Source organism: Somniosus microcephalus, chromosome 1 (assembly GCF_052327205.1).
Source record: "Somniosus microcephalus isolate GS21.2 chromosome 1, FLI_Smic_1.0, whole genome shotgun sequence".
Classification (NCBI taxonomy): Eukaryota; Metazoa; Chordata; class Chondrichthyes; order Squaliformes; family Somniosidae; genus Somniosus; species Somniosus microcephalus.
In genome coordinates, this window is record NC_140987.1 from 75,986,714 (window position 1) to 76,047,661 (window position 60,948).

Sequence of the window (60,948 nt, forward strand, 5' to 3'; positions counted from 1 at the left end):
CAATGGCAACATGTTCCCGTAAAGGTCAAGAGTGGTTCCAAAAACCACAGGGAACCGTGGATGTCAGGGGATATACGAGAATGGATTAGGAAAAAAAGGAGGGCTTTTGGTAGATACAAAAGGCTAAAGGCGGAGGAAGCCCTGGAGGAGTACAAAAAGTGCAGGGGGATACTTAAAAAAGAAATTAGGAGATCAAGGAGGGGCCATGAAATAACACTGGCGAGCAAAATAAAGGAAAATCCGAAGATGTTTTATAAGTATATTAAGGGTAAGAGGATAACTAGGGAAAAAATAGGGCCCATTAGGGACAAAAGTGGCAATCTGTGTGTGGAGCCGGAAGATGTAGGAGGGGTTCTAAATGAATTTTTTGCATCTGTTTTCACTATGGAGAAGGACGATGTAGACATAGAAATAGGGCGGGGGGACTGTGATATGCTCGAACATATTAACATCGAGAGGGAGGAGGTATTGACGGTTTTAGCTGGCCTAAAAATGGATAAATCCCCAGGCCCGGGTGAAATGTATCCCAGGCTGCTGTGTGAGGCAAAGGAGGAGATTGCGGGGGCTCTAACACATATATTCAGGACCTCTCTGGCCACAGGGGATGTGCCAGAGGACTGGAGAACCGCTAATGTAGTACCATTATTCAAGAAGGGTAGTAGGGAAAAACCGGGGAACTACAGGCCAGTGAGCCTAACATCAGTGGTAGGAAAATTATTGGAAAAAATCCTGAGGGACAAAATTTGTCTCCACTTGGAGAGGCAAGGATTAATCAGGGATAGTCAACATGGCTTTGTCAAGGGAAGATCATGTCTGACTAATTTGATTGAATTTTTCGAGGGGGTGACTAGGTGTGTGGATGAGGGTAACGCAGTGGATGTGGTATACATGGATTTCAGTAAGGCCTTCGATAAAGTCCCACACAGGAGACTGGTCAAGAAGGTAAGAGCCCATGGAATCCAGGGTGCCTTGGCACATTGGATACAAAACTGGCTTAGTGGCAGAAGGCAGAGGGTGATGGTCGAAGGTTGTTTTTGTGACTGGAAGCCTGTGGCCAGTGGGGTACCACAGGGATCGGTGCTGGGTCCCTTGCTGTTTGTGGTCTACATTAATGACTTGGATATGAATGTAAAGGGTATGATCAGTAAGTTCGCGGATGATACAAAAATTGGTAGGGTGGTAAATAGCGAGGAGGGTAGCCTCAGTCTGCAGGACGATATAGATGGGTTGGTCAGATGGGCGGAACAGTGGCAAATGGAATTTAACCCGGAAAAGTGCGAGGTGATACACTTTGGGGGGACTAACAAGGCAAGGGAATACACAATGAATGGAAAGACCCTAGGCAAGACGGAGGGTCAGAGGGATCTGGGTGTGCAAGTACACAGATCCCTGAAGGTGGCGGAACAGGTGGATAAGGTGGTAAAAAAGGCATATGGGATACTTGCTTTCATTAGCCAAGGCATAGAATATAAGAGCAAGGAGGTTATGATGGAGCTGTATAAAACACTGGTTAGGCCACAGCTGGAATACTGTGTGCAGTTCTGGTCGCCACACTACAGGAAGGATGTGATCGCGTTAGAGAGGGTGCAGAGGAGGTTCACCAGGATGTTACCAGGGCTGGAGCGCTTCAGCTATGAAGAGAGACTGGGCAGATTGGGTTTGTTTTCCTTGGAGCAGAGGAGGCTGAGGGGGGACATGATTGAGGTGTACAAAATTGTGAGGGGCATAGATAGGATGGATGCTGAGGAGCTTTTCCCCTTAGTAGAGGGGTCAATAACTAGGGGGCATAGATTCAAGGTAAAGGGCGGGAGGTTTAGAGGGGATTTGAGAAAGAACTTTTTCACCCAGAGGGTGGTTGGAGTCTGGAACTCACTGCCTGAAAGGGTTGTGGAGGCAGAAACCCTCACAACATTTAAGAAGCATTTGGATGAGCACTTGAAATGCCATAGCATACAAGGCTACGGGCCAAATGCTGGAATATGGGATTAGATTAGACAGGGCTTGATGGCCGGCGCGGACACGATGGGCCGAAGGGCCTCTATCCGTGCTGTATTACTCTATGACTCTATGACATCGGTCCCGGCCCTGCCCAGGTGCAAACCGTCTGGTTTGAACTGATTCCACCTCCCCCAGAACTGGTCCTAATGTCCCAGGAATTTGAATCCCTCCCCATGGCACCATTCCTCTAGCCACGTATTCATCTGAAATATCCTTCTGTTTCTACTCTGACTAGCACGTGGCACTGGTAGCAATCCTGAGATTACTACCTTTGAGGTCTTATTTTTTAATTTACCTCCTAACTCCCTGTATTCAGCTTTTAGGACCTCATCCCGTTTTTTACCTCTATCGTTGGTACCTATATGCACCATGAAAACTGGCTGTTCACCCTCCCCTTCCAAGATGTTCTGCAGCCGCTCTGAGACATCCTTGACCCTTGCACCAGGGAGGCAACACACCATCCTGGAGTCTCGTTTGCGGCCGCAGAAACGCCTATCTATTCCCCATACAATAGAATCCCCTATTACTATAGCTCTACCCCTCTTTTTCCTCCCGTCCTGTGCAGCAGAGCCACCTTTGGTGCCAGGAAGTTGGCTGCTGCTGCCTTCCTCTGATAAGCCATCCCCCCAACAGTACTCAAAGTGATGTATCTGTTTGAGAGGGGCATGTCCACAGGGGACCCCTGCACTACCTGCCTGTGCCTAGTACTCTGTCTGTTGGTCATCCTTTCCCTTTCTGCCTGTCCAACCTTTGCCATCTCTGTGTGTCAGCTGTGGCTCAGTGGGTAGCACACTTGCCTCTGAGTCAGAAGGTTGTGAGTTCATAGTCCCACTCCACAGGACTTGAGCAAATAAATCTAGGTTGATGCTCCAGTGCAGTGCTGAGGGCGTGCTGCACTGTTGGAGGTGCCGTCTCTCAGATGAGATGTTAAAACGAGGCACTGTCTGCTCTCTCGGGTGGATGTAAAGGATCCTATAGAGTCATAGAGTTATACAGCACAGAAAGAGGCACTTCGGCCCATCGCGTCCGCGCCGGCCATCAAGCCCTGTCTAATCTAATCCCATTTTCCAGCATTTGGTCCGTAGCCTTGTATGCTATGGCATTTCAAGTGCTCATCCAAATGCTTCTTGAATGTTGTGAGGGTTCCTGCCTCTACCACCCTTTCAGGCAGTGAGTTCCAGATTCCAACCACCCTCTGGGTGAAAAAGTTCTTCCTCAAATCCCCTCTAAACCTCCTGCCCCTTACCTTGAATTTATGCCCCCTTGTTATTGACCCCTCTACTAAGGGAAAAAGTTCCTTTCTATCTACCCTATCTATGCCCCTCATAATTTTGTACACCTCAATCAGGTCCCCCCTCAGCCTTCTCTGCTCCAAGGAAAACAACCCCAGCCTGTCCAGTCTTTCTTCATAGCTGAAGCGCTCCAGCCCAGGTAACATCCTGGTGAATCTCCTCTACACCCTCTCCAAAGCAATCACATCCTTCCTATAGTGTGGCGACCAGAACTGCACACAGTATTCCAGCTGCGGCCTAACCAGCATTTTGTACAGCTCCATCATAACCTCCCTGCTCTTATATTCTATGCCTCGGCTAATGAAGGCAAGTATCCCATATGCCTTTTTAACCACCTTATCCACCTGTTCTGCTGCCTTCAGGGATCTATGTACATGCACACCAAGGTCCCTCTGATCCTCTGTCTTTCCTAGGGTCTTACCATTCATTGTGTACTCCCTTGCCTTGTTAGTCCCTCCAAAATGCATCACCTCACACTTTTCAGGGTTAAATTCCATTAGCCACTGTTCCGCCCATCTGAACAACTCATCTATATCATCCTGCAGACTGAGGCTACCCTCCTCGCTATTTACCACCCCACCAATTTTCGTGTCATCTGCGAACTTACTGATCATACCTTTTACATTCACATCCAAATCATTAATGTAGACCACAAACAGCAAGGGACCCAGCACCGATCCCTGCGGTACCCCACTGGACACAGGCTTCCAGTCACAAAAACAACCTTCGACCATCACCTTCTGCCGCTAAGCCAGTTTTGGATCCAATGTGCCAAGGCACCCTGGATCCCATGGTCTCTTACCTTCTTGACCAGTCTCCTGTGCGGGACTTTATCTAAAGCCTTACTGAAATCCATGTATGCCACATCCACTGCACTACCCTCATCCACACACCTAGTCACCCCCTCGAAAAATTCAATCAAATTGGTCAGACATGATCGTCCCTTGACAAAGCCATGCTGACTATCCCTGATTAATCCTTGCCTCTCCAAGTGGAGACTAATTCTGTCCCTCAGAATTTTTTCCAATAATTTCCCTACCACTAATGTTAGGCTCACTGGCCTGTACTTCCCTGGTTTATTGCTACTACCCTTCTTGAATAATGGTACTACGTTAGCTGTTCTCCAGTCCTCTGGCACATCCCCTGTGGCCAGAGAGGTTTTGAAAATTTGTGTCAGACCCCTGCAATCTCCTCCTTTGCCTCACACAGCAGCCTGGGATACATCTCGTCCGGGCCTGGGGGTTTATCCACTTTTAAGCCTGCTAAAACCGCTAGTACCTCCTCCCTCTCGATGCTAATATGTTCAAGTATATCACAGTCCCCCTGCCCGATTTCTATGTCTACATCGTCCTTCTCCATAGTGAACACAGATGCAAAAAATTCATTTAAAACCCCACCTACATCTTCTGGCTCCACACACAGATTGCCACTTTGGTCCCTAATGGGCCCTACTCTTTCCCTAGTTATCCTCTTGCCCTTAATATACTTATAAAACACCTTAGGATTTTCCTTTATTTTGCTCGCCAGTGTTATTTCATGGCCCCTCCTCGCTCTCCTAATTTCTTTTGTAAGTATCCCCCTGCACTTTTTATACTCCTCTAGGGCTTCCTCTGTCTTTAGTCCTTTGTATCTGCCAAAAGCCCCCCTTTTTTTCCTAATCGATTCTCGTATATCCCTTGACATCCAAGGTTCCCTGGGCTTGTTGGTCCCACCCTTGACCTTTACGGGAACATGTTGGCATTGTACTCTCTCAATTTCCTTTCTGAAAGACTCCCATTGCTCCGATGTGGATTTTCCTACAAGTAGCTGTTCCCAGTCCACTTTGGCCAGATCCTGCCTTATCATATTAAAATTGGCCTTCCCCCAATTTAGAACCTTTATTTCCGGCCCATCTCTGTCCTTTTCCATGACTACCTTAAATCTCACCGAATTATGGTCGCTGTCACCAAAGTGCTCTCCTACTAACACTTCTACCACTTGCCCGGCCACATTCCCTAGAATTAGGTCCAGTACCGCCCCCTCTCTTGTAGGACTTTCTACATGCTAGCTCAAGAAGCTCTCCTGGATGCACTTTAAGAATTCTGCACCCTCTAAGCCTTTCACACTCTGACTATCCCAGTTAATATTGGGGAAGTTGAAATCCCCCACTATTATTACCCTATTATTTGCACAATTCTCTGAGATTTGCCTACATATCTGTTCCTCTATCTCCCCCTGACTGTTTGCGGGCCTATAGTACACTCCCAGCAAAGTGCTTGCCTCTTTTTTGTTTTTAAGTTCTAACCATATGGCCTCATTAGATGAACCTGTTAATATATCATCCCTCCTTACAGCAGTAATTGACTCCTTAATTAATATTGTGACACCCCCTCCGCTTTTACCCCCCCCCACCCCCCCTCTGTCTCGCCTGAAGATTCTATACCCCGGAATATTGAGCTGCCAGTCTTGCCCCTCTCTCAATCATGTCTCCGTAATAGCAACAATATCATACTCCCATGTGTTCATCAACACCTTCAGTTCATCCACCTTATTCGCAAGACTCCTTGCATTAAAATAAATGCCATCCAGCCTTGCCCTACTCCCTTGTGCCGTTACATATTTGCTCTGCCTTCCAAGCTGACTTGTTTTTTCCTCTATATTTGGCTGTACATCACCCCCTATTATAGCTCCACTCTGTATCCCATCCCCCTGCCAAGTTAGTTTAAACCCCCCCCCAACAGTGCTAGCAAACCTCCCCGCAAGGATATTTGTCCCGTTCTGGTTCAGGTGCAACCCGTCCGACTTGTACAAGTCCCACCTTCCCCAGAAGCAGACCCAGTGATCCAGGAAACTAAAGCCCTCCCTCCTGCACCAACTCTTTAGCCACGCATTCATCTGCTCTATCCTCCTATTCCTATACTCACTAGCATGTGGCACCGGGAGTAACCCAGAGATTACAACCTTTGAGGTCCTGCTCATTAATCTGCTACCTAGCTCCCTAAATTCTTGCTGCAGGACCTCATCCCTCTTCCTACCCATGTCGTTGGTCCCAATGTGAACCACGACCTCTGACTGTTCACCCTCCCCCTTCAGAATGCCCTGCAGCCGTTCAGTGACATCCTTGACCCTGGCAGCAGGGAGGCAACAAACCATCCTGGAGTCACGTCTACGGCCACAGAAATGCCTATCTGTTCTCCTTATGATAGAATCCCCTACCACTATTGCTTTCCCACTCTTTTTCCTCCCTTCCTGAGCAGCAGAAGCACCCCTGGTGTCAGGAAGTTGGCTGCTGCTGCCTTCCCCTGGTAAGTCATCCCCCTCAACAGTATCCAAATCGGTATACCTATTTGAGAGGGGGATGGCCACAGGGATCCCCTGCACTACCTGCCTGCTTCTACTGCTCCGCCTGATGGTCACCCATTTCCCTTCTGCCTGTGCAGCCCTTACCTGCGGTGTGACCAACTCACTAAACGTGTTATCCACGACCCTCTCAGCATCGCGAATGCTCCAAAACTCATCCATCCGCAGCTCCAGCGCCTCAATGCGGTCTGCTAGTAGCTGCAGCTGGATACATTTCCGACACACGTGGTCATCAGGGACACCGGCAGTGTCCCTGAATTCCCACATAGCGCAGGTGGAGCATAACACGGGGCTGGGCTGTCCTGATATGACTAACCCTTTAATTAATTTAAATTAATCCAATACCACCAATTAAAGATATACTCTAGGGCGCTTGTATGGCAGAAGTCCCCGCTACACCAGAGAGACCCTAGAAAATATAAAACGCAGAATTGAAGTTACCTTACAGCTAAATGATATATTTAAGGTCTCTGGTTTACAAACAAACTAGATGATGAATATTGATATGCCATCAATGACTCAAAGACAAGGATTCAACTGAAGGCTTTTAATCACTAAGAACATAGCAGTATAGCAGGTCTTCCCACATCGGGTTCGTCTGGTAGTAAATGACACATACAGCTCCTGAGACCTTTATATGGCAAAAGACAGGGGCGTTGCCAATACACACAATAGGAACAAAAGGGGGCGGTTCACAATACAAGCAGGTAAAATACAAGCAGGTAAAATACAAGCAGGTAAAATACAAGCAGGTGAAACACATGGGTTGATGAAGGCATTTTTCATCACATTCACCCCTTCTACAGATTTAGTCTGTCCGGGGGTGTGATAGTCCTTCCTGAACGTCGCAACAGTACCTCGGGTTCCGACCGGGAGTCCGTGGTGCCCTCCTGGGCATACCCATGTGCTGGGGGTGTTGCAGGTACTTCAGGGAGTGGTGAGGATACCTCTGGGGATGGTGGAGGTTCTTCTGGGGGTGGTGGTGGTGGGTCGTCGTCGTCGCTTCCTGCCGAGGCGAAGTCCTTTATGGACACGGTGTCTTCACGCCAGTCGGCGTGCTTGACGTACATGTACTGTGGGTTTGCGTGGAGTAGGTGTACTGCCTCCACGAGGGGATCCGTTTTGTGGCCCCTCACATGCTTCCGTAACAGGACTGTCCCTGGGGTGGAGAGCCACGAGGGTAGGGATACTCCTGAGGTTGATTTGCGGGGAAAAACAAACATCTTCTCGTGAGGAGTGGCGTTAGTAGCAGTACACAGTAGCGACCTTATCGAGTGGAGTACGTCTGGGAGGACATCCTGCCAGCGGGAGGTGGGGAGGCCTTTAGACCTTAGTGCTAAGGTGACCGCCTTCCACACTGTCGCGTTTTCCCTCTCCACTTGCCCATTACCCCGGGGGTCATAACTAGTGGTCCGACTCGTGGCTATCCCCTTCGACAGCAGGTATTGGCGCAGTTCATCGCTCATGAACGACGCCCCCCTGTCAGTGTGGATGTAGTTAGGCATGCCGAACGTGCAAAACACTAAATCACTTTATACTAAACCTAAAATACTGGGCCGAGACTGTAACTGTAAGGCCGTGTCTGCCATCGTGTACACGGAGGAGCTGATTCGAGACTCCCTTATTGCGGGCCTCAGTTCAAATTATATTCGGCAGAAACTGTTTGAAAAGGAGGGACTGGACTTAAAACAGGCTATAGATATAACGCGATCGCTGGATATGGCCCAGAAGAACTCTGAATCCTGTTCCTCAGGCCATGCGGCCCACTCCGCCTCGTGGGGGCCGCCATCTTGGAAGCCATCTTCACCTCCCAGGTCTCAGGCCAGCCCAGCACCATCGGAGCCCCAGCCCCCACCCAGGAGCCCCACTACTGCTGCGATGCATCGGGGCCCGAAATGCTACTTCTGCGGCCAGGACAAACACTCCAGGCATCTGTGCCCAGCGAAGGGCACCACCTGTTTTAAATGCGGGAAGAAAGGACATTTCAGCAAGTCTGCAGAGGGAACCCCGCCTCCAACTCCACCACCGCCGCGTGCGCGCCGCGGGAGTGGCCATCTTGGAAGCCATCTTGTCCACCCTCATGGAGTCCACCATCTTGCCCCGACTACACAAACCTCCAGGACCCACTGGTGGCCTCGATCACAGTGGATCAATCCAGGCCACATCCGTTGTCTAAATCGATGATGGACATAGAGGTAAATGGGAACAAGGTTAAATGCTTGATTGACTGCGGGAGCACCGAAAGCTTTATTCATCCTAGCCTGGTAAAACGACTTTCTCTAATGATAGTCCCCACACAGGGCAAAATCGCCATGGCCGATAAGACTCATACCTCAAAAATTACAGGTTTCTGCGCGGTTATGTTGTCGGTAAAAGGCAATGATTACAGAGATTTTAAACTATTGATAATGCCAGATCTCTGTGTGAGCGTGATCTTGGGCTGGACTTCCAGTGCCACCACCAAAGTATCACGCTTACCTATGGTGGGTCCCAGCCGCCCCTCACAGTGTGCGGTCTGGCTACCCTGAAGGTCAAGCCGCCCTCTCTGTTCGCCAACCTCGCACACAACTGTCGATCCATAGCGACCAAGAGTAGGCGGTACAGCTGGGAGGATAGACGGTTCATTGCGTCAGAAGTAGAAAGACTCAAGCGGGAGGGTATCATCGAATGCAGTACCAGCCCGTGGCGCGCCCAGGTAGTAGTATTTAAGGGTAGCGAAATGAAGCGGATGGTGATAGATTATAGCCAGACGGTTAATCTATACACCCAGCTAGACGCCTACCCTCTACCCCGCATAGCGGATATGGTTAACCAAATCGCGCAATACCGGGTGTTTTCCACCATCGACCTAAAATCGGCATACCACCAGCTCCTCATTAGGCCGGAGGACCGTCCATACACCGCCTTCGAGGCGAACGGACGTCTCTACCACTTCCTCAGAGTCCCCTTTGGGGTAACGAACGGGGTCTCGGTCTTCCAGCGGGAGATGGACCGCATGGTCGATGAGAACCAGTTAACAGCCACCTACCCATACCTAGACAACGTCACCATCTGCGGCCACGACCAGCAAGACCACGACTCGAACCTCGCGAGATTTCTGAAAACCGCCCTCAGACTCAATCTCACCTACAACGAGGATAAGTGTGTCTTTAGCACCACGCGCCTCTGCATCCTGGGCTGCGTGGTGGAAAATGGGGAAATCGGTCCGGACCCCGACCGATTGCGCCCCCTATGGAAGCTACCCCTACCAAACACTCCCAAGGCCCTGAAAAGGTGCCTGGGGTTCTTCTCCTATTACGCTCAATGGGTCCCCAATTATTCCGACAAGGCCCGTCCCCTCCTGAAATCAATGTCCTTCCCGCTCACGGCCGAGGCCCACGCCGCCTTCAACAGCATTAAACACGACATTGAGAAGGCCGCGCTGCAGGCAGTGGACGAAAACAACTCTTTCCAGGTCGAAAGCGATGCGTCCGACTTCGCTTTAGCAGCCACCCTCAACCAGGATGGGCGGCCCGTAGCCTTTTTCTCAAGAACCCTGCAAGGGCCCGAGATCAGACACTCCTCGGTAGAGAAGGAGGCCCAGGCCATAGTGGAGGCAGTGCGGCACTGGAGGCACTACCTAGCCGGCAAACGCTTTACCCTGCTTACCAACCAGCGGTCGGTAGCCTTCATGTTTAACAACAAACAGAGGGGGAAGATCAAGAACGACAAAATTCTCAGGTGGCGGATCGAACTCTCCACGTTTGAGTACGACATAATATATAGTCCGGGGGCCCTCAATGAATCCCCCGACGCCCTATCATGAGGGATGTGTGCCAGCATCCAGGGTGACAGGCTACAGGGCCTCCACAATGGCCTCTGCCACCCGGGGGTCACCCGGCTATTCCACTTTATAAAATCCCATAGCCTGCCCTATTCCATCGAGGTGGTCCGGTCTATGACCAGGGACTGCCGCACCTGTGCGGAATGCAAGCCCCGTTTTTTCGGACCCGACTGAGCCCACCTGATCAAAGCTACACGGCCATTTGAGCGCCTGAGCTTAGATTTCAAGGGACCACTCCCCTCCACCGACCGCAATGTGTACTTTCTCAACATTGTGGACGAATACTCCCGCTTCCCATTCGCCTACCCCTGCCCAGATATGACCAGTGCCACGGTCATCAAGTGCCTCGGCAACCTGTTTTGCACGTTCGGCATGCCCAACTACATCCACACTGACAGGGGGGCGTCGTTCATGAGCGATGAACTGCGCCAATACCTGCTGTTGAAGGGGATAGCCACGAGTCGGACCACTAGTTATAACCCCCGGGGTAATGGGCAAGTGGAGAGGGAAAACGCGACAGTGTGGAAGGCGGCCACCTTAGCACTAAGGTCTAAAGGCCTCCCCACCTCCCGCTGGCAGGAGGTCCTCTAGTGACTCACCATGCCGCTGCGTGCGAGTAGTCAGAAGATGCCTGGCGTACACCACGTTTATTGGCCACGTGTAGTGGGCCTTCAGGATGGTGCAGGCATCCTCATAGCTGGTGGCATCTTGGATAAGAGGGGAGACCCGATGGCTCACCCAGTTTTGCAGGATTCCCAGTTTCATGTCTCCGGTAGCGGTTTCGGCTGCGGCTATGGCAGTGGATGAGTTTGTAATGAAAAATTCGAAGCATTGGAACCAGTGTCTGAACTGTGTGGCTGCGTCTGAGGCATGGGGGTCCAGATCCAAGCGCTCTGGTTTCAAGAGTCGATCCATCTTGGTGTTTTAGTGATTTAGTGATTTAGTGATATGCCATCAATGACTCAAAGACAAGGATTCAACTGAAGGCTTTTAATCACTAAGAACATAGCAGCATAGCAGGTCTTCCCACATCGGGTTCGTCTGGTAGTAAATGACTCATACAGCTCCTGAGACCTTTATATGGCAAAAGACAGGGGCGTCGCCAATACACACAATAGGAACAAAAGGGGGCGGTTCACAATACAAGCAGGTAAAATACAAGCAGGTGAAACACATGGGTTGATGAAGGCATATTTCATCACAAATATCACACCTTAGAAACTATAAACCACAGAGTTTAAGTTAAAAAAGAGAGAAATACTCACCAACCAATCACTTACCTGCTTTCTGGTGACGTCACACTTCGATTTCTTTTTACCGCTCTCCTTCCCTTTGAGTTCCGAGTTCGGAGATTAGTGAACCTTACCTGGTCTCTGGAGCCTTACCTGGTCTCTGGAGCCTTTTATAGCCCCGCTGCTGCCGCTCGAGTTTCCCGCCGATGCTCTGAGACCTTACCTGGTCTCTGGAGCCTTTTATAGCCCCGCTGCTGCTGCTCGAGTTTCCCGCCGATGCTCTGAGACCTTACCTGGTCTCTGGAGCCTTTTATAGCCCCACTGCTGCCGCTCGAGTTTCCCGCCGATGCTCTGAGGCCTTACCTGGTCTCTGGAGCCTTTTATAGCCCCGCTGCTGCTGCTCGAGTTTCCCGCCGATGCTCTGAGACCTTACCTGGTCTCTGGAGCCTTTTATAGCCCCACTGCTGCCGCTCGAGTTTCCCGCCGATGCTCTGAGACCTTACCTGGTCTCTGGAGCCTTTTATAGCCCCGCTGCTGCCGCTCGAGTTTCCCGCCGATGCTCTGAGACCTTACCTGGTCTCTGGAGCCTTTTATAGCCCCGCTGCTGCTGCTCGAGTTTCCCGCCGATGCTCTGAGGCCTTACCTGGTCTCTGGAGCCTTTTATAGCCCCGCTGCTGCCGCTCGAGTTTCCCGCCGATGCTCTGAGGCCTTACCTGGTCTCTGGAGCCTTTTATAGCCCTGCTGCTGCTGCTCGAGTTTCCCGCCGATGCTCTGAGGCCTTACCTAGTCTCTGGAGCCTTTTATAGCCCCGCTGCTGCCGCTCGAGTTTCCCGCCGATGCTCTGAGGCCTTACCTGGTCTCTGGAGCCTTTTATAGCCCCGCTGCTGCCGCTCGAGTTTCCCGCCGATGCTCTGAGGCCTTACCTGGTCTCTGGAGCCTTTTATAGCCCCGCTGCTGCTGCTCGAGTTTCCCGCCGATGCTCTGAGACCTTACCTAGTCTCTGGAGCCTTTTATAGCCCCGCTGCTGCCGCTCGAGTTTCCCGCCGATGCTCTGAGACCTTACCTAGTCTCTGGAGCCTTTTATAGCCCCGCTGCTGCTGCTCGAGTTTCCCGCCGACACTCTGAGGCCTTACCTGGTCTCTGGAGCCTTTTATAGCCCCGCTGCTGCTGCTCGAGTTTCCCGCCGACACTCTGAGGCCTTACCTGGTCTCTGGGACTTTTATAGCCCCGCTGCTGCCGCTCGAGTTTCCCGCCGATGCTCTGAGGCCTTACCTGGTCTCTGGAGCCTTTTATAGCCCCGCTGCTGCCGCTCGAGTTTCCCGCCGATGCTCTGAGACCTTACCTAGTCTCTGGAGCCTTTTATAGCCCCGCTGCTGCCGCTCGAGTTTCCCGCCGACGCTCTGAGGCCTTACCTGGTCTCTGGAGCCTTTTATAGCCCCGCTGCTGCCGCTCGAGTTTCCCGCCGATGCTCTGAGACCTTACCTAGTCTCTGGAGCCTTTTATAGCCCCGCTGCTGCTGCTCGAGTTTCCCGCCGATGCTCTGAGACCTTACCTAGTCTCTGGAGCCTTTTATAGCCCCGCTGCTGCTGCTCGAGTTTCCCGCCGATGCTCTGAGACCTTACCTAGTCTCTGGAGCCTTTTATAGCCCCGCTGCTGCTGCTCGAGTTTCCCGCCGATGCTCTGAGACCTTACCTGGTCTCTGGAGCCTTTTATTGCCCCGCTGCTGCCGCTCGAGTTTCCCGCCGACGCTCTGAGGCCTTACCTGGTCTCTGGAGCCTTTTATAGCCCCGCTGCTGCCGCTCGAGTTTCCCGCCGATGCTCTGAGACCTTACCTAGTCTCTGGAGCCTTTTATAGCCCCGCTGCTGCCGCTCGAGTTTCCTGCCGATGCTCTGAGACCTTACCTAGTCTCTGGAGCCTTTTATAGCCCCGCTGCTGCTGCTCGAGTTTCCCGCCGATGCTCTGAGACCTTACCTAGTCTCTGGAGCCTTTTATAGCCCCGCTGCTGCTGCTCGAGTTTCCCGCCGATGCTCTGAGACCTTACCTGGTCTCTGGAGCCTTTTATAGCCCCGCTGCTGCTGCTCGAGTTTCCCGCCGATGCTCTGAGACCTTACCTAGTCTCTGGAGCCTTTTATAGCCCTGCTGCTGCTGCTCGAGTTTCCTGCCGATGCTCTGAGACCTTACCTAGTCTCTGGAGCCTTTTATAGCCCCGCTGCTGCTGCTCGAGTTTCCCGCCGATGCTCTGAGACCTTACCTGGTCTCTGGAGCCTTTTATAGCCCCGCTGCTGCTGCTCGAGTTTCCTGCCGATGCTCTGAGACCTTACCTGGTCTCTGGAGCCTTTTATAGCCCCGCTGCTGCTGCTCGAGTTTCCCGCCGATGCTCTGAGACCTTACCTGGTCTCTGGAGCCTTTTATAGCCCCGCTGCTGCTGCTCGAGTTTCCCGCCGATGCTCTGAGACCTTACCTGGTCTCTGGAGCCTTTTATAGCCCCGCTGCTGCCGCTCGAGTTTCCTGCCGATGCTCTGAGACCTTACCTAGTCTCTGGAGCCTTTTATAGCCCCGCTGCTGCTGCTCGAGTTTCCCGCCGATGCTCTGAGACCTTACCTAGTCTCTGGAGCCTTTTATAGCCCCGCTGCTGCTGCTCGAGTTTCCCGCCGATGCTCTGAGACCTTACCTGGTCTCTGGAGCCTTTTATAGCCCCGCTGCTGCTGCTCGAGTTTCCCGCCGATGCTCTGAGACCTTACCTAGTCTCTGGAGCCTTTTATAGCCCTGCTGCTGCTGCTCGAGTTTCCTGCCGATGCTCTGAGACCTTACCTAGTCTCTGGAGCCTTTTATAGCCCTGCTGCTGCCGCTCGAGTTTCCCGCCGACGCTCTGAGACCTTACCTGGTCTCTGGAGCCTTTTATTGCCCTGCTGCTGCCGCTCGAGTTTCCCGCCGACGCTCTGAGACCTTACCTGGTCTCTGGAGCCTTTTATAGCCCCGCTGCTGCCGCTCGAGTTTCCCGCCGACGCTCTGAGACCTTACCTAGTCTCTGGAGCCTTTTATAGCCCCGCTGCTGCTGCTCGAGTTTCCCGCCGATGCTCTGAGACCTTACCTGGTCTCTGGAGCCTTTTATAGCCCCGCTGCTGCTGCTCGAGTTTCCCGCCGATGCTCTGAGACCTTACCTAGTCTCTGGAGCCTTTTATAGCCCCGCTGCTGCCGCTCGAGTTTCCCGCCGATGCTCTGAGACCTTACCTGGTCTCTGGAGCCTTTTATAGCCCCGCTGCTGCCGCTCGAGTTTCCCGCCGACGCTCTGAGGCCTTACCTGGTCTCTGGAGCCTTTTATAGCCCCGCTGCTGCCGCTCGAGTTTCCCGCCGACGCTCTGAGGCCTTACCTGGTCTCTGGAGCCTTTTATAGCCCCGCTGCTGCCGCTCGAGTTTCCCGCCGACGCTCTGAGACCTTACCTGGTCTCTGGAGCCTTTTATTGCCCCGCTGCTGCCGCTCGAGTTTCCCGCCGACGCTCTGAGACCTTACCTGGTCTCTGGAGCCTTTTATAGCCCCGCTGCTGCCGCTCGAGTTTCCCGCCGATGCTCTGAGACCTTACCTGGTCTCTGGAGCCTTTTATAGCCCCGCTGCTGCTGCTCGAGTTTCCCGCCGACGCTCTGAGGCCTTACCTGGTCTCTGGAGCCTTTTATTGCCCCGCTGCTGCTGCTCGAGTTTCCCGCCGACGCTCTGAGGCCTTACCTAGTCTCTGGAGCCTTTTATTGCCCCGCTGCTGCTGCTCGAGTTTCCCGCCGACGCTCTGAGACCTTACCTGGTCTCTGGAGCCTTTTATAGCCCCGCTGCTGCCGCTCGAGTTTCCCGCCGATGCTCTGAGACCTTACCTGGTCTCTGGAGCCTTTTATAGCCCCGCTGCTGCTGCTCGAGTTTCCCGCCGACGCTCTGAGACCTTACCTAGTCTCTGGAGCCTTTTATTGCCCCGCTGCTGCCGCTCGAGTTTCCCGCCGACGCTCTGAGGCCTTACCTGGTCTCTGGAGCCTTTTATAGCCCCGCTGCTGCCGCTCGAGTTTCCCGCCGACGCTCTATGGAGTTATCCCTGGTGTCCTGGCCAATGTTTATCCCTCAATCAACATAACAAAACAGATTATCTGGTCATTATCACATTGCTGTTTGTGGGAGATTGCTGTGTGCAAATTGGCTGCTGCGGTTCCCACATTACAACAGTGACTACACTCCAAAAGTACATCATTGGCTGTAAAGTGCTTTGAGGCGTCCAATGGTTGTGAAAGGTGCTATATAGAAACATAGAAGATAGGAGCAGGAGTAGGCCATTCGGCCCCTCGAGCCTGCTCCGCCATTTAATGAGATCATGGCTGATCATCCAAATTCAGTACCCTGTCCCTGCCTTCTCCCCATATCCCTTGATCCCTTTAGCCTTAAGAAATAAGCTGCAGTGCCAGAAGGAGGGGAGGGGGGGGGGAGTCTTTGGAAATAGTCCAATTTCTACAGCACATGAGATTCAACTAGCTAGTTGCTGTTCTTCACGTAGCAAGGGTATGTGGCCAAGTGGAACATCCTGTGAGCAGATTAGCAAGCTTGCAGTATTGTTAGAGCGGCCTTTCATGGTAATGTGTGACATCATTTGGAACGAGGCCCAGGAGATTGTGATGTCTCCACCAGTAGCCTCAATAAACTATTAAAAATAACTTAGCCAGTTGCAGGGTCTTTTACATTTTAATTATAATGAACAGTTTCTTTTGTGAATTCAAAAGTATTGATTTTCATCACTGGAGCTGTTGTTTCTCCTTCATGGTCAAAGTTGGTTGACAAGTGAAAAGTAAGAGCAAAATCTGTGTTTGAGCACACTCCATGAGGTGCTGTTTTCTTTGCAATAGTTTTACCTTGTGATGTGGTGTCTCATTTCTTCCTTTGAGTCCTTGTGCCTCTGTGTGTAATTGGTACCCTGTATGGTAGTCTTAACAGTTTGAAAATTATCTTCTTCTGTACCTTTAAGGCAGTTGCACTGCAACTTTTCGGGATGGTAAATTGTTTACATAGTACATATTGCCAGGCAGCACTCAGATTGACAATAACACCCAACTCTATTGTCACTATCTGCAACATCGGAAAGGGGTTGTATCTAAGGAACAGTTTTTTTTGTAATTCTCACACCTCTGTGAAGTGCCTTGGGATGTTTTTCTACGTTAAAGGCACTTGAAGGCAAATTATTGACCTGGTTAGGAAATTGGCAGGAGACAGAGAGTAGGGACAATGGGCAGATACTCTAATTGGCAGGATGTGATTAGTGGTGTCCCACAGGGATCTGTGTTGGGGCCTCAACTACTCGCAGTATTTATTAACAAGTTAGATGATGGAATAGAGAGCCACATATCCAAGTTTGCTGATGACACAAAGATAGGTGGCAGTGTAAGCAGTGTAGATGGAAGCGTACAATTACAATGAGATATTAATCAATTAATTGAATGGGCAAAACTATGGCAAATGGATTTCAGTGTAGGCAAGTGTAAGTTCATTCACTTTGGACCTAAAAAGGACAGATCAGAGTGCTTTCTAAATGATGAAAAGCTAGAAACAGTGGAGTCCAAAGAGACTTAGGTGTCCAGGTACATAGATCATTAAAATGTCATGAACAGGAACAGAAATAATCAAAAAGACTAATGGAATGCTGGCCTTTGTATCTAGAGGACTAGAATACAAGGGAGTAGAAGTTATGCTACAGCTATACAAAACCCTGCTTAGACCACGCCTGGAGTACTGTGAGCAGTTCTGGGCACCACACCTTAGGAAGGATATATTGGCCTCGGAGGGAGTGCAGCGTAGGTTTACCAGAATGATAACTGTCACATCCGTCTGCAGAACCCTGCAGATTAAAATCAGAAATGGCGGGAAAGGGTAGAGTTCTGAGCAGGTAAGTAAGCTGCTCATTTTTAGACGCCGCTCCCCTGCCCAGTTTCAGGGCCATAAATACATAAAATAGTCACTAATTAATCCAATAAGGAATTCAGGAGAAACTTCTTTATTGAGAGAGTGGTGAGAATGTGGAACTCTTTTCTATCACAGGGAGTGGTTGAGGTGAACAGCATGGATGCATTTAAGAGGAAGCTAGATAAGCACATGAGGGAGAAAAGAACAGACGGTTATGCTGATGGGGTGCGATGAAGAGGGGTGGGAGGAGACTTGTGTGGAGCATAAACACCGGTATAGACATTGGTCATTTCTACCTGGTTTACATTACTAGTGGGCTGGATATGTGTCAAACACAAATGGATTTGATAAGCTCTGAGATGGGCTAGTTACAGAATATCCTGCTGCGTTGGAAACCTTCGCAATGACAGAACCCATGTTCTCATGGTAAATGCTTAATGTCAATATGACAGTGACCTTTCATTCTAAGCTCTCTGTCTACTGTTCACTCTGCTAACTTGTGATGCTTGAGCTCAATGTACATTGCAATCAATCTCTATAAAAAGGAACTGTAAAGTTTATGCTATAAATTGAGGCTTTCAGAACACATGTCATTAGTTGGGCCTTTCCCATGTAAACTGAATTCCTCTTCAGTCTGGAATTCCTACCAACATAAACACTTCACTTCTGGTTCTGTCACAGTAGAAAATGTGGAAAGCAGAGATCTAACCAGCTTCTGAACTGAACAGACGAGTATAACCTTGAAAGCTATTGATTGTTTTGTCGAATCGCAATGAGCTGGCTGATTCCCCAGTGTTAGGGGTTTCAGTTATGAGGAAAGGCTGAGAAACATTTGTACATTTCAGCCTGAAAAGAAGACTTCTGAGAGATAATTTTTTTTAATTATTCATTCATGGGATATGGGCGTTGTGGCAAGGCCAGCATTTATTGCCCATCCCTAATTGCCCTTGAGCTGGTGGTGGTGAGCCACCTTCTTGAACCGCTGCAGTCCGTGTGGTGAAGGTACTCCCACAGTGCTGTTAGGTAGGAAGTTCCAGGATTTTGACCCAGCAACGATGAAGGAACGGCAATAAATCAGGATGGTGTGACTTGGAGGTGCACTTGGAGATGGTGATGTTCCCATGCGCCTGTTTCCCTTGTCCTTCTTGGTGGTAGAACTCCTTGGTTTGAGAAGTGCTGTTGAGGAAGCCTTGGCGAGTTGCTGCAGTGCATCTTGTAGGTGGTACACACTGCAGCCACAGTGTGCCGGAGATGGAGTAGTGGATGTTTAAGGTGGTGGATGGGGCGCCAATCAAGGGGGGCTGCTTTATCCTAGATGGTGTCGAGCTTCTTGAGTGTTGTTGGAGCTGCACTCATCCATCACACTCCTGACTTGTGCCTTGTAGATGGTGGAAAGGCTTTGGAGAGTCATGAGATGAATCACTCACCGCAGAATACCTAGCCTCTGACCTGCTCTTTGTAGCCATAGTATTTATATGGCTGGTACAGTTGAGTTTCTGTCAATGGTGAACCCCCAGGATGGTGAGGGTGGGGATTCGGCGATGGTAATGCCATTGAATGTTATGGGGTGGTAGTTAGACTGTCTCTTGTTGGAGATAGTCAATGCCTGGCACTTGTGTGGTGCGAATGTTAGGAGTGTAGAAAAGAATGCAAGGAGCATCACCAGGCATACCTAAAAATGAGGTGCCCCAACCTGGTGAAACTACAACACAGGACTAGATGCATGCTAAATAGCAGAAGCAGCATGCTATAGATAGAGCAAAGTGATCCCACAACCAACAGATCAGATCAAAGCTCTGCAGTCCTGCCACATCCAGTCGTGAATAGTGGTGGACAATTAAACAACTAACAGGAGGAGGAGGCTCCCTGAACATCCCCATACCCAATGATGGCGAAGCCCAGCATGTGAGTGCAAAAGACAAGGCTGAAGCGTTTGCAACTATATTCAGCCAGAAGTGCTGAGTGGATGATCCATTTCGGCCTCCTCCTGAGGTTCCCACCATCACAGAAGCCAGTCTTCAGCCAATTCGATTTACTCCACGTGATATCAAGAAATGGCTGAGCGCACTGGATACAGCAAAGGCTGTGGGCCCCGACAACATCCTGGCTGTTGTGCTGAAGACTTGTGCTCCAGAACTAACCACGCCTCTAGCCAAGCTTTGCAGGGGCAGATTAACACAGGGGCCCATGGGGTCTGGGCCCAGGGGCCCACGCAGTCTGTGCCCAGGGACCCACGCGGTCAGTGCCCAAGGGCCCACGTGGTCCGTACCCAGGGGCCCCCGCGGTCCGTGCCCAGGGGCCCGTGTGGTCTGTACCCAGGGGCCTCTGGAGTCCGTGCCCAGGGGCCTCTGGAGTCCATGCCTAGGGTCCCACATAGTCCATTCCCAGGCCCCCACTGGGTCCATGCCCAGGGCCCCATGCAGTCTGTGCCCAGGAACCCATACGGTCTGTGCCCAGGGCCCCACACAATCTGTTCACAGGCCCCCACTGGGTCCATGCCCAGGGCCCCACACAATCCATTCACAGGCCCCCACTGGGTCCATGCCCAGGGCCCCACACAATCCGTTCACAGGCCCCCACTGGGTCCGTGCCCAGGGCCCCACACAATCCATTCACAGGCCCCCACTGGGTCCGTGCCCAGGGCCCTACACAATCCATTCACAGGCCCCCACTGGGTCTGTGCCCAGGGCCCCACACAATCCATTCACAGGCCCCCACTGGGTCTGTGCCCAGGGAGCCATACAGTCTGTTGCCAAGGCCCCACGGGGTCCGTGCCCAGGGCCCCACACAATCTGTTCACAGGCCCCCACTGGGTCCATGCCCAGGGTCCCACACAATCCGTTCACAGGCCCCCACTGGGTCTGTGCCCAGGGAGCCATACGGTCTGTTCCCAGGGCCCCATGGGATCCATGCCCAGGGGCGCAAATGGTCGGTGCCCAGGGCCCCACACAGTCGGTGTCCAGGGGCCCACGAGATCCATGCCCAGGTGACCCCCACCAAATATGCCCCCAGTAAAACTCACCATAATGCAGAAAAACTATATAACCGCTGGATCGGTTTCATTTAAGCGCAGAATATTGTGATATGATTTTCCTTATTATTAATGCAGTCTGGGCCTATTTCTTCAGGCATTTTACTACAGGTTTGTATTTTAATGGATCAGGGATGGAGGAGGGGGGATTGTTGTGCGAAGGCGCTCCCGAATGTACTTTGTGCCCAGAGCCCCAAGAATTCTTAATCCAGCGCTACATATTTGCGGTATGCAGTGGGGAAAGAGTTAAACTGACATCGCTGGCAGTTTCACTGAATGGTGTAATAAAGACCATACTTTGCAGTAGTAAGCTTTTCCTAAGTTGCTGAATTGGCAGTTGAGATAACATAGCCAGACGTAGAAACCATAAGAGGCCTAAGAGGATGTAAGTTCTGTTCTGGCAGGAAAGTAAAACAATGAGTTGGAAGTAAAAGAGGCCTAGAGAGGCAGGAAATGAGGACAATGAGTCAGAAGTACAATGTTGATGAGACCCCACCTGGCATAAACAAAGGTCATAGGTGCAACAACAGCTTGGGGGATAACAGCCGATAATAAAGGCAGTACTTTAATGTAACGCAGCATAGGCAACCAATCAGTGAAGATGCATGCAGGCCAAGGTCCAATCAGGTGGCAGGAATGAATTTTGACATGTGTATTGTAATGTATAAAAATGGAGTGTTTGCTGTACCAATTTGGAAAGGTCTGGCTAAGACAGAGCAGACTGTTTCCCCACCGGTGCAATAAAGACAACTTGACTATTGATCTAAAACCTTGTGTCGAGTGTTGGTTTAAAATACTCCACAACACGGTAATTTTATGGATTTTTTGCTCCCAGACTGGAGCCACACTAGATAGGAGTGTAGGTCAGAGATAGGACTATAAGACTGCAGGGCTGAATCTATTGCCAACTCTCCCATGTAGCAAGAATCACATCAGGAAATAAAAATTGTAAGGAAAGGGTTGTCCAGAAGTCTGCTAATGTTCTACTGCTATTGATTCCTCTTTATATTGTAATAATTGTAACCTTTAGCTTTTGCCTATTAGGCGGGGAAGTATACATCAATTTAGATGCAGTGACCGCTGAACTGCTGAACTAAGACTGACTTTAAAGTAATGATCAGTTTAGTCACTTCAGTAAACCTAATTAAAAGACATGTCATTGCATGCTGACATTTAATCAGTTGACAACAAGTGCAGGAAAAGCAGGTAGTTCTGCAAAAGAAAAACATCTCAGTATATATCATCCAGCAGGAGATTGGTCTGGAAAGATACTGGGCTAGAAATTCAGTAAGGCCCCGCCAGCTTTGCGCCCAGTTACCGCCCAAAGAGGGCTTCTGCGCCAATAGAGGAGTTTGCACTGATATTCAGCACAGCGGTAATGGCGGCGGTAGCCGGTAGCGCTGCGCCGGCACCGATGACGTCATCGGTGTGCGCAGTGCCCCGGTTCCGCCCCGATACCGGCCCGACCCCCATATTTAGTTGCGGCCGCCTCTTCCGCAGCAGCTGCAAACAACGTTCTGCAACCGTGGCCGTCCTGCAGCCTTAGTGGCGCTAGTTAAGGCGGAGGTGCGGCCGGCCGCTTTTTCGGCGGCCGCCTGCCCGCACCTCCTTCCCCGGCCTCCTCCACCACCCCCCCCCGCGGCATTGCCGGCTGCTTTCCGCGAGCCCGGCATTTCTCCATGGTGCCGGGCTCATTTGCCGGCACTATCAAGCGGCGATCTCCCCGTTGCAGGCACCTCCCCCTTAAGAGAAGGAGGAGGCCTGCAGTACCGCAGCCTGCCGCTCCGCAGCAGGTGGCGCAGCGGCACCTACAGCGCTGAAATTCAGTTTCGGCGCCCCAAGCAGGGGCGGGCACACCCTGGAATAGCGCCCGGTTCCGACTTGGGGCGCAAAAACTGAATTTCTGACGGTCGCAACTGGCTCCGCGCGCAGCGCTAACTTTTGGGCGCAAGCGAGCTGGCGGGGCCTTACTGAATTTCTAGGCCACTGACTCAAAGGCAGGCTTCTAATTAAAAGTTTCACTTGATGGAATAGCAATTAAATGGAACAAGAGTGAAACTATTGATAAGACAACAAAGTAGGGGAGTTGTACCAATCTACGGAAAAATAACTTATTAAAATTAAAATTATTGATAAGGGATGTCAATTAACTTCTCCTTATATGGGGTTCTAATTATGTAATGCAGAATTGTGTGGATTGTCATATGGAGGGAGTAAGAGAAATGTATGAAAAATTGTAATTAGTGTTTGGATTTGTAAAGGCTGAAGATACTGAGTTCAGAACTGTAACACATTTGAATCCCCAACCAACCATCATTAGGTGTGATTGTAACTAAGTACTACCTTGTAAGTGTATGTTTAAGTATCTGATATTCAATGTACAAAGGTTATTGATTTGAGGAGTAAATTATAAATAAGAACATCTCCTGTAATTAAAATGACTCCTATTCTGTATAACCTGCTCAGAATGTATTTGAATATTCTATTGATCTAAATCTAGCATTTGCTTGGGGGAGTTTCCCATTGATGTGCATCTTAAATTATATTGTATTCACAATTACTTTAGAAAGAAATAACTTGCATTTATATAGTGCCTTTCATGTAGCAGCCAAAGTCCCACAAACAGAAATGTGATAATGACCAGATAATCTGTTTTAGTGATGGTGGTTGAATGTGAAAAGGTGGCCAGGCCACCGGAGAGAACTCCCCTGCACTTCTTCAAAATGGTGTCATGGGATCTTTTACATCCATCTGAGAGGGTAGACAGGGCCTCAGTTTGATGGCACAGCCAAAAGATGACACCTCCAAAAATGTAGCTCTCCGTTAGTACTGCACTGCAGTGTCAGCCTTGATTACATGCTAAAGTCCTAGAGTGGGGCTTAAACCCATAACCTTCTGACTCAGAGGCAAGAGTGCTACTACTGAGCCAAGGCTGACAAATTGGAATCATTAACATTTTTTGTGGAATAATTAACATTTTGACATTGTGAAAAATTCCTTAAATGAAATGTCCTAAAGCAGAGCAGCTTCATTAAAAGAAGAGAATCTGCATTTATCTTATGCGTTGCCTCATTTAACTGACATTCTGAAGCGCTTGGTATCCAATAGATGACTTTTGAAGTGCAGTCACTATTGTTATGTAGCAACCAATTGGCACACAGCAAGCTCCCACAAACATAAAATGAGATGAATGGCCAGCTAATCTGTTTTTGGTTGAGGGAGGAATGTTGGCCAGGACGCCAGCCTGCTCTTCTTCAAATAGTACAACAAGAGCCATCTGAAGAAGCAGTTAGGACCTTAGCTTAACATCTCCTCTGAAAGATGACAATGCAGCCCTCCCTCAGTACTGCTCTGAAATATCAGCCTGGATCTGAGGTTCCCCATACTTTATTTTTCTGCGCTTCCCTTTGGAGATTCATGGCCCTTCTCTTTTTAGGAAAGAGCAGGAGTGAAATTAGTCTTCGCCAGTGGTGCAAAATGGGCAATAGCGAATCGGCAGCCTGTTTTACATTGCACCCAGTGTTCTTTTCCATTGAAGTTGATGGTTGGTGCGGTGTAAACGGGCAGCAGATTCACTATTGCCCTTTCTGCGCCATGAGCAAAGACCAAATTCACCCCCTGAATTTTTGCATAGAACAAAAGAATTTTATTTTCTGGTCTAATATATTACATAGGATAGATAGCAACATAAAAGAACATTTGCTGACTCACCTTTATCTCAGTGAGTAGGATGAGCCTTTTTGCTGCTGGTGCACAATTTATGGAATTGCAGTTTGATTTTGGAGAGTTTCAAACACAAATCAGTTTCTGCATTCAAGCTGCTTCTACACTCGATGTAAATGTCACCTCACACAGATACATTGAGGCAAAGTGAACAACTATTTCAACGGCTCATTTGGGACAACTCTGAGAACTCAAGAGACATAACTTTCAAATTATTTCTCACAACTGAGTCATCAGCACCATCAATCAAATTCTCTTTTAGACTTACTGCAGGAAGAGAGTGGGGTTAACTTTAAAACAGAAAATCAAGATATGCCAAAGACTAGAAAGGGGAGAGTAGCGTATCAACATTATGAATGAATTCAAAATCGGTTCGTCAACAATCTACGACATCAAATCGCAGAAGGATAAGCTGCTCAAGTTTTATTCAAGCTCGGAGACATCTAAGGGTGTAGAGAAACGGCGTACACTTCGTAAGCCTAAGCTTGAAGAGCTGGATACCGTGCTTTATGAGTGGTTTTCTTTTAAGCGTTCAGAGGGTGTTCCGATTTCCGGACCCATGCTAATCGAAAAAGCGAAGGATTTCTACGCAAAGATGGAGCTCACTGAGAAGTGTGCTTTCTCCGAGGGATGGCTAACGTGCTTCAAGGTACGGCACGGGATACGATGACTCGATATTTCCGGGGAGAAGAAATCAGCTGATCATGACGCCGCAGAAGAATACTGCGATTATTTCAATTGGATTGTGCAGCAACATGATTTGTCGCCAGCACAGATGTACAATGCTGATGAAACTGGCTTATTTTGGAGGTTTTTGCCAGAATAATAATAATAATAATTCAACTTTATTGTCATTGCATAAGTACATGAACAACAAAATGTGATCTTGCAAGCTCCCATGACTGGGAGAAGCAAAGCCGCTGCATCGGTGCGCGCCGCCATTCCATTTCCACCATTCCTCCTGTCCGACAATCTTCAGCCCAACGCCCGGGCCTGCTCACCAGCTGCTCCTCCTTCCGTAACCTTCTCACCAACCGCCCCTTCTCGGGGCTCCTTCCGTGACCTTCTGCACCTGGTCTTCTCTGATGGTCACCCCTCCAGGTACTAACCAGGCCTGGCTCTAGCTTAGCTTCCAAGCCTTGCCAGTGACCCTGTCCCTAGTCCCAGGAACAAGGCTTGCTGGGGCTAGTGAGGTTAATGCTTCAGGTTACAAGAAAAATAAAGATCGTGTAACCATGCTAACATGTATGAACACTGCTGGATCACACCCAGTTAAACTTCTTGTTATTGGGAAGTATAAAAATCCCCGTGCATTTAAAAATGTGAGGCACTTACCTGTTGAGTATAAAGCGCAAAGAAATGCTTGGATGGATCAGGAAATCTTTTCGTATTGGTTTCATCATATTTTTGTTCCATCTATGAGGGAACATTTCCGTAAAATAGGGAAACCTGAAGATAGCAAATGCATTTTATTGCTTGATAATTGTAGAGCCTATCCGCATGAATCCGAGTTGGTTTCGGGAAATATTTTCACCATTTATTTGCCACCAAATGTAACTTCTCTCATACAACCCATTATCCAAAATCTCAAGTGTCATTACAAGAAAAACTTCCTACGTAAACTGATAAACCAAGATGACAAAATTCACACATTTCAGAGGGAATACAATCTCAAAGATGCCATCTTTAATGTTGCATGTTCCTGGAACTTGGTGAAAGGTCACACTTTGAGACAAGCCTGGCGCAAATTGTGGCCTTCTGTAATGTTTGCCGAAGCTTCTTCAGAGGAGGAGGAATTTCATGGGTTCAATGTTCATCCCAAGAAGAGTACAATAATGGAAATGGCTGGCATGGTGAAAAATGTAGGCCCAGCAAACCCTCTACGTAACCTCAGTGAAAGTGAGATTGAGCAGTGGGTTGATGCAGATAGAGAAGTTGGTGTTGTGCATATGCTAAGTGATGATGAAATAATTGAGACTGTTTTGAATCCAAAGAAAGAAAAGGAAAGTGAGATGGAAAGTGAAGAGGATGAGATTTCTGAAGAGAAGAAGATTTCTTGGGCTAAAGCCCAGAAGGATTTGCTTTAATCCTCCAATTTGCTGAAAGGCAGCCTTGCTACTCTGCCCAAGAAGTTATGCAACTCCATATTCTGCATTCCACCTTTCTACAAAAAAGGCAAGAGCCCACTAAGCAAGCAGACATCCGGGACATGTTTAGGGAAGCTTCCAAAAGAGTTGAAGCAGTGGAAGTGCCTGAAGAATCTGTTGAAGTGCATGATCCTGATGACCCAGCTGGCATGGATATTCCTGATGAACCAGCTGACTTGGAATAAGTGTACAGTCAAGTACAGTACTGTATACAGTCGTTTATAAGTTTTGTTTTACTGTTAAGTAATTAAAGAGTTATGGATTACCCTCAACTGGCAGTACTGTACTTAATCAAGCATCTTCCACCATCCATTTAACACAACATTCTGTAGGTGAGTACCCAATTATACTGCACATTTCTTGATTTTTTAATTTTTGTTTGTTAAAAATAGCCTCGGTTAGATATACCTCTCCATCATCCGGAATTTTTAGACAACCTGCACCATCCCGGTCCCATCAGGATACGAAAGAGTTTCCTGTACAAAAGCAAAATACTGCAGATGCTGGAAATCTGAAATAAAAACAGAAAATGCTGGACATATTTAGCAGGTCAGGCAGCATCTGTGGAGAGAGAAACAGAGTTAACATTTCAGGTCAATGACCTTTTGTCAGAACTGGAAAAAATTAGAGATGTAACAGGTTTTAAGCAAGTGTAGGGGCAGGGAAAGGGGGAGGGGAGGAAAGAACAATCGGGAAAGTCTGTGATAGGATGGAAGGCAGGAGAGATTAAATGACAAAAGGGATGATGGTGCAAGGCAAAGGAGATGGCAATGGGACAAGTAAAGAAACAAAAAATGGGTCCAGAGGAGGTGTAAATGGGAATATCAGAATCATTAGCAACAGCTGCCACCCAAATAAATAGGGACAAAGGTTAGGGTCTGAAATTGTTGAACTCAATGTTGAGTCTAGAAGGCTGTAAATTGCCCAATCGAAAGATGGGGTGCTGTTCCTTGAGCTTACGTTGAGCTTCATTGGAACAGTGTAGGAGGCCGAGGACAGAGAGGTCAGAGTTAAAATGACGGGAAGCTCGGGATCACGTTTGCAGCCAATGTAGAGGAGACCGCATCGTGAGCAGCGAATACAGTATATTAAATTGAAAGAAGTACAAGTAAATCATTGTTTCACCTGGAAGGAATGTTTGGGGCCCTGGACGATAGGAAGGGAGGAGGTGAAAGGGCAGGTGTTGCATCTCCTGCGCTTGCACGGGAAGGTGCCGTGGGGAGGGAAAGTGGTGTTGGGGGTGACTGAGAAGTGGATCAGGGTTTTGCAGAGGGAATGGTCCCTTTGGAATGCTGAAAGGGGAGGGAAAGGGAAGATGTGATTGGTGGTAGGATCACACTGGAGGTGGTGGAAATGGCGGGGGATGATTGGTTGAATGTGCAGGCTGGTGGGGTGAAAGGTGAGGACAAGGCTGGTGGAGTGGGAGGTGAGGGCAAGGCTGGTGGAGTGGGAGGTGAGGACAAGGCTGGTGGAGTGGGAGGTGAGGACAAGGCTGGTGGGGTGGGAGGTGAGGACAAGGCTGGTGGGGTGGAAGGTGAGGACAAGGCTGGTGGGGTGGGAGGTGAGGACATTCTGGTGGGGTGGGAGGTGAGGACAAGGCTGGTGGAGTGGGAGGTGAGGACAAGGCTGGTGGGGTGGGAGGTGAGGACAAGGCTGGTGGGGTGGGAGGTGAGGACATTCTGGTGGGGTGGGAGGTGAGGACAAGGTTGGTGGAGTGGGAGGTGAGGACAAGGCTGGTGGGGTGGGAGGTGAGGACAAGGCTGGTGGAGTGGGAGGTGAGGACAAGGCTGGTGGGGTGGGAGGTGAGGACAAGGCTGGTGGGGTGGGAGGTGAGGACAAGGCTGGTGGGGTGGGAGGTGAGGACAAGGCTGGTGGGGTGGGAGGTGAGGACAAGGCTGGTGGGGTGGGAGGTGAGGACAAGGCTGGTGGGGTGGGAGGTGAGGACAAGGCTGGTGGGGTGGGAGGTGAGGACAAGGCTGGTGGGGTGGGAGGTGAGGACAAGGCTGGTGGGGTGGGAGGTGAGGACAAGGCTGGTGGGGTGGGAGGTGAGGACATTCTGGTGGGGTGGGAGGTGAGGACAAGGCTGGTGGAGTGGGAGGTGAGGACAAGGCTGGTGGGGTGGGAGGTGAGGACAAGGCTGGTGGAGTGGGAGGTGAGGACAAGGCTGGTGGGGTGGGAGGTGAGGACAAGGCTGGTGGGGTGGGAGGTGAGGACAAGGCTGGTGGGGTGGGAGGTGAGGACAAGGCTGGTGGGGTGGGAGGTGAGGACAAGGCTGGTGGGGTGGGAGGTGAGGACAAGGCTGGTGGGGTGGGAGGTGAGGACAAGGCTGGTGGAGTGGGAGGTGAGGACAAGGCTGGTGGAGTGGGAGGTGAGGACAAGTCTGGTGGGGTGGGAGGTGAGGACAAGGCTGGTGGGGTGGGAGGTGAGGACAAGGGGAACCCTGTCCTGGTTCTGGGAGGGAGGGGAAGGAGGTGAGAGCAGAAGTGTAATTTATTTATCTCTCTTTCAGGAGAATATTTCCTGAATTTTGTGCAAAGCTCCAGACGTTTGCTCCAGAGTTATATCTTTAACTTCTAGGACTGAAAGTGCACAGTCCATAATAACAGAGGACAATGTCAGAGACACAGTTACATTGTCTTGCAGCATGTTGCAACTAATTGTTTGACAAATCTCTGTACTTTGTCGTGCATGATGAAAATGTTACAGTTCTTACCTTGCTAAGGAAGGCTAACGTCATTGAGCCTGCCACATATGTCAGCCAAATAGTCCAGTAAAACCTGGAAGCTCTGGTGGAGGAAATTATGTTGAAGTGGTGATTCAGATTTGACCAGAAAGTTCGAAGATTCTTGCCAAAACTTTACCACGAGAAAGTCATCGAACTCCTTTGATTATCTTCATCTGTCCATTCAGCTGAAAGAGCTTTTGTTTGAAAAAGTCTTGTGCTTATCTTTGAGGGTAGGATGTTTGGTCTCCAAGTGGTGTTTTAGTTTCTTGGTTTCATGCTACCCTGAGGAATAGCTTCAGCATAAACAACACGAGGAGTTCCGTCAGAACCAGGAACTGTGGCTCGCAAGTTGAAGTCGGGAGGTTCATATTTCCTATTTTTCTTTTGCCCAGCTCTACATGTTCCTTCCAACATCCTCAACTTTACGCTTCAAAAAATGCTCCATTCCTTCACAATTAATGGCACACTCACATCAATTATACAGCAGGTGGGAGCTAGGCGGCACTGTATTGTCCGGAACACTTTAATTTGAAATGGGACATCAGCGCAGATATCAATGCGGGTATGGATCATCTGGACTGGTACAACAACAACAGCAGCTTGCATTTATATAGTGCCTTTAACATAGTAAAATGTCCCACAGCGCTTCGCAAAAGCAATGAATATCATAAAAAAAACATTACTGGCCTGGTGGGTTTTTCATCCTGCTTTACTATGGTGGACAGACAATCAAAAGTTTTAATTTCTTTACATTTTAAATTTAAATTTTAAAGAAACTGAACAAATTGAAGTTTAAACTCAATGATAACATAGAAACCGATGCAGCCTCGCACAGGACATCTCAGATATTTGAATTCCTGATGATTTTGAGAAGTGGAAATTGGACCAATCAGAGCTGCTTCTGGTGCACAGCGATTGGTTACTTCCGGGCAGCAGCAACACATCAGTGAAATCCCCTGCCACACTATTTCCTCTCTATGATGAGTGCTGGTGGCGGGAGCTAGAGTTAGGGTTTATTGAAAGAGATGGGAGTCGTTACCTGATATTTTTCTAATGCTGTCAGAAATTAATTGTGGGAAGCTGGTAAATGAGCTCCCGAAGCACTTCATAATCAAGGAAATACTTTTGAAGTGCAGTGACTGTTGTTATGACAGCAAATGTAGCAACTGATTTGTGCACAGCCAGGTCTGAGATGCCCCACAGGATTGGCAGTGCCCAGGATCTAATTGAATGGCGGAACAGGCTCGAGATGCTAAATGACCCACTCCTGTTCCTATGTTCCTATGAGGCACAATAGAAAAAGTTAATAAATACTATTCTGAACAATGAGGGCAGTAGGTTCTGGGGACTTGGCGCAATTAGCAACTCATAAGAACATAAGAACATAAGAAATAGCAGCTGGAGTGGGTCATTTGGCCCTTCGAGCCTGCTCTGCCACTTAACAAGATCATGGCTTATCTTCTACCTCAACTCCACCTTCCTGCACTATCCCCATATCTCTTAATTCACTTAGTTCCCAAAAATGTATCGACCTCTGTCTTGAATATACTCAACGACTGAGCATCCACAGCTCTCTGGGGTAGAGAGTTCCAAAGATTCACAACCCTTTGAGTGAAGAAATTTCTCCTCATCTTAGTCCTAAATGGCCGACCCCTTATTCTGAGACTGTGACCCCGTGTTCTAGATTCCCCAGATATGGGAAACATTTTCTCAGCATTAATCCTGTCAGGCTCCTTAAGAATTGCGTATGTTTCAATTAGATCACCTCCTATTCTTCTAAACTCGAGGGAATATAGGCCTAGTCTACTCAATCTCTCCACATAGGGCAATCACCTCATAGAAACATAGAAACATAGAAGATAGGAGCAGGAGTAGGCCATTCGGCCCTTCGAGACTGCTCCGCCATTCAATGAGATCATGGCTGATCATCCAAATTCAGTACCCTGTCCCTGCCTTCTCCCCATATCCCTTGATCCCTTTAGCCTCAAGAAATATATCCAACTCTTTCTTGAATATATTTAATGAACTGGCCTCCACCGCCCTCTGTGGCAGAGAATTCCACAGGTTCACCACTCTCTGGGTGAAGAAATTCCTCCTCATTTCAGTCCTAAATGGCTTACCCCTTATCCTTAGACTATGACCCCTGGTTCTGGACTCCCCGGCCATCAGAAACATCCTTTCTGCATCTAGTCTGTCCAGACCTGACAGAATTTTATAGGTTTTGATGAGATCCCCTCTCAATCTTCTAAACTCCAGTGAGTATAAGCCCAATTGACACAATCTCTCCTCGTACGTCATTCCTGCCATCCCAGGTATCAGCCTGGTGAATCTTCGCTGCACTCCTTCCATGGCAAGAACGTCCTTCCTCAGGTAAGGTGACCAAAACTGCACACAATACTCAAGGTGCGGTCTCACCAAGGCCCTGTACAACTGCAGCAAGACATCCTTGTTCTTGTACTCGAACCCTCTTGCTACGAAGGCCAACATACCATTTGCCTTCTTAACCGCCTGCTGCACCTGCATGCTTACCTTCAGCGACTGGTGCACAAGAACACCCAGGTCTCTCTGCACTTCCCCTTCTCCCAATCTATTGCCATTCAAATAATAATCTGCCTTCCTATTTTTGCCACCAAAGTGGATAACCTCACATTTATCCACATTATAGTGCATTTGCCATGTTTCTGCCCAATCACCCAACCTGTCCAAATCATACTGGAGTTTCATGACATCCTCCTCACAGCATACCCTCCCACCCAGCTTTGTGTCGTCTGCAAATTTGGAGATATTACATCCAATTCCCTCATCCAGATCATTAATATATATTGTGAACAGCTGGGGTCCGAGGACCAATCCTTGTGGTACGCCACTAGTCACTGCCTGCCACTCGGAAAACGACCCATTTATTCCAACTCTTTGCTTTCTGTCCGCCAACCAGTTCTCTATCCAAGTCAATACCTTGCCCCCAATCCCATGTGCCTTAATTTTGCACGCTAACCTCTTATGCGGGATCTTATCGAAAGCCTTCTGAAAGTCCAAATACACCACATCCACTGGTTCTCCCTTATCTATTTTACCAGTTACATCCTCAAAAAATTCCAGTAGATTAGTCAAGCATGATTTACCTTTTGTAAATCCATGTTGACTTTGTCCGATCCTGTCACTGCTTTCCAAGTGCTCTGCTATTACATCTTTTATAATGGACTCTAGCATTTTCCCCACTACCGATGTCAGGCTTACCAGTCTATAATTCCCCGCTTTTTCTCTGCCACCTTTTTTGAATAGTGGGGTAACATTAGCTACCCTCCAATCCATGGGTACTGTTCCAGAGTCTATCGAGTTCTGGAAGATGACCAGCAATGCATCTAGTATTTCTAGGGCCACTTCCTTAAGTACCCTGGGATGTAGATTATCAGGCCCTGGGGATTTATCGGCCTTCAGTCCCATCAATTTTCCTAACACCATTTCCCTACAAATACTGATTTCTTTCAGATCCACCCTTTCATCAGACCCTATGTTCCATGGTATTTCTGGGAGGTTGTTTGTGTCCTCCTTTGTGAAGACAGAACCAAAATATGTATTTAGTTGGTCTGCCATTTCTTTGCTCCCCATTATAAATTCCCCCAATTCTGACTGCAAGGGACCTATGCTTGACTTCACCAATCTTTTTCTCTTTACATATCTATAAAAGCTTTTACAGTCAGTTTTAATGTTCCCTGCAAGCTTGCTCTCATATTCTATTTTCCCTTTCTTAATTAATCCCTTTGTCCTCCTTTGTTGAATCCTAAACTGCTCCCAATCCTCAGGATTATTGCTTTTTCTGGCCAATTTGTATGTCCTCTCCTTGGATCTTATGCTATCCCTAATTTCCCTTGTTAGCCACGGTTGAGTCACCTTTTTTGTTTTATTTTTATGCCAAACTGGGATGAACAACTCCTGTAGTTCATCCATTCGGTCTTTGAATGTTTGCCATTGCCTATCCACTGTCAACCCTTTGAGTGCCATTCCCCAATCAATCCTACCCAACTCGCTCCTCAGACCATTGTAGTTTCCTTTATTTAAATTGAGGACCCTAGTTTCTGAGTCAACTACTTCATTCTCCATCTTAATGAAGAATTCGATCATATTATGATCGCTCCGACCCAAGGGGCCTCGTACAACAAGATTGCTAATTAATCCTTTCTCGTTACATAATACCCAGTCTAAGATGGCCTGATCTGTGGTTGGTTCCTCGACATATTGGCCCAGGAAACCATCCCGTAAACACTCCAGGAATTCCTCCTCCACAGTATTGTTACTAATTTGGTTAGCCCAATCTATATGTAGATTAAAGTCACCCATGATGACTGCTGTGCCCTTATTGCATGCTTCTTTAATTTCCCTTTTAATGCCATCCCCAACCTCCGCCTTACTGTTTGGAGGCCTATATACCACAATTGTAGTGTATGTGCCTTTAAGAGCCCCATGTGTACTGTAATGCCGGTAATGGCCACTCGGGCTATATAAGCCTGTATATTGTGTTGTATCAGTTAGTTCCCCTCCAGACTTTGTTTAGTAAACACCTATGAAACCAACTCCTGTCTTCAGTGTCTCTATCAACACACAGACACAACAGTGGCGACGAATTGGAAACGGACTTACCTGCAATTCGGCAGCACCTCAAGGACATCGATTCCTCTGGCGTCCAAAGTTGAAGAAAAATCGAGAAAAAGAAAAAGCTGTGGTTTCACCAGCTAGCCAAGCTGGTGGCAGGTGCTGCAATAATCCTTCCTGGGCGTCGGGCTAGGGCTCCAGCGGCTGGCTCTACAGCTAGGCCAAGCAGCGAAAGCGGAGGCAAGCAATAACAGACGGGGAGGGAGCACGCGGGAGACGGCCGGCGCTGCAAGCAGATTGGCGTTCAGACCTAGAGAGAGAGTCCGGCGGGAACGAGTCTCCAACTGTAAATAAATAAATAAAAAGAACGGAAACCACGGGAAACAGCGTTGTCATCGGCAGCAGCGGCGGGGAAGCGCCATATCTTTTCTGCAGAAAAGAAAGAAAAGCGCGGGAAGCGCCATTTTTTTTCTAGGATGCCTAAGTCTGGCAATATTGATGCTTTTGATAACGACATAGAGGATTGGACCACATATGTGGAAAGAGTGGAGGTATATTGCACCGCAAATGGAATAGAAGATGAAAAAAAAGCTTCAGTACTGCTAAATCTAATGGGCGCAAAGACATACGGGCTGTTACGAAATTTAATCACTCCAGCCAAACCAAAGGACAAGAATTTTAAAGAAATTGTTGATACCCTACAGGAGCACTTAAACCCAACACCGCTGCTGATAGCGGAACGATTCAAATTCTTCAAGAGAAATCAACACAAGAATGAAAGTAACGCTGATTACCTCACCGAATTAAGAAAGCTATCAAAACACTGCCAATTTGGGGCAGGACTAGCAGATTATCTTCGAGACAAATTCGTCTGCAGTCTCTTAAGTGAAGGAACACAGAAAAGGCTGCTTTCTGAAAAAGATTTAACACTGGACAAGGCTTTCAGTATGGCTGTATCATACAAAGCAGCCGCAAGTGGAGCTGCAGAGATACAACAAAAGACATAGGACTTCGGCACCCATGAAATGACACAGGGTTTCGAGAGATGTTATCGCTGCGGCAGATCCACCCATGACCAGAGGGACTGCTGGTTCAAGGACAAAGCATGCAGGCAATGCAGAAAGATTGGACACATTGCACGGGTATGCCGATCTGGACAAAAAAAATCCACAGACAGGAAAAAAAAAATCAATAAAGAAAAGTACAGAAAGGCACAAATGATGACGGACAGTAGCTCCGAAGACCAGAAGAGCGATAGCGACTCCGAAAACAAGAGACTAAGCTGTCTCAAATTACATAATGTAATTGCCAAAGATGATTACCAGACCATTTGGGTTACCCTCACGTTAGCAGGGTCCCCAGTTAAAATGGAGCTAGATACAGGATCAGCTCTGACCGTCATAAATCGACGGGATTACGAGCGGCTATTTCCACATATACCTTTAAAAGACACATCCATTATCTTGAAAACATATACGGGGCAGAAACTATAACCCAAAGGAAAAATAAGGGTGCCTGTTGTATACAACGGCAAGGAAATACAAAAGTTGTATTTATACGTTCTACAAGATGGTGGTCCACCGCTGTTGGGACGTGAATGGATCAGGAAAATACGTTTAGACTGGCACTCCATTCAGGCACTGACGGTGACCAGTTAGAAAAAAAACGATGATGACGTCATACCTGAACGATTAAAAGACATCTTGGCCAACGCCAAAGAAGTGTTTCAAGAGAAACTAGGAACCTTGAAAGGCATCACCACCTCAATAAAAGTGGAAGATGCAGCAATTCCCAAGTTTTTTAAGGCAAGACTGGTGCCATACACAATTCGTCCAGCAGTCGAGGCAGAGCCGGAGAATTTGGAAAAGGCAGGCGTATTATCCAAAATAGATTGGAGCGAGTGGGCAACACCCATCGTTCCAGTCATGAAGAAAGCATTGAATGATGATAAATCTGAAGAATAGGGAAAAATTCGCATCTGTGGAGACTTCAAGGTGACTGTAAACCTGGTCCTTCACACGGTACAGTATCCTCTTCCGAGGATAGAAGATATTTTCGCCTCACTATCCGGAGGGAAACGTTTCACCAAAATTGACTTGGCACAGGCATATCTACAGATGGAGGTTGAGGAGGCCTCTAAAAAGTATCTCACGATAAATACACACAAAGGTCTGTACCAGTACAATCGACTGGTTTTCGGAGTAGCATCCGCTCCAGCTATCTGGCAAAGAGCTATGGAGCAAGTCCTCCAAGGGATTCCGGGGACTCAATGCTACCTAGACGACATCCTTGTAACAGGAGAAAACGACAACGAGCACCTTGCCAATTTGGAGCAGGTGCTCACTAGGCTGAGAGAACGGGGCCTACGAGCAAATCGCCCCAAGTGCGAATTTTTCCAAAATCAAATATCATATTGTGGCCACATAATGAATAAGGAAGGGTTGCATAAGTCACCTGAAAAAATTGAAGCGGTCATAAAAGCCCCAGCACCTGAAAATGTTTCACAATTAAGGTCGTTCCTGGGATTAATAAATTACTATCATAAATTTTTACCAAACTTATCAACTCTTCTACACCCTCTTAATGAACTGCTACAAACAGGAGTAATTTGGAAATGGAGCGAAGACTGTAAACGTGCCTTCCATAAATGCAAAGATTTAATCACGTCCAAAGAAGTTTTGGCTCATTACAACCCATCACTGCCAATCAGACTGGCGTGCGATGCATCCCCTTACGGCGTAGGAGCAGTATTATCACATAAATTCCCTGATGGCTCGGAACGGCCGATAGCTTTTGTGTCACGCTCATTGAACTCAGCTGAGCGTAACTATGCCCAAATCGACAGGGAAGCACTCAGCCTGGTATGGGGAGTGAAGAAATTCAACCATTACCTACACGGACAAAAATTTACCTTGTTGACTGACCATCAACCCCTCATCTCCATATTCAACCCTAAAAAGGGTGTTCCCATTATGACAGCGCAAAGGCTACAGAGGTGGTCCCTTTTTCTAGGGGCACACCAATACAACATAGAATACAAAGGATCAAAACAGCATGGGAATGCTGACGGGTTATCGCGCCTACCGTTGCCAATGGTAGAAGAAGCACCTACCGTAGACCCAGTGGAGATTTTCCACTCTACCATAGTCGAATGTCTACCAGTAAAAAATTCTGCCATTGAAAGGGAAACTAGAAATGACCCGACTCTCTCACGAGTCTACGATTTAACAGTAAAGGGATGGCCAGCACATGGCGAACCACTGTTGCCAGCATTCTCGCAAAGAAGAGAACAGCTGTCAGTGTGCCGAGGAACCTTGATGTGTGGATCCAGAGTGGTGATTCCACCCAAACTCCAGGATAAAGTTCTAAAGGAGCTTCACGAGGGGCATCTGGGTGGAGTGAAAATGAAGAACCTAGCCAGGGCGTTTGTATGGTGGCCAGGTATCGATGGAGACATCGAAGAAATGACCAAGAGCTGCCTAGGATGCCAGAAGGTCCAAAACGCTCCACCCCAAGCCCCTCTACATCCATGGGAGTGGCCCTCATCTCCCTGGCAAAGGGTACACATCGACTTTGCTGGTTCGTTTATGGACTCAATGTTCTTAATCGCGGTTGATGCACACTCCAAGTGGCCGGAGGTAATAAAGATGTCCTCCACCACCACGGAAAAAACCATCACAGTATTAAGGACCATATTTGCCAGGAATGGGCTGCCGGAACAGATCTGTTCTGATAATGGACCGCAATTTGTGTCCGAAGAATTCAGGAAGTTCTTAAAAAACAATGGGGTTAAGCACTACACGTCCGCCCCATATCATCCCGCCACCAATGGATTGGCTGAAAGGTTTGTCCAGACCTTCAAGAAGGCCATAAAGGCCATGGGTAATGAAGACATAAAACTTCAGCACAAGGTGGATAACTTCTTGTTCACATACAGGAATGCAACACATATGGTTACAAACCAAACTCCCGCCATGATGTTCTTCAATAGAAGCCTAAGATGCCGACTGGATTTGATCAAGCCCAACATCAGAAGGGACGTGGAGAACCGGCAATTTCAAGGCATGAATGAAAGGCCAACTAGAACCTTCCAGATAGGTCAACAAGTTTTGGCCCGGGACTACCGTACCGAGAAATGGCAGCCTGGAACTATCTGCACATGACTAGGACCGCTGATGTATACCGTGGACATCGGAGAAAGCATAATAAGGCGCCATGCTGACCAAATCGTAGAGTCATCCGAAAAGGGACAACCTACACCACAACTCTATACGCCAAACGATGAAGTAGAGATACCCATATCTACCTCCGATCCGGTGATATTGGAACCCGATGAACCTGACACTGGCATTCAAGCCGAATCAGCCTTGCCAAAAGAACCTACTACACCACCAGAAACTACTACACCACCGAGGCGTTATCCGGACCGAGCCAGGAAGCCTCCAGAGAGACTGACTTATAATTAATTAACTGCAGCAATGTGTAGATTATTTTTCTTGTAACATGTAATTAATAATTACTTAAAATATTATGTACTGGTTGGCTAAAAGGGGAGGAATTGTAGTGTATGTGCCTTTAAGAGCCCCATGTGTACTGTAATGCTGGTAATGGCCACTCGGGCTATATAAGCCTGTATATTGTGTTGTATCAGTTAGTTCCCCTCCAGACTTTGTTTAGTAAACACCTATGAAACCAACTCCTGTCTTCAGTGTCTCTAACAACACACAGACACAACAACTCCCACTAATGTTTTTTTCCCCTTAGTATTTCTCAATTCTACCCATACAGATTCCGCCTCATCAGAGCTAATATCCTTCATTACAATTGTGTTAATCCCTTCTTTAACCAGCAATGCTACCCCTCCTCCCTTTCCTTTTTGCCTATCTTTCCTGAATATCGAATACCCCTGGATGTTGAGTTCCCAGTCTTGGCCATCCTTGAGCCACGTTTCCGTAATCCCAACCAAATCATATTTGTTTACCTCTATTTGCGCAGCCAATTCACCCACCTTATTACAAATGCTCCTCGCATTAAGACACAAAGCCTTCAGGCTTGTTTTTTTAATGCTCTTAGACCTATTAGAATTATTATTTACTGTGGCCACATTTGATTTAAACCATTGATTTCTCTGACTACCACTTTTGTTTTTCTCCTTCCTATCTTTTGCTTTTATCCTTGTTTCCCTTTCCTCTGTCTCCCTGCTCAGGTTCCCAACCCCCTTCCATTTTAGTTTAAACCCTCCCCCACAGCACTAGCAAACACTCCCCCTAGGACATCGGTTCCAGCCCTGCCCAGGTGCAGACCGTCCGGTTTGAACTGGTCCCACCTCCCCCAGAACCGGTTCCAATGTCCCAGGAACTTGAATCCCTCCCACTGGCACCATTCCTCTAGCCACGTATTCATCTGAAGTATCCTTCTATTTCTACTCTGACTAGCACGTGGCACTGGTAGCAATCCTGAGATTACTACCTTTGAGGTCCTGTTTTTTAATTTACCTCCTAACTCCCTATATTCCGCTTTTAGGACCTCATCCCGCTTTTTACCTATATCGTTGGTGCCTATATGCACCACGACAACTGGCTGTTCACCCTCCCCTTCCAAGATGTTCTGCAGCCGCTCGGAGACATCCTTGACCCTTGCACCAGGGAGGCAACACACCATCCTGGAGTCTCGTTTGCGGCCGGAACCAGTCTAGTGAACCTTTGTTGCACTCCCTCTAAGGCAAGTATGTCTTTCCTTAGGTAAGGAGACCAGAACTGTACACAGTACTCCAGGTGTTGCCTCACCAATGCCCTGTATAATTGCAGTAAGACTTCTTTACTCTTATACTCTAATCCCTTTGTAACAAAAGCTAACATACCATTTGCTTTCCTAATTGCTTGCTGTACTTGCATGTTAACTTTCTGTGATTCATGTACAAGGGCTCCCAGGTCCTTCTAAATCCAAACATTTCCCAGTCTCTCACAATTCAAAAAATATTCTGCTTTTTTGTTTTTCCTACCAAAGTGGATACCTTCACACTTCCCCACATTGTATTCCATTTCCAATGTTCTTGCCCACTCAATCAACCTGTCTAAATCTCTCTGCAGCCTCTTTGCATCCTCCACACAGCTTACTTTCCCACCTAACATTGTATCATCAGCAAACTTGGATATGTTACTCTCAGACCCTTCACCTAAGTAATTAATATAGACTGTGAATAGCTGAGGCCCAAGCACTGATCCTTGCGGTACCCCACTAGTTACAGCCTGCCAACCTGAAAAAGTCCTACTCTCTGTTTTCTGTCCATTAACGAATCCTCAATCCATGCTAATATATTACCCCCAAGCCCGTGAGTCCTCTTGTGTGGCACCTTATCGAATGCTTTTTGAAAATCCAAATACGCTACATCCACTGGTTCCCCCTTATCCATCCTACTAGTTACATCTTCAAAAAACTCTAACAGATTTGTCAAATACGATTTCCCTTTCATAAAACCATGTTGACTCTGCCTAATCATATTATGATTTTCTAAGTGCCCTGTTACCACGTTCCTAATAATAGATTCTAGCATTTTGCAGTTTTTCATGCAAAAACAAAGGTTGTGTTCTTCTCAGCACAAGGCAAATTCGGTGTGGATTTAATAATAATGCAGAGAATCGAACTCTGAAATGGGAACAGAAAAATGTTGGAAACACTCAGCAGGTCAGTCAGCATCTGTGGAGAGAGCAGAGGTGTTCGCTTTTCACTGCATTTGATTCCAAACCTGCTCTTGCAGCCATTTCACTTCCTTAGTTGTGTCAAGCCTGGATGACTCTGGCATCTGAGTCAGGAGGTTTTGGGTTCACAGTCCCACTCCTGAGACTTGAGCACATAATCCAGGCTGATACTTTAGTGCCGTACTGAGGGAGTGCTGCGCTGTCGTGGGTGTTGTCTTTCAGATGAGATTTGAAACTGTGGCCCTGTCTACCCTGTAAATGATACCCCAACATTATTTGAAGAAGAGCCGAGGATTTCTGACCATTATTTATCCCTCAGCCAACATCACTTAAAAACACATAATCTGTTCATGATTACATTGCTGTTTGTGGGATCTTGCTGTGTGCATTTTGGCTGTCGCCTTTCCTTACATTACAACAGTGACTACATTGGCTGTGAAACGTTTTGGGACGTCCAGAGATCGTGAATGGTGCTCTATAAATGCAAGTCTTTCATATACTCCGACTTGGAATGTAACGAGCTGTTATCGCGCTGCTTTGACTGCATCCTTTATATTGAAACACTGTAGCCTCAGAAACTGGCCGGCTGCAGCTGCGCCCCCTGGCGGTTACACGTGGGGTAGTGGATTCCTGACAGGGGCCCGGGCTCCTATTGGGCGGATATTATTGAGACCCGCGCGATAATTGGCTGAGTGCGCCTGTGACGTTTATGGGGCCGGGAGTTTGGGGCGGGGGGTTGTGCTGTCAATTAGGAGAAAGGAAAGAGAGCAGGAGGTGGTGAGAGGAGTGGGACAGGGAGGTAGTGGCTGGTTGTGCATTCAGCCGTCTCCACAAGTACGGTGGAGCTGCTAGTTTCCCCCCAGCTCCATGAATTGTAGCAGGTAAGTGAGAGAGGCGGAGTTCCCAGGCAGCAGCGAGCATAGCAAAGGCTCAGGCTGTTACAGTCTGTAAATGCGTTCACGGAAGTTTCTGTTAATTTTATTAATTGGGGGAGAGGGAAGCAGCTTGCAGATTATTTGTAGAAGTTAGAACTGGATTCATTTTGCATTATACAACCAGACAAGGCAGTGGTTACTTTCCAAACTTTTAAATAATTAAAAAAATAATTAATACATAATGAATAATAAATTAGGTGATGGTTGGGTCGCTGCAGTCTTCTAAAACATAAGGCTCAATACCCGAGGCTCCTGGGGAACCTCCGGCCGACCCCCTTCACTGTCCCCGAACACTCGGTCCAGCAAGTGCTGGGCACTCGTTCGGACTTGGCTCTATAGAAAAGAGACGTTGCTCAATACGGTGAGGGAAGAGTTTGCACCGGGTCAGTTTTGATTTCTGAGGTTCGCTGCAGGTTGTTGGAGTGGAGCTGGGGGAAAGGGGGAGTTGTCAAAAAGTGGGAGACGGGGTTGGGTTATTGTTCACACTAAGACGTTGTGCAGCTCAGCAGAGACATTGCAGCTGAGCTTTGAAATAAATCGTGTTCCCTCTTGAAACTTACTTTGCAACATCTGTGCACTACTCTAAATATATAATCAGTTGTGTGTATATAACATTTAAAATAAGGTATTGCAGCTTCTTGATCAAACTAAGAGCCAGGGATGAAACAGCAAGGGTTTTGCATTGAGGTTTATTTATTAATCAGGAGCAGGAATCGGTTGTTCCGGCTTCCTGTACATTTCCGTGCTCATTTCAGCAGCTGGTGTGACGCTCGTCAGCTCCGTGCCTACAGGCTCCATTCCGTCTCCCCTCCTCCCCCACCGGCTGTGTAAAGGGATCTTGTCGATCGTGATTGAAGACTGAGATCGTGGTACACGCCAATTCTCTGGTGATTTTTGTTGGCGGGGGGGGGGGGGAGAGAACAACCAACTTTTTTTTGCAAAAGTGTTTATGTGGTTGCACCCATTGTCAATTAGAGGACAGAATTTGGTTACAACGTCTTGCAGTTTAAAACATCTTGGAGACTAATGAGTGTTAGTGGATCCAATCAACCGCCACAGTCTTTTTTTAAAACCAATATATGCTTTAAAACATTCATTTTATGTAATGAAATGACTTGCAATTCTAAAGCTCTTGAAAGATGAATACGTGACCTTGAAATTCCTTTGTAATTTCGTATAAATATGTTCTGCTTTTGATAGTACCGTGTAATTTTGAGGTCTTTTGAGTTGTCTGCCACTTAATTTAGATCGTTTATTCAGTCACCTAAAGAAAAACTATTCTTAATGGTAGAATTCCAAAGAAGAAAACTTGCATTTATATAGCACCTTTCACATCCTTCGGACCTCCCAAAGTGCTTCACAGACCATGAAGTACTTCTGAAGTGAAGTCACTGTTGTAATGTAGGAAACATGGCCACGGATTTGCGCACAACAAACTCCCGCAAACAGCAATGAGATAATAACCAGATAATCTGTTTCAGTGATGTGGTTGAGGGATAAATATTGGCCAGCACACTGGGGAGAACGCGCCTGCTCTTTTTTGAGTGCCATGGGATCTTTTGCGTCCACCTGAGAGGGCAGAGGGGACGTCGGTTTAAAGTCTCGTCTGAGATGGCAGCACCTCCGACAGTGCAGCACTTCCTCAGCACTGCACTCGAGTGTCGGCCTGGATTATGTGCTCAAGTCTCTGGGACTTAAGCCTTCTGACTCTGAGGCAAATGTGCTACCGCTAAGCCACAGCTGATACCCGAAGAACATCTTCTGTCTAGCACCTAGCCTGAAAAGTGCCACATCTGATTGATCAATATAATTTTAATAAAATCCTAACTAATCACAAATTAACAGGTATGCAATATACTAATCAACAAATAAGCCAAAATGAAAAACTAAAACTTGAGATTGAATAGCTCAAGATGTGCTTTGAAGTCATTTAAGCAATTATCTTTTCTTTTTGGTAAGGTGAGCACTTGCTCCTGGAAATAAGGATTCTAACAAGTTCTGTCAGAGGCCTGCCGCCTCTGAAATGCCTGGATCTTGTGTTCATGAGGTTTCTCAGAGCTATTGCCCTTTTAGCTTAATGAAGAAGTGCCTCCCTCCACCACTGAGAAGGATGAGCAGGAATGTCATGAATGTCCAAGTTCCCCTCTTAAGTCGCACAACATCCTGACTTTGACATGTATTGCTGTTCCCTGGTTGTTGCTAGATCAGTATACTGGAGGGAGTACCATCATCACCAGGACTGCAGTGGTTCAAGAAGGCTCTACTGTCTTAGGGAAGTTAGGGATGGGTAATAAATGGGGCTTTACTCAGACCTCAAATATTTTTATTTTTATTTAAAAACTCAACCAGGTGTCAGATTGCATTTCCCAGAATGTTGCTTCAGGTTGCTCCTTTCTGACTCAAATTAACATAACAACCATGGGGAAGAGGGTGCAAGAGGCAGCAGGAGTTTATGATTTACAGCAAGACTGGCATTCACATAGCATAGCATGGCAGGGCATGCTGTGTTTAGACCCCACCCTCACCTCTGTCCAATGATGGAAAAGGCTTGGCGACTCAATACCAAAACTATTATTAGGACTGTGAAATAAAAACACAAAATGCTGGAAATACTCAGGTCAGGCAGCATCTGTAGAGAGAGAAACAGTGTTAACGTTTCAGGTCGATGACCCTTCATCAGGACTGCAGTGATATGAATAGATTATGTAACTGATGTGTGAGGGACACATTTATTTGTCTACAATAGATAAGGAAAACTCTATGTATTCAGATTTATTTTAAACTTTTATGTGAGCAAAGCCATGGGTGATTGTCTCACTGTATCTAGGATGTCTACTCGATCTGGTATTGTGCAACGAGATAGGATTAATTAATGACCTCATAGTGAAGGCGCCCCTAGGTAGCAGCGATCATAATATGATTGAATTTTACATTCAGTTTGAGAGAGAGAGAAGAGTGGGTCCAAGACTAGTATTTTAAACTTAAATAAGGGCAATTATGAGGGCATGAAAGCAGAGCTAGCTAAAGTAAACTGGCAAATTAGGTTAAGGGATAGGTCAATAGAGTTGCAGTGGCAGACATTTAAGGGGATATTTCAAAATACACAGAATATATACATTCCAACAAAAAAATTCCAAGGGGAGGACCCACCATCCGTGGTTAACTAAAAAAGTTAAAGATAGTAATAAACTTAAAGAAAAAGCATATAATTGCGCAAAGATGGGTGGCATGTCAGAAAATTGGTCAGAATATAAAAAAACAGCAAAGAATGACTAAAAGATTAACAAGGAGAGAAAAATTAGAGTACGAGAGAAAGCTAGCTAGAAATATAAAAACAGATAGTAAGAGTTTCTATAGATATTTTAAAAAGAGAAGAGTTAACAAAGTGAGCGTTGGTCCTATAAAAAGTGAGTCTGAGGAGTTAATAGCGAATGTAACTCCTTTATTCAAAAAGGGAGGGAGGCAGAAAGCAGGAAACTACAGGCCAGTTAGCTTAACATCTGTCATAGGGAAGATGTTAGAAGCTATTATTAAAGATGTTATAGCAGGGCACTTAAAGTTCAAAGTAATCAGGCAGAGTCAACCTGGTTTTGTGCAAAGGAAATCATGTTTAACCAATTTATTGGAGTTCTTTGAGGAAGTAACATGTGCTGTGGATAAAGGGGAACCTGTGGATGTACTGTACTTAGATTGCCAGAAGGCATTTGATAAGGTGCCCCATCAAAGGTTATTGTGAAAAATAAAAGCTCATGGTGTAGGGGGTAAAATTTTGGCATGGATAGAAGATTGGCTAGCTAACAAGAAACAGAGTAGGCATAAATGGACCATTTTCTGATTGGCAAGATGTAACGAGTGGTGTGCATCAGTGCTGGGGCCTCAACTATTTTTACAATTTATATAAATGACTTGGATGAAGGGACCAAAGGTATAGTTGCTAAATTTGCTGATGACACAAAGATAGGTAGGAAAGTAAATTGTGAAGAGGACATGAGGCTACACAGGGATATAGTTAAGTGAGTGGGCAAAAATCTGGCCAATGGAGTATACTGTGGGAAAATGTGAAGTTGTCCATTTTGGCAGGAAGAATAAAAAAGAAGCATATTATCTAAATGGTGAGAGATTGCAGAGCTCTGAGATGCAGAGGGATCTGGGTGTCCTAGTGCATGAATCACAAAAGGTTACTATGCAGGTACAGCAAGTAATTAGGAAAGCTAATAGAATAATGTTGTTTATTGCGAGGGGAATTGAATACAAAAGTAGGGAGGTTATGCTTCAGTTATACAGGGCATTGGTGAGACCACATCTGGAGTACTGTGTACAGTATTGGTCGCCTTATTTAAGGAAGGATGTAAATGCATTGGAAGCAGTTCAGAGACGGTTTACTAGACTAATACCTGGAATGGGCGGGTTGTCTTATGAGGAAAGGTTGGACAGGCTAGGCTTGTATCTGCTGGAGTTTAGAAGAATAAGAGGTGACTTGATTGAAACATATAAAATCCTGAGTGGTCTGGACAGGGTGGATGTGGAGAGGATGTTTCCTCTTGTGGGGGAATCTAGAACTAGGGGTCACTGTTTAAAAAAAATAAGGGGTTGCCCATTTAAGACGGATGAGAATTTTTTTCTCAGTGTCATGAGTCTTTGGAATTCTCTTTCTCAGAGGGTGGTGGAAGCAGAGTCTTTGAATATTTTTAAGGCAGAGGTAGATAGATTCTTGGTAAGCAAGGGGGTGAAAAGTTATCAGAGGTAGGCGGGAATGTGGAGTAATCGGATCAGCCATGATCTTATTGAATGGTGGAGCAGGGCCGAGTGGCCTACTCCTGCTCCTAATTCGTATGTTCTCACCACACATGCAAAGTGTCTCCTACAAAAACATCCAGTTCAGCTTTAAAAAAAAAAAAAAAAAAAAAAAAAAAACTTTTTGCAGATCTGTCAAACTTCTTTCTAAACCCTTTCAGCGGCCACCTCTTGCCAACTCCCACACCCTATTATTCCTCCTTGTAACTGTGTAACCTCTAACTCGCAGTGAGCCAAAGAAGTCATAGAGTCATAGAGTTTTACAGCACAGAAAGAGGCCCTTCGGCCCATCGTGTCTGCGCCGCCCATCCATCCCTGTCCAGTCTAATCCCATTTTTCAGCATTTGGTCCATAGCCTTGTATGCAATGGCATTCCAAGTGCTCATCCAAATGCTTCTTGAATGTTGTGAGGGTTCCTGCCTCTACCACCCTTTTGGGCATTGAGTTCCACATTCCAACCACCCTCTGGGTGAAAAAGTTCCTCCTCAAATCCCCTCTAAATCTCCTGCCCCTTACCCTGAATCTATGCCCCCTTGTTATTGACCCCCCTACTAAGGGGAAAAGTTCCTCTTTGTCTACCCTATCTATGCCCCTCATCATTTTGTATACCTCAATCAGGTCCCCCCTCAGCCTTCTTTGCTCCAAGGAAAACAACCCCAGCCTGTTTAGTCTTTCTTCATAGCTGAGGCGCTCCATCCCAGGTAACATCCTGGTGAATCTTCTCTGCACCCTCTCCAAAGCAATCACATCCTTCCTATAGTGAGGCGACCAGAACTGCACACACTACTCCAGCTGTGGCCTCACCAGCGTTTTGTACAGCTCCATCATAACCTCCCTGCTCTTATATTCTATGCCTCGGCTAATGAAGGCAAGTATCCCATATGCCTTTTTAACCACCTTATCTACCTGTTCCGCTGCCTTCAGGGATCTATGTACATGTACACCAAGGTCCCTCTGACCCTCTGTACTTCCTAGGGTCCTACCACTCATTGTGTATTCCCTTGCCTTATTTGTCCGTCCAAAATGCATCACCTCGCACTTTTCAGGGTTAAATTCCATTTGCCACTTTTCCGCCCATCTGACCAACCCGTTTATATCGTCCTGTAGCCTAAGGCTTTCCTCCTCGCAATTGACCACCCCACCAATTTTCGTGTCATCTGCGAACTTGCTGATCATACCTTTTACATTCTCATCCAAATCATTTATGTAGATCACAAACAACAAGGGACCCAGCACCGATCCCTGAGGTACCCCACTGGACACAGGCTTCCAGTCACAAAAGCAACCTTCGACCATCACCCTCTGCCTCCTGCCACTCAGCCAGTTTAGGATCCAACGCGCCAAGGCACCCTGGATCCCATGGGCTCTTACCTTCTTGACCAGTCTCCTATGCGGGACTTTGTCAAAGGCTTTACTGAAGTCCATGTAAACCACATCCACAGCATTTCCCTCATCCACCCCCCTAGTCACCCCCTCGAAAAATTCAATCAGATTTGTCAGACATGATTTACCCCTGACAAAGCCATGCTGACTATCCCCGATTAAACCTTGCCTCTCCAAGTGGAGACTAATTTTGTCCCTCAGAATTTTTTCCAATAATTTCCCTACCACAGATGTTAGGCTCACTGGCCTGTAATTCCCTGGTTTATCCCTGCTACCCTTCTTGTATAATGGTACTACATTAGCTGTTCTCCAGTCCTCTGGTACATCCCCTGTGGCCAGAGAGGTTCTGAAAATTTGTGTCAGAGCCCCTGCAATCTCCTCCTTTGCCTCCCACAGCAGCCTGGGATACATCTCGTCCGGGCCTGGGGATTTATCCACTTTTTGGCCTGCTAAAACCGCTAGCACCTCCTCCCTCTCGATGCTAATATGTTCAAGTATGTCACAGTCCCCTTGCCCGATTTCTATGTCTGCATCGTCTTTCTCCATAGTGAACACAGATGCAAAAAATTCATTTAAAACCCCGCCTACATCATCTGGCTCTACACACAGATTGCCACTTTGGTCCCTAATGGGCCCTACCCTTTCCCTGGTTATCCTCTTGCCCTTAATATACTTATAAAACATCTTAGGATTTTCCTTTATTTTGCTCGCCAGTGTTATTTCATGGCCCCTCCGCGCCCTCCTAATTTCTTTTTTAAGTATGCCCCTGCACTTTTTATACTCCTCTAGGGCTTCTTTCGTCTTTAGTCTTTTGTAACTGCCAAAAGCCCCCCTTTTATTTCTAATGCATTTTTGTATATCCCTTGTCATCCAAGGTTCCCTTTGCTTGTTGGTCCCACCCTTGACCTTTACAGGAACATGTTGGCGCTGTACTCTCTCTATTTCCCTTCTGAAAGTCTCCCACTGTTTTGATGTGGATTTTCCTATAAGTAGCTGCTCCCAGTCCACTTTGGCCAGATCCTGCCTTATCATATTAAAATCGGCCTTCCCCCAATTTAGAACCCTTATTTCCGGGCCGTCTTTGTCTTTTTCCATGACCACCTTAAATCTCACCGAATTATGGTCACTGTCGCCAAAATGCTCTCCTACTGATACTTCCACCACTTGCCCGGCTACATTCCCCAGAATTAGGTCCAGTACCGCCCCCTCTCTTGTAGGACTTTCTACATGTTGGCTCAAAAAGCTCTCCTGGATGCACTTTAAGAATTCTGCACCCTCTAAGCCTTTCACACTCTGACTGTCCCAATTTATATTGGGGAAGTTGAAATCCCCCACTATTATTACCCTATTATTTTCGCACTTCTGAGATTTGCCTACATATCTGTTCCTCTATCTCCCCCTGACTGTTTGGGGGCCTATAGTACACTCCCAGCAAAGTGCTTGCCCCCTTTTTGTTTTTAAGTTCTACCCATATGGCCTCATTAGAGGAACCCGCCAATATATCGTCCCTCCTTACAGCAGTAATTGACTCCTTAATTAATATTGCAACACCCCCTCCCCTTTTACACCCCCCTCTGTCTCGCCTGAAGATTCTATACCCCGGAATATTGAGCTGCCAGTCCTGACCCTCCCTCAACCGTGTCTCCGTGATAGCAACAATATCGTACTCCCATGTGTTCAACAACAACTTCAGTTCATCCACCTTATTTGCAAGACTCCTTGCATTAAAATAAATGCCTTCCAGCCCTGCCATATTCCCTTTTGCCTTTACATATTTGCTCTGCCTTCCCAGCTGACTTGTTTTTTCCTCTGTATTTGGCTGTAAATCACCCCCTACTATAGCTCCACTCTGTACCCCATCCCCCTGCCAAGTTAGTTTAAACCCCCCCCCCCTCCCCCCCCCCAGCAGTGCTAGCAAACCTCCCCGCAAGGATATTGGTTCCCCTCTGGTTCAGGTGTAAACCGTCCGACTTGTACAAGTCCCACCTTTCCCAGAAGCAGACCCAGTGATCCAGGAAACTAAAGCCCTCCCCCCTGCACCATCCCTTTAGCCACGCATTCATCTGTTCTATCTTCCTATTCCTATACCCACTAGCACGTGGCACGGGGAGTAATCCAGAGATTACAACCTTTGAGGTCCTGCTCTTTAATCCTTCACCTAGCTCCTTAAATTCTTGCTGCAGGACCTCATCCCATCCCTCTTTTTACCTATGTCGTTGGTACCAATGTGGACCACGACCTCTGGGTGTTCACCCTCCCCCTTCAGAATGCCCTGCAGCCGCTCAGTGATATCCTTGACCCTGGCACCAGGGAGGCAACAAACTATCCTGGATTCACGTCTACGGCCACAGAAACGCCTATCTGTTCCCCTTACTATAGAATCCCCTACCACTATTGCTCTCCCACTCTTTTTCCCCCCTTCCTGGGCAGCAGGAGCACCCCCAGTGCCAGGAAGTTGGCTGCTGCTGCCTTCCCCTGGTGAGTCATCCCCCCCCAAGTGATGAATAAAAAACATAAAGTAAGACATTGAGTGTATGTATTATATATATTTCAATCTATCACCTTTTAACGTAGCAAAACGTTCAAAGGTGCTTCACCGGATCGTAATCTGACAGTGACACCGAGCCAAAGAAGGAGACGTTAGGACAAGTGAACTGAAGCTTGGTCAAAGAGGTAGGTTTTGACGAACATTTTAAAGGCGATGGCTAGGCAGATAGGTTTAGGGAGGAAATTCCAGAGCTTGGGGCCTGGACAGCTGACGGCACGGCTGCCAAAGGTGGGATGAAGGAAGTAGGGGATGGACAAGGGACCAGAGTTGGAGGAACGCATAGTTCACAGAGGGTTGAAGGAAGTTAGAGATAGGAAGGGATGAGAATTTTAAAATCGAGGTGTTGGTGGACCGGGAGCCAATGTATGTCAGTGAGCACAGGGTGATGGGTGAATGGGACTTGATGCGAGTCAGGATACGGGCAGCAGAGCTTTGGATGAGTTGTAGTTTACGAAGGGTGGAAGATGGGAGGCCGACCAGGAGAGCATTCGAATAGTCAAGTCTGGAGGTAATAAAAGATGAGAGTTTCAGCACCAGATGGGCTGAGGCATCTGGAAAAACTGATTCCATTGGGGAAAAAATCCCAAACTTGGTAAATGTAAGCAACAAGGGCAAAAATGGACACCAGACTCCAGTTATGCTCACAGATTTCCTATGGCATTGCCTTTGGCACATCAGAGGATATGCTGCTTTATAATGACGAGCATTATATCAAGTAACGCAGAGTGTGTTATTTTGCTGTGTGGATGTGGCTGTGCTTAACCTGACCTATCCCTTTAAGGCCATGAAGTCCAGTTGCTGTGTATAGAGACATCAGGTCAGTTGGAGGGTAATTGCTGTTCAGGGAAGTTTGCTGATTTTATAATTGGTTTTCCATTTAAAAAATAATAAGTTTGACATTTTGAAATGTGATATATTAAACTGAATTCAAATTCTCAAACTGCCATGGTGGGTGTTGAACTCCTATTCTCTGAATTGTAAATCCAGGCCATAAATGAATTGCTGCAATAAATGAAGTACCAGTTGGGGCTGGAAACCTGAACTGTAAATTAAATAGATATTGTGAACATGAATAAGGAACGTATAGTAATTGTGCATGGGTTAAATTTGGTAATGAAGGACTTTTTGTTGAGTGTGGTAACTAAGCTTGCTTGGTCATGTTACTGACTTAATCTGCACACTTTTTTTTATATAGCCTATCAAAGGTGTAACTGTCCAAACTAATGGATGCAAGTTTGGTGCCAACTTAATTTTTGTTACCAGCACTAAAAAGCCTGTGGTGCAAAGACAGACATCTGCTTTTTAATGCAGTTTAAAAAAAAAATCCCATGAGATGTTGGGGGAGAAGGGAGCCTTGTGGATTTGCATGTTTCTGACCACCTTGATGTTTCAGTGGCCCAGTGGATAACTGCAGTTTAAATTGAGCTTTTGATTAAATTAGGTTTGCTGCCTAGATTTCTTTTTAGCTGGGGGATGGTAGGCTTCATAATGTGCATGAATTTCTAAATGTTGATGTTCCTTCTGTCTTTGCATGGGTGAGAATAAACAAGTGTTTTGAATTGTATTTTAATTAAACCATGTATGACATTACCTTGTGTTCTGGAACAGTATGTGCAGTCACATACGTGGCAAGGTTGCATATTAAAGCATGTGACTAAAGATTCTGAAGTATGAGACGCTGCTCTGTAGTTTGTTCTGAAGTGCAGCACCATTCATCTGATGTGACTACTGAATCTGTAAAAATAAACTTGCTATTAATGTCAATACTGACCATTCGTGGGTTCATCTCAAGGTCGTGTGGACCCGTTGTACCTTTTGCGTCAGGCACAGCCGAGAGTATTAGGTTTTGTTCCGAAATAATCTTTTGGATAACTAACTGGCTTCTAAACTCGTGCAGTAGGCACATAGCTGAATTCTAGTGCATAGGGCTGTGGCATGCAACCATAACCACAACTTGTATTTATATAGCGCTGTTAACATAGTAAAAGCATCCCAGGGTGCTTCACAGAAGTGTTATCAAACAATGTTTTGGCATTGAGCCACATAAGGAAATATTTAAGCAGGTGAGGTAGGTTTTAAGCAGTGTCTTAAAGGTGGAGAGAGGCACAGAGGTTTGGGGAAGGAATGCCAGTGTCAACATGGATTTATGAACGGAAAATCATGTTCGACGAATCTATTAGAGCTTTTTGAGGTTGTAACTAGCAGAACGGATAAGGGGGAACCAGTGGATGTGGTGTATTTGGATTTTCAGCAGGAATTAGATAAGGTGCCACACAAGAGGTTATTGAACAAAATTAGGGCTCATGGGATTGGGGCTAATATACTAGGATTGGTTAACGGACAGAAAACAGAGTAGGAAGAAATGGGTCATTTCGGATTGGCAGGCTGTAACTAGTGGGGTATCGCAAGGGTCAGTGCTTGGGCCTCAGCTATTCACAATCTGTATTAGTGATTTGGATGAGGGGACCAAATGTAATATATCTAAGTTTGCTGACGATACAAAGCTAGGTGGGAATGTAAGTTGTGAGGAGGATGTAGAGGTTTCAAGGGGATATAGACAGGCTAAGTGAGTGGGCAAGAACATGGCAAATGGAATATAATGTGAAGAAATGTGAAGTTATCCATTTTGGTAGGAAAAATAGAAAAGCAGAGTATTTTTTAAATGGAGAGATTGTGAAATGTTGGTGTTCAGAGGGACCTGGGTGTCCTTGTACACGAATCACAAAGTTAACATGCAGGTACAGCAAGCAATTAGGAAAGCAAATAGTATGTTGGCCTTTATTACAAGAGGATTTAAGTATAAGAGTAAAGACGTTTTACTGCAATTATATAGGGCCCTGGTGAGACCACACCTGGAGTATTGTGTACAGTTTTGGTCTCCTTACCTAAGGAAGGATATACTTGCCATAGAGGGAGTGCAACAAAGGTTCACCAGACTGATTCCTGGGATGGGGGGATTGTCCTATGAGGAGAGATTGAGTAGACTAGGCCTATATTCTCTACAGTTTAGAAGAATGAGAGGTGATCTCATTGAAACATACAAAATTCTTACAGGGCTCGACAGGGTAGATGCAGGGAGGAGGTTTCCCCTGGCTGGGGAGTCTCGAACTAGGGGTCACAGTCTCAGAATAAGGAGCCGGCCATTTAGGACTGATGAGGAAAAGCCTCTTCACTCTGTGGTGAATCTTTGGAATTCTCTACCCCCAGAGGGCTGTGGAGGCTCCGTCATTGAGTATATTCAAGACAGATCGATAGATGTTTGGATATTAAGGGAATCAAGGGATATAGGGATAGTGCAGGAAAGTGGGGTTGAGGTAGAAGATCAGCCATGATATTGAATGTCGGAGCAGGCTCGAGGGACTGAATGGCCTACTCCTACTGCTGCTCCTATTTCTTATGTTCTTAGAGCCTAGGGAGCTGAAGGCATGACCGCCAATGGTGGAGTGATTAAAATTGGGGATGCGGAAGAGGCCAGAATTGGGGGCGGGCACAGATCTTGCAGGGTTGTCGGGTTGGAGGAGATTAGAGAGAGAGCAAGGGGTAAAGCTATGGAAGGATTTGTAAACAAAGATGAGAATTTTAAAATCAAGGCATTGCTGGACCGGGAGCCAATGTAGGTCAGCGAGCATAGGGGTGATGGGTGAACGGGGCTTGGTGCGAGTTAGGATACGGGCAGCAGACTTTTGGATGAGCTTAGGTTTATGGAGGGTGGAAGATGGGAGGCTGGCCAGGCGAGCATTGGAATAGTCAAGTCTAGAGGTAACCAAGCTATAGGTGAGGGTTTCAACAGCACATGAGCTGAGGCAGGGTTGGCGACGGGCAATGTTACGGAGCTGAAAGCAGGTGGTCTCGATGATGCGGATATGTGGTCGGAAGCTCACCTCGGTGGGGGGGCGGGGGATATTGCACCAAGGTTTCAGCCTACGACAGTGGCCAGGAAGAGGGATGGAGTCAGTGGCTTCGGTCTTCCCAATGTCTAATTGGAAGAAATTTCTGCTCATTCAGCACTGGATGTCAGCCAAGCAGCATGATAAATTGGAGACGTGGCGAGATCGAGAGCTGGGTGAGTAGGGTTTGCAGCACTCCCAACTTGCCTGATCCCTTTTTGATTTCTGTAATTGGAAATTATATTCTTCTGAGCACATACTATACGCTGACACTTCAGGGCAGTACTTCAGGAGTGCTGCATTGGTGGAGGTGCTGTCTTTTGGATGAGACGTTAAAAAAGGCCCCCATCTGCCTGTTCAGATTGATATCCCAAAGTACGATTCAGAGAAGAGCAGGGAGTTCTGGTGTCCTGGCCAACATCCCCTCAATCAACACCAGCAAGAGAAAAAGCAGTCTGAATGGGTCATTCACCTCATTTGCAGTTTGTGGGATCTTTGTGTGCACATTGACTGCTGCATTTGCCAAAGAATCTGAGTGCACGTCAAGCCAAATTGTTGATTGTGAACCACTTTAGGATGTCCTGAAAATACGAGGTATTACATAAATGTAAGTTCACCCTCCACCCCTCCACCTTCCACCCCATCCCCCCTCCGCCCCTCTCCCTAAGACTGGGTACATCAGAGTATCTGATGCTAAACTTAAAAGTACTGATTTAAAGTAGTAATTACACATTAACACACCTATTATGATGTTGTGCTGTAATGTATATATTACTGGTGTCCATTGCCCTTCGGTATCTTGTCCAAGTGGCCACTATTTATTTCAAAGTCCTGACACTGGGGTATGGAGGAAAGATGGTGATGCGATGGGAGGAGGAAGAATCACAGCTGAGCCTGACCTTGCCCAACACCCACACATTCGCACATCCTGCAGAGGTTGCTTGATGGTGATGGCAAACCTTGGTAAGTTTCTCATTCTTAACCCCACAAGTGCTTCGGCCAGTTAGAGCAGTCTTACTAACACCCTGGCTGAGAAAACTAACTTAACACAAACTTGCTGTTTGGTTCAGCTAGTCATTGGATGGATAGTGCAAAAGAGAGAACGTGTATTTCTATAGCACCTTTCATTGCCTTAGGAAGTCCCAATGTGCTTTACAGCCAATGAAGTACTTTTGAAGTGTAACCACTGTTGTAATGTGGGAAACACGGCAGCTAATTTGTGCACAGCAAGGTCCTACAAACAGCAATGATAGAGAAAATAATCTCTTGGGTGTTGGTTGAGGGATAAATATTGTCCAGGACACCAGGGAGAACTCCCCTGCTCCTTAAATAGTACCATGAGGAATGTTCTGGGAACTTTTACATTCACCTGAGCGCTGATGGGCCTCGGTTCAATGTCTCATCCAAAAGACGACACCTCCGACAGTGCAGCACTCCCTCAAGTCTCTGGCGTGGGTCTTGAACCCACAACCTTCTGACTGAGATGAGTGCTACCATGACTGACAATACTGCTGAACAATGCGGCTGACTGCACATTTCTCAGCGTCCAGAGCTGTGCCTCAATGTTCAAATGCCAGTCAGATTTATTGTTTGAGAAGAGCCAATGGGAGAATTGACTTAAATATATATGGGGAAAAAAATGGATACAATGGAAAACGCCTAATCCTAGTTAAGCGTGTATGTAGCATGGTTGAACCACCGGCAATTTTTTGACATCGGGTCCCCGTTTGCAACCTTGTGCCAGTAATTGGCTGGAATATTGATGACACCCACTGTGTAACTACCATGCAAAAAGAATCCTTGCCCCCCTACTGGAGTTTGGTGATGGCATAACCAAAGCTCACCATATGCCGGCTCTGTGGGTGGGAAAGTGCAGAAGTACGCTGGTCTCCATGGGCCAGTCCGCTGGGTCGCTTGTTGAAGCCCAAGCATGTCGTAAGATTTGCTTGCTATTGCATCGTATCATGTACTTGGCATTTCTTTACTGTGCATTGTGATGTGCTGTTATGAGTGCAAGAGCCACACACTGGTTGTGCTTATTATGTTGCAGTATCTGGAAACAGTGCGAGACTATCGCCTCAAAGTTGCCTCGCACCACTTCTATTAAATTGAATGCACGTTGCAGCGACTGTAGTTCTACTCAATGTTACGTATGTTTGCAAAGTCAAACAGTTTTAAATTTATTACCCACTGCCGCTGAAAACTATCCTTGACTCTAGACTGTTTTATCCTCCCCAATACTCTTCTTGCCAGCTCTGCATCCTTCAAACCTCTTTCTCTCCCCCCACCCCCCATAAACTCCAACTCAGTTACCCCCATCCTATCCTAGACTAAGCTTTGCTTTCCCATCACCCTATCCTTGCTGATCTACACTGGCTCCTTGTCCCCCAGATCCTTTCCCTCTTCAAATCCCTCCACCCTACATCTGTAACCTCCTTTGGTCCTCCAACTCTGATCTTCTGCATATCTCTCTTTCTCCTCCCTCTTCATTCCACCATTGGTAGCATTCCACCATTCAACCACACACTCCCTCTGCTCTCTGGAACTCCTTCCCTAAACCCTTCAGCCTCTCCACGTCTCCCTCTGCCTTTAAAAGCCTTCCTAAAACTCACGTGTTCCACCCTGCTTTTGGTCACCTCCTGATCTTTCCCTCCGTGCCTTGGTGTCATTTTTTCCCCTCTGTAAAGTGCCGTGGGAACCTTTTTTCTCTGTTAAAGATGCTAGATAAATATATTAAATGCTGTGGAAGGAAAGGATTGGCAGTAAATAGTTGTATTAGTGAAAGATTGCTGAGCTTCTGTCTCCTTATCTTGCAAATGTTCGAAAGCAACTCGACTGCTTCTCATAGCTTAGGTACAGCAACTAACTCTTCCCTTTTTTGTTTGTTTCCCTCTAGTATGCTTGAGATCTTGTCTCCTAGATCTACAATGCCAATTGACATAGCTATGCAGCTATATCTTCCTCCTCCCTTCAAGCAAGTGAGCTACGCCAGAAATAGAGCATTGAAAGTAACCCAACCACTACGGCCATGTATCCACCTTCACATCAGTGACGATACACCAGAAAATAAGCACAGAACCAAGGAGCAGAAACGTGTTTCCTTTGCAGACAGTAAGGGCTTGCCCTTGACTGCAGTTAAGTTCTTTGATTTGTACGACCTAGATTTTTCCTTCAAAGTTGATGAGCTGATCAGTAGTTTGGTAGACCTGAAGACCATAGACAAAGACAGCCTGCTCTTAGATTTTGCACAGCCTTCGTCAGATTACCTAGATTTCAAGAGTCGTCTGGAAACTGACTCAGTCTGCCTTGAAAGCTGCATGTTACAGGAAAATACCATTGTAGGGTCTGTCAAGGTGAAAAACATTGCGTTCGAGAAGTCCTTGAAAGTGAGGATAACGTTTGACACTTGGAAAAATTTTCAAGACCATGACTGCTGCTATGTCCATGATCCTTACGGTGGCTCAGATAGAGACACTTTTGCATTTGAAATCCATTTGCCAGAATACATTGTCCCACACGAAAGGATAGAGTTTGCCATCTGTTATGAAAGTGGTAGGAAGACCTATTGGGATAGTAACAAAGGGCAGAACTACAGGTTAATCCGATCGGAGCTGAAACACACTCCGGAGACTAGCAAAACAAATCAGTCGCTGGATGCTTTATTGACTGAATCTGATGGCATGCCAGAATATGGGATTGAGTTTGACCTTTATGGTGGACTCCGGTGTTCCTATGGCGTGTTCCCCGAATGGCCCAGCTATGCTGGTTACGACAAGATGGGGCCTTACTATTGAGCAGGATTGCTTGGGACTATATCGCTCTTGAATGTCTAGATAGTTTTTAATTTGTCTTTCAATGTATATCTGCTGGTTTATAGTAAGCCATAGGTATAGCAAAGTAACTGCTGGTTGCGAGCATCAACTTGGACTTTGTCAAAACCTCCAGAATCTTGTTCTTTTTAACAATTATTAAATCCAGTTTGTCAGTGCGCAAGCTCGTGTTGTAAACTGTAATTTGAAGTGTCCTCTAAGGATCACAAAAAGATCACTGCTTCTCCAAATATACCAAGTGCCCACATTCTGTACTCGGTGTTGCAGTTTAATTTTCCAGTATGTTCTGAGGTACAGGTATCAAGGATGACCCTCAGTCAATTATGAACTGTCTTTCCAACTCTGCCCAGTTGCACCAAAAGATTTCAGGAAGCCCTCCTAATGTAGTAATCAACACTTGGAATGGACTTGTGGTTAGAGTAGTGGAGGCATCATTTAAGAAAGAGTAGGAGGCTGTGATGGAGGTTCTCCAGGGCCTTTCTGGATAGACGAGCGAATGATATTTCTCGACCATATTTTTCTTGTAAAGAACGTGACCTGTTTAACACCAATTGCAGATTTGGTATCTGAGCAAAGATCCTGTTATCAATTTTGTTGTAGCATAGAGGTTTATATTTTTTTTTAATTCAAACCACTGGCTCACAATTGTGTTGATTTTGGTGAACAGACTTATTGGTACTCATTGATTTGGATCCAGTTTCAGCAGGTCTAACTCTACGAAGGGGGAAGGGAGGTGAACACTTTCATATTTATTGTGTCCTGTAGAAATTTGTTGACCCTTTCACTGAGATGATTGCATTCAGTTTTTTTTCTCACTCCCCCATTAGTTTTTCTCAACACACTTGAATTCGATTTTAAAATATCCTGCACATTACAGACTAGGAACTTGTATAGAGATGCTTTCTGTTGACTGCTCCTTCACTCGTCAGTGAAGTCCTAATTAGTGGCTCAAAGATATTTAAGCTGAAGTTATATGTCCTCTTCGCTCACCTGAGGATAGCATTTGCTTGGAAGATGTATCGGGTACCAGTGACTGTTTTCTCTATGCTGTGGATCGGCTGGTGTGCTTGTCAAAACTGAGCCTGTGCAATACTGTCTGTGAGACTGAATCATTATAAGTAAGCATCAACAGTCAACTTACCCTCTTGTCCTGAAGGCACTGTCGGCTGGGACGCAGCTCCTCAGGCATTTGCAGCCCACCAGTGTCTTGCCCAAGTAACCTATTTTGTCATGTGTAGTAGATAAGAATATTGGCTAAGCTATTCCACTTGGGTGGGCATCAGGATTTGCTGAATCATAGGAAAGGTTAACTTGGGTAAATTGTAGTTTCTGTGCACGAGCTCCCTCCATTTCACCCCCCCCCCCCCCCCCCCCCCCAACCCCCTAGCTTTAGCAACAAAGACCAGCCACTAGCCTGGGAAATTCCTGGCCTTTGTTCATTGCTGTACCAAGTGGTGCAGTCATGCATTGAGCCGCCTGGGAGCCCCAGCAAGTGCTTTTTAATCAAAGAAATTTGGAGATTTGGAGATTTTTTTTCCCCCATCTCTGTACTACTGAAACTACTATGCTGCATACAATGTGATTTTAGTGTAATTCACTGCAGTGATGATCTATTGTAATTCTTGGTTTCCCACAAGAAAGACCATTGAGCATGTATTGTCCATACACCATGTACAACTTTGTGTCAAATTCTACCCTACTTCCTCCACTGCCTGACGACAGCACTAAAACCAGTGGGCAGGTCATACATCAACACCAACTGAATAAGTCAAATTCTGATTTTTTTTTTAATACATGGCATTCCAGAAACTTGGCTGGTACTTTAGGGATTACATTCCATGAATCTGTCCCCCTCTTATTTTTCTCTGTTGAAACTACAAACTACTGGCTTCGGCTGTGAATCACAGTAATTATGGCACAGAAGGAGGTAATTAGCCTGTGATTTCCTCCCCCCCCCCCCCCCCCCCCAAATCCTTTTGTATTCTTCCTTTTCAAACACTTCAGTCAATTCCTCTTGAACAATCGTGTCTCTGCTCTGTAGGTACTTGTGGTAAAGCATTCCATGTTCTAATAACTTGCTGGGTAGGGGGGAAAAAACCTTCTAACTTCCCCCTTTGTTCTAGCACCTCGGGGTTTGTCATCAATCCACCAACCTGTGGAGATAATCTATCATTATTTACCCTTTCATAATTTTGAAGGCCTTGTAGTAAAATCTCCCAAGATCAGTCCTGTGAAATTTCTTCTCAAAACAAAAATTTGCAATGGCCTTCCAGTCCCATGAAAGACTGAGGTCAATAGATTTGTGTTGGGTAAGGGTATCGAGGGATATGGAGCAAATGAGGGTATCGAGGGATATGGAGCAAATGAGATTTGAGGTGCAGATCAGCCGTGATCTAATTGAATGGCAGAGCAGGCCTGAGGGGCTGAATGACCTCCTCCTGTTCCTATGGACAAATATACTCCGTGTTCGATTCTACTGATCACTGACTGGTGTACTCTTTTTGGCAAACCATATTCTGTATTTGATGTGCTTTACACATTAAAGATTGATCTGGTTGCATCTTTGTGTCCAAGTCAATTTTTACATTTGAGTCTTTCAACTGGCTGAAAGTGAGCTTTTAAAGCGGTTTTTTCCTGGCTGAGCAAATTTTATAAAAATAAGTTACTTCCACCTCAAATGGAGAGAGAGCTGGGAGGAAGAAAGGTGGGACCCCCAGCTATTCACAATATATATTAATGATCGAGACGAGGGAACTAGATGTAATATATCCAAGTTTGCAGACGACACAAAGCCGGGTGGGCGTGTGTGCTGTGAGGAGGATGCCGAGAAACTCCAGTATGATTTGGACAGGTTGGGTGATTGGGCAGATGCAGTATAATGTGGATAAATGTGAGGTTATCCACTTTGGCAGCAAAAACAGGAAGGCAGATTATTATCTGAATGGCAATAGATTGGGAGAAGGGGTAGTGCAATGAGACCTGGGTGTCCTTGTGCACCAGTCACTGAAGGTAAGCATGCAGGTGCAGCAGGCGGTTAAGAAGGCAAATG

General features: G+C 46.9%; 1 protein-coding gene across 3 annotated transcripts; it reads left to right on the forward strand.

The window, feature by feature from the left end:
- The first annotated feature begins 41,270 nt into the window (after nt 1-41,270).
- ppp1r3b (protein phosphatase 1, regulatory subunit 3B) lies at nt 41,271-60,459 on the forward strand. Of its 3 annotated transcripts, XM_085983280.1 has the most exons (3): nt 41,271-41,403; nt 54,188-54,245; nt 56,966-60,459. In XM_085983280.1, the coding sequence occupies exon 3, from the start codon at nt 56,967-56,969 to the stop codon at nt 57,861-57,863; it is 897 nt and encodes a 298-aa protein (XP_085839406.1). In that variant the 5' UTR covers nt 41,271-41,403; nt 54,188-54,245; nt 56,966; the 3' UTR covers nt 57,864-60,459. The 3 variants fall into 3 exon arrangements, with proteins under 3 accessions (XP_085839406.1, XP_085839398.1, XP_085839413.1); XM_085983272.1 differs by lacking the exon at nt 54,188-54,245; XM_085983287.1 differs by lacking the exons at nt 41,271-41,403; nt 54,188-54,245 and adding an exon at nt 41,920-42,344.
- The last annotated feature ends 489 nt before the right edge of the window (nt 60,460-60,948 follow it).